This window comes from Acanthopagrus latus, chromosome 23 (assembly GCF_904848185.1).
Source record: "Acanthopagrus latus isolate v.2019 chromosome 23, fAcaLat1.1, whole genome shotgun sequence".
NCBI classification, from domain to species: domain Eukaryota; kingdom Metazoa; phylum Chordata; class Actinopteri; order Spariformes; family Sparidae; genus Acanthopagrus; species Acanthopagrus latus.
The window spans coordinates 7,475,232-7,536,179 of record NC_051061.1 but is presented as its reverse complement, the minus strand read 5'-3'; the positions used below and the strand labels follow the sequence as shown (position 1 = coordinate 7,536,179).

General features: G+C 43.4%; 5 protein-coding genes and 1 long non-coding RNA gene across 13 annotated transcripts; 1 reads left to right on the top strand and 5 right to left on the bottom strand.

Annotated features, from left to right (window-relative positions):
- Positions 1–4,942: 4,942 nt before the first annotated feature.
- LOC119013421 (GTPase IMAP family member 7-like) lies at positions 4,943–9,327 on the bottom strand. 2 transcript variants are annotated; one of them, XM_037087938.1, is made up of 2 exons: positions 8,894–9,327; positions 4,943–6,832 (listed from the first exon to the last, which is right to left on the bottom strand). In XM_037087938.1, exons 1-2 carry the CDS (start codon positions 8,979–8,981, stop codon positions 5,859–5,861), a joined length of 1,062 nt encoding a protein of 353 aa, XP_036943833.1. In that variant the 5' UTR covers positions 8,982–9,327; the 3' UTR covers positions 4,943–5,858. The 2 variants fall into 2 exon arrangements, with proteins under 2 accessions (XP_036943833.1, XP_036943834.1); XM_037087939.1 differs by having other exon boundaries at positions 8,906–9,224.
- An 872-nt stretch (positions 9,328–10,199) lies between these two features.
- On the bottom strand, positions 10,200–18,784 carry LOC119013417 (nuclear body protein SP140-like protein). 7 transcript variants are annotated; one of them, XM_037087927.1, is made up of 17 exons: positions 18,132–18,784; positions 17,850–18,059; positions 16,955–17,129; positions 16,053–16,277; positions 15,781–15,900; positions 15,482–15,606; positions 14,528–14,569; positions 14,384–14,423; positions 14,185–14,286; positions 13,975–14,103; positions 13,756–13,895; positions 12,933–13,001; positions 12,575–12,735; positions 12,281–12,398; positions 11,877–12,113; positions 11,627–11,770; positions 10,200–11,508 (listed from the first exon to the last, which is right to left on the bottom strand). In XM_037087927.1, exons 2-17 carry the CDS (start codon positions 17,991–17,993, stop codon positions 11,404–11,406), a joined length of 2,076 nt encoding a protein of 691 aa, XP_036943822.1. In that variant the 5' UTR covers positions 17,994–18,059; positions 18,132–18,784; the 3' UTR covers positions 10,200–11,403. The 7 variants fall into 7 exon arrangements, with proteins under 7 accessions (XP_036943822.1, XP_036943828.1, XP_036943827.1 ...); XM_037087933.1 differs by having other exon boundaries at positions 11,877–11,951; positions 17,850–18,784; XM_037087932.1 differs by lacking the exon at positions 12,281–12,398 and having other exon boundaries at positions 11,877–11,951; positions 12,038–12,155; positions 17,850–18,784.
- Positions 18,785–18,940: 156 nt separating this feature from the next.
- LOC119013420 lies at positions 18,941–24,288 on the bottom strand. Its single transcript, XM_037087937.1, has 4 exons — positions 22,510–24,288; positions 22,310–22,378; positions 20,652–20,944; positions 18,941–20,086 (listed from the first exon to the last, which is right to left on the bottom strand). Exons 1-4 carry the CDS (start codon positions 22,736–22,738, stop codon positions 19,205–19,207), a joined length of 1,473 nt encoding a protein of 490 aa, XP_036943832.1. The 5' UTR covers positions 22,739–24,288; the 3' UTR covers positions 18,941–19,204.
- sp100.1 (SP110 nuclear antigen, tandem duplicate 1) lies at positions 23,326–31,724 on the bottom strand. Its single transcript, XM_037087935.1, has 16 exons — positions 31,358–31,724; positions 30,631–30,805; positions 29,838–30,050; positions 29,279–29,398; positions 28,934–29,067; positions 28,790–28,822; positions 28,661–28,700; positions 28,227–28,322; positions 28,031–28,147; positions 27,808–27,947; positions 25,432–25,500; positions 25,150–25,289; positions 24,917–25,034; positions 24,754–24,828; positions 24,518–24,661; positions 23,326–24,403 (listed from the first exon to the last, which is right to left on the bottom strand). Exons 1-16 carry the CDS (start codon positions 31,499–31,501, stop codon positions 24,317–24,319), a joined length of 1,845 nt encoding a protein of 614 aa, XP_036943830.1. The 5' UTR covers positions 31,502–31,724; the 3' UTR covers positions 23,326–24,316.
- Positions 31,725–31,760: 36 nt separating this feature from the next.
- Positions 31,761–33,222, top strand: LOC119013423. Its single transcript, XR_005072743.1, has 2 exons — positions 31,761–31,896; positions 32,097–33,222. It is a non-coding gene; the product is annotated as an uncharacterized LOC119013423 (long non-coding RNA).
- LOC119013419 (extracellular serine/threonine protein kinase FAM20C-like) lies at positions 32,018–49,322 on the bottom strand. Its single transcript, XM_037087936.1, has 12 exons — positions 49,301–49,322; positions 47,304–47,861; positions 45,868–46,046; positions 37,905–37,983; positions 37,673–37,765; positions 37,405–37,520; positions 37,103–37,283; positions 35,143–35,252; positions 34,819–34,900; positions 34,617–34,676; positions 34,232–34,510; positions 32,018–32,142 (listed from the first exon to the last, which is right to left on the bottom strand). The coding sequence occupies exons 2-11, from the start codon at positions 47,858–47,860 to the stop codon at positions 34,252–34,254; spliced, it is 1,716 nt and encodes a 571-aa protein (XP_036943831.1). The 5' UTR covers position 47,861; positions 49,301–49,322; the 3' UTR covers positions 32,018–32,142; positions 34,232–34,251.
- Positions 49,323–60,948: the final 11,626 nt, after the last annotated feature.

Genomic DNA, 60,948 nt, shown 5'->3' with positions numbered 1-60,948 from the left:
GTATGGGGGTGGAAACATCATGCTTTAGGACTGTTTTTCTGCAAAGGGACCAGGACGACTGATCCGTGTAAGGGAAAGAATGAATGGAGCCATGTACTGTAAGATTTTGAGTGAAAACCTCCTTCCATCAGCAAGGGCATTGAAGATGAAACATGGCTGGGTCTTTCAGCATGACAATGATCCCAAACACACCGCCCAGGCAACAAAGGAGTGGCTGCGTAAGAAGCATTTCAGGGTCCTGGAGTGGCCTAGCCAGTCTCCAGATCTCAACCCCATAGAAAATCTTTGGAGGGCCCCAAAACATCACTGCTCTAGAGGAGCTCTGCATGGCGGAATGGGCCAAAATACCAGCAACAGTGTGTGAAAATGTTGTGAAGACTTACAGAAAATGTTTGACCTCTGTCATTGCCAACAAAGGGTATATAATGAACTACTGAGATGAACTTTTGTTATTGACCAAATACTTATTTTCCACCATAATTTGCAAATAAATTCTTTAAAAATCAGATGTGATTTACTGGATTTTTTTTTTTCTCATTTTGTCTCTCAAAGTTGAAGTGTACCTATGATGAAAATTACAGGCCTCTCTCATCTTTTTAAGTGGGAGAACTTGCACAATTGGTGGCTGACTAAATACTTTTTTGCCTCACTATGTTATGACGGCCTGACAGTTGCTTAACAATTGAAAATGTCAAGAGTTTAGAGAAGGTTTCTCTCAGAGGAAATGGTTGTTGTGATAAAAGAACAACAGATAATAACAGAGAGACAATTTCACTTTAATGTCATGGCACCACTTTGAACTGTTCCCTGGGTATGGATACCAATTAGTAGGTGAAAGGCACCATCTGGTGGGCTGGCGGGGGCACAGCTATTGGGAGGTTCACTGTGTGTTCAGCAGTTGGGATTGCAGCTTTTGCCTTAAAGGATTCATATTCCTTCAAGACTATCATACTGTAGAATAATATTCACATGCCTGTACATACACTGGTTTTGGGAATTGTTTCCCTGATCCCTGCTAACGATTCCATTCTAATGTAAGTCAAGGGGCGCAAAATCCACAGTCCTTGTTTTGTGAAAAAGATGCACTAGAGTTCAGCATCAGTTGAAATTTATTTTCAAGTTTATTTTCAATTTGTATTGTTTTTTTTGTGGGAACCGGAGCACCCGGGGAAAACCCACGACCCTGATCAAAGGGGTCACTCTGGCGTTTTTGGGAGAGTCTCCTCAGGGACTTGATCTTCCTCTGGGGAGTTCAGGGGCCGGTGCGTTATCAGTGGACTTCAGGGAGCAATTTTGCTGCTCCACTGACTCATCCTCGCACTCCATTGGCTCTTCCTCACACTTCTCCTCACGCCTGGCTCTCGCATCACCTGTGATCTCTTGCGGCTGGACACTGATCTCCTTTGCCATGTTTTGACAAAGAGTGTCCAGCACAGCCCTCAAGTTGTTGATCACATGCGAGGCCACCAACACTGTGTCTGCGTGAGCCTTAACTTCCTTTTCAAGCTCACGCTGAAGAGTGTCAGCCTGCTGTCTGACAGCGATGACATCAGTTTGGTATCTTTGGCTTATCTCAAACTGCGAAACGCTGATTTCCTCCAGTTGGAGCTGAGCGTTGTAAGCCTGCTGTCCATAAGTGATGATGTCGTTTTCATACCTTTGGCTGATCTCATGGTATGACAAACATGTCTTTTGTAGTTCTTCTTGGAGTAGACGATTCTTTTCTCTCTCTGCATGGAGCGCAGCTGGGAAATTGTCCTTGTGGCTGAGCAGCTCCTCGTAATCCGTTTGAAGGCGTTTGTACTGCTGGACTCCATATTCAAGCTCACGCAGAAGGCTGTCAACCTGGTGTCTGGCATTGATGACTTCGGTTTCATACCTTAGGGTGATTTCGTTGTGTGAAGCTTTCATCTGCTCCAGTTCATCTTGGAGGAGCTTGGTCCTGTCCTTGTCCACCTGGAGCTCTGCTCCGGACTTGTCTGTGTTGATTATTTGGGAAACTTCGACTTCCATATAATCTTCTTGAAGGTCTGTCTTCTTCTTCTTTCTCTTTGCGTTGTTTCTCACCTGGTTGGCATCACCTGTTGGATCACTGTACTTTGTACTTTGTATATTGTACTTTTGAGGCTTGTGAATGTCCATTTCATCCAGCCTATTGTCTTTTTCCAACTGGGCTCTTGCCTGAGCCAACTCTTGGCGAAGCTGTACTGTTAATTTCTTCTCGTTGATGTATTTGGTTTTCTCTTCAACCAACTTGTTCTTCAGGTCCGCATTTTCTTTAGAAAGTGCTCGGCACCTGTTGGACAGCCTCTCGCGAGAACCGTTTCTGAGTCGCTGCTTTGAGGTCCTCTGGATACCTTTTGAGTTCCTCACAGACAGCATGTTTTTCGCTGGCATTTTCTCAGAATAATGCACAGTATTCCTCTGATAGATAAATGCCTTCTGATAGATGTCTTCTGATGGACAGATATCACCTAATGAACAGATGTCGTCTGTATCAGTGATCTGCCTGTTGATCGTTCAGTTTGCTTTCCCTCTCTGTCAGCAGTGTGACCTGTTGAGACGACTGAAAGTATAAAACGATGTGACAGTCTGAAGAGCTGCTGTGCCTTTTATAGCCCTGCTGACCTGCATCATGGAATCTTCGCTTTGATGATTGAAGGTTCCATTTTGCTTTGATTTTTTTGCTTTTTCACCCGGACAGTTCCATTTCTTCTGCCTTTGTTCTAAATGTTTACATTCAAAATCACATTCTGTGATTCACATCTAAACAACATGGCTGCCCACTAATTAGTGTGAACTAAAAGCCAACATTCAGCAATGTTCAGCTTTTTAAGCTCATTAAGCCGATTACTTTTCAGCTTTTGAAAACCGCAACATTTTCTGCAAAATCTTGACCATTCATTCCTGTAGTTTTATGCATTTCAGGCAAGAATTACTCAGTATATTCAGCACTTTTTTCAAAATCACTTCAGCCATCAGCATTCACATTGACTTTGGCAACTTACATGAGGAAAAACATGTCTGTCCCCCGTCTAACTCCCCGACTCTTCGTCACATGTCTGCCTGAAAACCAGTTTCTGTGCCTGGCAAAAAACTTTAATTCACAAAGTGTTTTGTCTCTATCCACTTGTTATAATTACTGTCTAGTTACTCCTGATTTCCCCCATAAAACAGCATTCCCCCCCCCCCCCTCTGTGAGTGAGAGTCAGACAGTGTCCAGTTTACTGATGGCAGTTATGTAATTATGAAATTTAGAGAGAAAAAGGATGCGTGGTGGGTCAAGAGCTCAACCACAACACATTATGACAGCGTCCATATGATTATAACAGTCAGTGGGTACCTGTTTAGATTAACAGGACACCAGTGGAAACACGCTGAAATATACACACAGATGCCATCATCATGATGTGTACCATCACGCCTGTATTGGATCTGTGGTGCTGGCTTGTGAATTACACACTGGAGCTGCTTGAGCGCAAAGGCAGAGAATTGGCGATATTCAGCTGCAGATATGTCAAATGTTGCATCTCTGTGTGAAAAGGGCTGCTGTGGTGTGTAGATATCGTTACTTGAGATGTTACAATTGGTATCAAGAGCAAAAAAGTTAGATCCTATTTAGAGTTTAAGGTTTATGTAATGCACAGGGTTTCCGCTGGGTCTTAAAAAGTCTTAAATATATAATCAATGGGACTTACATCCCTGTCATCAAGTCCAAGCAGTGATGATCCTGCATCAACACAAAAGAGTTAATTGAAAGACTTCAGGTTCTGTCAAGTTGATAAAGAGTTATGTTATCAACATTTTAAGGACATATGATGTTTGAGACAACAAATAAGGTGTAAGATGACACTGTGTGGGTTTTCACCGTGTAACAACATTTCACTAGTGACTGTAAAAGTTTGAAATATCCGTATAAAACTGGAGTTTTGTTTCTGTGATTGTTCAACAGTTTTGACAGTTTGGCAGAAATATTTGTTGTTATGGAGGCAGCGGCTCGAACTCCTACTCAGACTACCTCTGCAGAGGAACGAAGAGCTGATAGTAATGACTCAACAACAGCAGGATATGAAGGACAGTTGCAGTGAAATGTTTTTATTTGCTGCTTTTCCCACTTTCTTCTGTTCATGACAAGGTCACTTACTGTAATACACAGCTTTCATGTGAAGCCTCAGTGCATGTGTGCACAGAAGACTGACTGTGAAAGAAAGATCTGAGAGTAAACGGTGTAAACGCTCTCAGAGGTGCTGCCTCTCGGTACGACTGTGTATTCTCAGACCCATGAGATTCTGACCTGATTGTGATTAAGACCTATATAGCTGCTAAAAACATCTTTACAAAGGTTACAAACAAACTATTGTGTTGAAACTTTATTTTACCAAAATGAGCGCAGCAGCAACTGGGCCGTCAGGATACAAACATTCCTTTAAAAAAGGGGGGACCTGAAAGGTTGCTTGCAATATTTTCTCCTGCAGGTGTCTCTCACTCACACAGTTGTAATTACTGGTAGCAGACTTGGCAGCTCTCAGAGTTGGAGTGAATTTGTAGCCACTGTTTCCACAGCGGCTTTTGCAGGATGAAATAGAATAGAGGCTGCCATTGTCCGCACTCTTTTCATTTTCTCTGACAATTTTTTTAATCATTCTGAGGGTTTTCTCTGAGGAGACATTTGGGGGATGCAGAGAAGTGCTTTCATGAGGACTGCCAGTTGGCCCAACCACTCGTCTTTCTCTCACATGGCCCAGAATTGGTCCACTCTCTCCTCCTCTGGTATCTCCTGCCTGTCAGCGATCTGGTAGCTGCTTCTCTCAGCCTGTCTGCATCAAGGAAACATCTTAGACTGCTTTCTTTATAAGCACATTTTTACATATTTCAAACCATTACAGTGAAGGTAGAGGACTGCGAGACAACAGCATAATATAGTCAAAAAATGTAAACAGAATAGAATAGACAGGCTTTATTGTCATTGAACAGAATTGTGGAAATTAGGAGCACAGCTCAGGAGAATTAGACAGCTGCTCATACCGGACTTCCCATAAAGCTGGTACATTTCCCTTTGCAGTTATTTAAATCACCTGTCAACCGTCGAAAAGGAACAATATGAACATAAACTGCAAGTGTTGGGCACTCGCGATCTATATACAGCACCCTCTGTGATATTTCAGCCGTTAAAAAGCGGCAGGTCTCTGCCAGAGCTCAACCTCAGTGACAATTTCATGTACCTTGTGGAGAATCCCTCACCTTATACTGCTGCAAGAGTGAAAGATTTTAATAGTAAGGAGTTATATGTTTTTTGTCATCTAGATTGGTAAATAATGCCACTGTTTGGGAGGCGAAGAACAAGAAGTTCTTCATGGTAAAAGCAAAGGAAGGTACTGATTGAGTAACACTAGATACTGATTCATCACTTGTTTCCTAAGCTGACATGTGGCAGGGAACGATCTGTTGCCCTCCAGGGGGGTTTTCCCCTGTGAGCGTGATGTCACGGGAAAACTATGAATTGTCTTTCTTTCTTTCCGTCTTTCATTCTGTTTCATGCATTTGATTTACAGTGACTGTAAAGTCTACATTATTATACAGAATATTTGCTTAAGTAAACCATTCATTTTTTTTTTTATTTTCTGGATTTATTTATGATTAAACATCATTAAATACCATTTAAAACACAGTATACCTTTTAAGCATGTTTAACAGTTACATTAGAGTGGATTAAGTCTGAGAAAGCACCGTTCCCCAAATATGGATCGATTCATCTCAAAAACATCTTTTCTAAACCCATTTCATTAACTGACCATCCAATGAAGACTTGAGTAATAGATGACTAATTACTAAGGATGCTTCAGTATCTCAAAACACACCTATTCATTTTTCTTATTTTTCGAGTGTATTTTTTCTGAAATAAGTGTTAACTCCTCAACGAAAATCCAAAGCAAAGAAAAGACGATCACCACTGTAGACCACCAACTTTGAAGCACTACTGCCAGACCTATTCCCACAAACAGCAGGATGAATCCCAAACATTTCCAAATCATGGATTTCCTCTTGGTCTCCTTCACTGCAGCCAGTCTTGCTTCAGTCTCTACCTTTCTCACCAGAGCTTTCTTCCTCTTCTCCAGCTCTTCTTCCTTGTAATGATCCTCCAGCACTTTCTCCTTGCGGCGGAGCTCATCAGCTCTCTCTGCCAGGATGCTGATCTGTCTCTTTCTAATCTTCTGCTCCTCTTTGGGATACAGATCTGTGCCGTAACTTCTCCCTCCGTTCAGGGCGATCATGGTCTGGATTTTTTCTATGAAGCTGGTCACCTGGTCCTGGTCTTGCGAGTTCTTGTTGTTGAAGACGTGGAAGCCGCCGCCACACTTGCGTATGAAGTTGCGCAGGTTGTCATCACTCTCGGTGATGACGTCATTGATTGTATTTTCATTCAGAAGATCCCCGTGGGTGAACAGCACGAGGGTGTAGTCCCACACTCTTGGTCCAAACATCGTTTCAATCAGTGCGTTGGTATCTTGATCTTCCTGAGTCATCCGTGCTATCGGAACCACGAGCACAAAGGCGTGAGGTCCGTCTTCCTGGGGTGTACCTCTGTGAACCTCTTGCACATTGAAGTTGTTGTTGCGGTCTTTTTCAAAAAAGCCGGGTGTGTCGATCACGGCGACGGGCACGTCCTTCAATTTCTTCCTCACATCCCTAACTGTCCCGACCTCCTTTTCACAGAACGGAGTGACTGGCCCCAGCCTCATGTCTGATTTGAACACATATCGCCCGAGGATGGTGTTCCCGCTCGAGCTCTTGCCTGCTCCGCACTTCCCAAGAAGCATGATCCTCAAGGGCTCTGTGAACGTGACAAGGAGGAAACATTTTACTACACAGCAGTTTTGTCCCTTAAATGCTGAACCCTGACCACAATCATTCTCGTTACTCATATTTGGTTAGAAGTTCTACATTTGATGGTTACTTCATAGCCCAATTGTTAATGTAGTGTTGAGACTGATATATTTTAAAGTTCAATTATGACCAAGATACTGCACTGAACATTTTACTGTGTGAACTTGTCAGAACTCTCTGTGGACAAACTGTGTACTTGCGGCACCATTTCTAATCCCATGTTTGGCATTTCTGTTTGTCAATTTCTAACTTAACTCTCTAAGTATACCCCGACAGGCTGATATTAGCTTTATATGTCATCCAAAGTTGTGGCCATAATTTAGTTATCATGAGGGCTATAAAGTCAATAGCTTAGTCAAAGGGTTAGGAGCTAAGTGGACTAGGTTATCTCTCTTTGTTATGACGTATAGGACCCCCACCATTATGTTTTCAGAAGGAACAGATCCACAGAGGATGCCATATCTACTGCCCTTCAGTCAGTGTTCACGCACATGGATTGCAAAACTAAGACTCCGCAATTCATCATCAACACATCATTTTTATAAATAAAATTGATTGTTTTGTTTTGTTTTGTGAACGTAGCACAAAGAACTACAAACATGGTTTCATTTTTAAAGCCCATGTGTTTTGAAGAATCATAAAAAGCAGCTGAATGTTGGCGGAAAAAAACACAACTTAAGAGTTCTGCGGAATGCGCCCAACATATTGTCCTGCCCTAGCCAGCTGACATTAGCAACATTAATGTAAGCTAGTTTCAGCAACCATAAACTAGCTAGCATTATCAGTGTTTACGTTAGCTAGTTGTAGCAATGCTGATTGCAATGTTTCTGTTGAGAATGGAATGCCACACTTACGGGCTGAATCAATAACACCTTTCTAACGTAACTTTCTAGCATATATTCTACAGTTTGCACTTTTGAAGACTATTTACATCATTTTAGCCTACTTTATAACTATCTGACATCTAATTATTAGATAGCATAGTTGTGTTGACATAATTGAATTGCTTAGCCTCTTAGCTTAGCAGCTAAGTATCACCATTTACGGAGATAGACTCTTCCTGTAACAATTGCTCGTTGAGTAATTTCATGATTCGTGCACCTTTAATAAGTTATTATTATGAATTGATGGCAAACTGTTAATTTTACAGACCTGTGTTTGTGTATTTGTGCATGTTGATGTGCCGTTCAGTTCTGTTGATATGGCTTACACAGCTGAAAAGGTCTGATGTGGATAATAGATGGGGCTATTGGACTATTAATACATTATCACAGCTCATTAAGGAGCAAGATATATCACACATTAGAAACCAACTGGAAGGCCGGCCTTTACTATCAACCCAAGTCATCCACATGTGCCATATACTAGTACTATTACCGTGGTTGTCTTCTGTTGTCACTCTTTTTTCTTTTAAATGTGTGTTGTTGCTTTTTTTCATCAGCTGTGCGAATTACATTTCCAGTCTATGTGTGGGATTCAAACGGGCCTACTGGGACAACACTGACCCACTAACAGAGGGTGTAACAATGACCTACATGTATATCTGAGGGCCCGACATGCAATAAACACACACACGCACACTGTAACTGTTGAAATATAGTTCAATATATATACACAATATTTACTTATCTGTTTCTATATGCTAAGAAGCGAGGAAGAGTAATGTCAGCGAAGAGCAAATAAAGTGCCGCTGCAGTATGACTGAAACAAAAATAGGAAGTGACAGCAGCCGGTGAGCCGGGAAGTGTAGGCCTCATGCCTTTCATTAGTTTGCCATCAGAGTTGTCTTATACGCAGCCAAACACTCAGCTACGCCACAACTCAGTTTCCTGTGCCTGAAGCTGCTCAACATGTGCTTACAAAGTGAGGCATGTGACTTAGTAACACAGTTATGAGTGGTCACGTAAAACTCAAGTACAGTCCTTTAAAATACTGTTCAGTTGATTTGAAATCTTTTAGCATTTGTCTCTCCTCATCGCAGCCGAAGCATTAAGCATTAAGAGGTCACCTTCGTACTCACTTTCCTCTGGATTCTCTTCCTCTGCCCCAGCCGCGCCGCCATGCGCTTTGTTGTCACACTCGCTGTCAAATGCCATGTGTTTCTAAAAATGTTGAAAGAGTTTGAAGTTTCTGAGAAACAGGTCAAGTCTGACTGCTCTTCTAAACGTGTGTGCGCTGTTCAGCCCTGCCCGGTCCTGCTGGAGTGTGAAAGTGAAAGCGTGCAAGAGTTGCTGTGTGGGCAGGACTTTGCAGTTCAGTGTACAGGCTTCTTGTCTTCCTGGTTAATGATTGTTAACACTAAAGCACAGTGTAATTTAACTGGTTGTTCAAAGGTGGAAACCAAATCAAGTCAAGTCACATACTGTGTGCTGTGTCTCACTGCAATGAATTAATTCAAACCTGACAACCCTCTGAACCCTAAGCAGTTTCTGGCCGTGTTTTTGCTTCTGTCACATTTTTACTCACTGTGGTCTCATTTTTCAGTGCAAAGTGAAGTGTTGCACCTCTATAGATTCAGGACAACCATGACTATAGGCTGATGTAACCCAATTATGTCTTCATGCAGTGTACCAAAATTTAAAAGTTTTAAATCGTTAGAAAAAAACAAAGTGGACGTACATTCAAAGAATCTACAAATTCTGCAGTCTTATTTGATGTTTGGATTCCCAGGCCATTTTTGCTTCTGTCACATTTTTACTCACTGTGGTCTCTTCAGTGAAAAATTAAGTCCTGCACCTCTATGGGTTCAGGACAACTATGGCTAAAGTCAGATGTAAGTCATCAATGTCTCCTGAGCAGTATAACATCATCAGAATGCAATAAATCATTCAATAAGGAAAAACGAACATTGAAAATGTCTAAATTACTTGTTTTTTGTTGTTTGTTGTTTTTTGTTTGTGTTTTTACAGAGTTTAGATAGAGTAAACGGTTTATTTTTTCTTAAAATTTTCAAAGAAGACATGGCAATCAAAGCGAGGTTGATGAAATGTCATGAAATTCCCCCGTCTTCTCCGGTTTAGACATGTTGCGCTTGTCGCTTGTGATACATTCAGGTACCCTCGGAAACTTGAGAATCTGACGATTACGTCAGTTTTTTCGGTTTTCGGATAGGACAGCTGGTTTGCAAATACCAGTACAGTAATTTAAAAATAAGTGGTATTTCGGGCCCGCCGGCGAGATTTGGGATTCTGAGGGTTAAACCACTGGTGAATTCTAAGGGTCCCACAGCTGGTGCAAACGACAGGGACACTATGGGATTGTACAACTTTTTACAACTTTAGAGGCATACAAACTTCTACTGATGGAGACTGCCATCTGGTGGCCAAAACATTTTATTGATTATATAAAGATGTTCTGACAGGGGACATAAGAAAAGACAGGACCACAGTTTTTGCCTTTAGCCATCCACAAACAACAGATCAGAAAGAACCAGACAGGAAGAGAGAGCAAAAGTAAACAACTTCAAATACCACGTAGTGACGTGGAAATACTGATGCATGACACTTTATACAAATACATTTTGGATGTTCATCAGAAAAACACATGACAATAAAACATGTTGGGAGGAAATGACTTTTTACATGACATGTAAACATTTGTTTGCTTCCAGTGTAAAACATTGTATAAGAGACAATTTTATAATGTACTTTTGATGAGTAGACAATAATAATTACCCACTTTTTGAATACATGGTGGTAGAATTTTAATATAGTGGAATGTATTGTCATGTGGTGAATAAGGGCCAGAGCAACACATTTAAACACTGCAACTTGTCCCAGCAACAGTTTGGTACTTTATGTGAGGTGTACAATACTAGTAGAGGGTCATGTAGCCTCGAGCTGCAAGCCTCAAGCAGAGATGATGAGCGGTCTAAAGAGGTTTGGTAGGCTAACTTCAAGTCTGCACCATTTTAAAGCTTCTAATTTTCAGACATGCGTGACATCACTTGAGACAACTGACGAGATGTTGCGCACAAAAAGGCTTCATACAACTGTTTTCACTGACATAACACCTGGAATTCCCTAAACGTTGTAAAAATTTCTAACTTCTGTAAAGTGTGACCTCTATGATAACACTTTCATTTTCATATAAAATGTTAGTCCTTGAGCCATTGAGATATTTTAAAGGTGCACTATGTAGTTTTAGGGAAGACATTTTAATCAAAAGAGAAACCGATTTTTTTATGCCTAATTTATACAAAACAAACAGTTTCAAGTGTGGAAAAAAACCCTGAATAAATAAACTGACATTAGAGGGCATCATTGTTTCATACTGTCTTATTTTGTTAATATGTGGCGGACCCTGCCACGTCTTTAGCTTGAAAAACAGTGTTCTGGGGACCTTATTTTCCTCTGAGAACAGTTTGTTTATCATATGTTTCTGAGTTTGTATTATTTCCTCGTTAATATTGCAAATATTAAAATTCTGAGATTGAATTTTATCTCTAAAAGTACAGTGTCCCACACAAAAAGGATGTGTAAAAAAACACACAAAAAACAAACCAATAAAAAAAAAAATTTAGCACAAGACTGTAATTCTTTGATTGATGTTGAACACATTCTTAAATTCTTCGTCAAATAACTCCTTGAGTCTGTTGCCCGTGGCGAGGATTTCAGCGTTCTCCTGCAACACAACATCACAGTCAGTGTCACTTTACTAAATAAATAAAGATTTGTTTGATATTGAACTGACAATGAAAACCTCTGGAGTGTGTGGAGGTTTTATTGACACGGTTTCTTACTTGGTTGTATGAGGCGCAGTTGGTAAAAATGAGCTGGACATCGGACACAAACTCTCCAACAGTCTGGTAGAGCTGCTTCTGCAGTTTGTCCGCAATGCTACCCAGCCACATCGGAGTCTCGATCACAGCGGAGTAGTCCGAAAACTGTGGGAGCGAAAACAGGACTGACTGAATGAATCGATGCTCAAAGTCAGGCAAAGATAATTCGGAGCACTTCATCTGTATGCTAATAGCAAAGACAAAGACTCACATAGAGGGTTGGGTCTTTCGCAAATGTTTGTTCTTTATCAGCGCTGCACAGATGCAGGAGGAGATACTGACACTCCTGTTGAGGTGGGAAGAGAAGAAGAGTGACGGCAGTGTGAGACAGGCATTGTGACGCAAAGACAAAAAGAGTCACAGTGTGCTCACCAGCATGTGTTGTGAGATTTGCCGAGACATAGCTGCCTCTCCTGTCAGCTCGTCCTGGTAATAGCACCCTTGATTGCTTCCAAATACACAGAATGTGCACATCCAAAGATTACTGTCCCTGTTCACACACACACACACACACACACACACACACACACACACACACACACACACACACACACACACACACACACACACACACACACACACGTAAAGACAGAAAGAGTCACACGGCGTGCTCACCAGCATGTGATGTGATATCTGGCTGGACATGACTGCTTCCTGTGTCATCTCATCCTGATAATAGCACTCTGGACCGCTTCTGTATTCACAGAGCGTACACACCCACGGACTACTGTCCCTGTTCACACCCAGACAAAATAAAGCCAATTAGGCGACATGCATTACGATGTTCGCTGTTAAAGACGGATGCTGCATGCTCGCACAATTTTAAAATACAAAACCTCTTTCCTTTTTCATTGAAACGTGTAAAGCCAGAAACGCTAAAAAACGTCTAAATTAACTCATTAAGCTCACCCTAAAACAGCCTCCTCCACGTGAGGCAGGTGACATTTCTGGTGGAAGGAGCGAGGACAGCGATCGCACATCACCAACTCCTCTTCTTCTTCTTCTTCTTCTTCTTCTTCTTCTCTCTCACTTTTACAGATGCAACACACATCGTCGTTTTTCTGATTCTCCTGCCGAGACAGACAGGACACCAACTCTGTTACACTTACATGTTGGATCTGAGAGGAGAAGGTCCCTTGTTTTCAGAGACATAAATTCACAGTTGCACTGTAGCTGTCTGGGAGACAGACACAAAGTGTGCGCAGCACTCTTAAGGCATAAGATTAATGCAGAATGAGGAATGGCTGCTTGTCTGAATGAAACTCACCAGGTCTTTACTATCTGGGCTACAACAAGTGCAGGGACACCGCAGAGAGTGGATCTCCAAGATTTTAGCCTGAAATAGACATGTTTTTCAAGTTTAGATTAGGGGTGCCCTCTCTACAATTGTCCTGAGACCAGAATTCTTGACAGCAGACACTGTAGGGGCCTGACTTCCAAATAAAAAAGTTACACTGATTGAGGCCTAATTAGTCTAAGATTGTTTAAAGGTGCAATACCTATAAATTGGCCACCATAAAGCCATACGACCAACTAATATATCAGCAGCTTATCACCAAAATAACACCTAACTGCTGCTAATTGTATTGTTTTTATACAGCCATGACTGTAGCTACTGTTAGCTTGTTAGCTCAGTTAGCCGTGCAACTAGCAGGACATTTGGGTTAGTGTTGGTGTTTACACTGATAGCTTGGGAGCTCTGAACCGCTAGGAGGGAGAGATTTAGCCGGTTAGCATGCTAACTTCTTCCACTCCATGTATAGACATCTCTGATGTGATGTCAGCGCTGTTATTTTCAGTAGGTGTGAACTGAGTCCAAAAACGCACAGGAGATCAAACGCTACCTAAGAAGTCTGTAGCATCTCAGAGAGCAGGGTCAGCTCCAGGTGGCCCCCCCTGTCAAAGGTCAATTTATAGCCCCACAATACCTGAGCCTGTGACATCATCAGGGAGTTAAAACAACAGGCTGACCCCAAGCCCCCAGAAGAAGCCAAGCCTTAAAGCCTATAAAGCCGACATAGTGGTGTGATTACGTGATGCACACTGGCCCTAAAGTTCACAATTCAAGATCACCACTCGCTCACGGTTACCTCTGTTAGGACACCGAGCGGTTTCCCCTCCCACTGTATATTTTTCCTCCAGCGGGAGTCTGTCTGACCTGACCCCAACTTGGCAAACTCCACCGGAGTCATCCAGCTCGTCTCAGTCCGGATACTCTTCCCACGATACCCTGGTGGTGACGGGAAATTTAGATACAATTTGTAAACATATTTAGCTTTTTTTGCGTGTAGCGAGAGATATAAAGCTACCTGTTGCAAATCTATGTTTATGTAAGGTCCCGGTTAAAGCTCCACACGTCACGTTGAACACCTTCCTGCTGCTGTCATGGCTGGCCTCTGACTGCTGCTCGGCCTGTTCCTCCGTCTCTTCCTCTTCATCTGTGATGGACACGTCACAAAGTCGTACATAACATTGTTGGCATGAGTGTAATTCAATCCTGGACATCAGTTTGTAGAGACCTGCACCTGTGACGTCTGGGGAAGTTTCTCTGCTGCTTGATGAAACCTCATTGTCTTGGTCACTGTCCTCATTTTCATCTTCATCTTCTTCGCTCTCTGACACTGTAAAAGTTACCATTGCTTGACTTAATTAGTAATGCATTTCATAGACGACTATTTAGTTTTGTCGGATCAGTGTTTTTCTACCATATCAACTGACCTGTGTCGAAACCATCCGATGGGAACAGTGTTTTCTTGGCCTGACAGGAACAGAATCAGATCAGATTAACCAAGAAACAAGAAGATACACTACAGCGCAAGAACAGATTTTTTTCAATGTATTTTCACCAGTTCTCGGTCTTACCGTTTTACACCCTCTGTACCTCACTGACTTCAGGTGACCTTCCTGCAGTAAAAAGTGCAAAAGAAAAGAAAATTACTTTAAAAAACAACATTTTCTTTAGTCCTATCATCAGTAATGAGCCGGTGCAAGTCACACTGTCAACGTTACACACTACAATACTTTAATACTGCTCCCGCTTGCCCCCTAAATGGTGACAAAAACAGTAACCTGCAATTTTCAGATGCTTTTTCATGCTTTTAACCTCACAATCTGCAGCAGACTCCATTATCCCTCCACACCAGCTAGAACCTGAGCATCGGCCGTTTGATTGACAGCTCACTGGACCAGACAGAAGCTTCTGTGCCTACCCTTGTGCGTACAACCGGCAATGAGCGACAGTGTAGACAAGTGTCTTCCTCCTCTCTCCTGAGCCACTCACAGCCTCCAGACGGTTGGTGCACCATGTAGCCAGTGAGATTCTAAATCCAGTAATATATTGTTTATGTTGTTTTTTTCAAAGCCCTACAGCTGAAAATTATGCAAGTGTATCTACTTCATTATCTATGTTATGATCTTTGGAAAAAGCTGTTTTTCCACCTAAGAACTCTTTGACTATTTCATATGCATAAAGTTACTGTGACTGTTTTCACGACATTGTGATTAAATTTGAACTTGGACCTTTTAAGATGATAGGATGTGGTTTTCTGTAGGCTAGTGTTTGATTTAAAAAAGGCGAGAAAAATAAATAGATAATTCAGTGTGTTCAAACTCCTACAGATCAATGACAGCTCTGACAGCTCATAACCTTTCAAAAGAGCCACAAACGATGTTTGTTCTCCAAATGGTTCAACGACAGCTTCCAAAGCCTTCAAGAGTTTCAGTGGCCTAAGAGCTGTTCTCAACACGGCCTTTATAGTCAAACGTCACGTGTCACACAGTCTTACTCCAAAGAATAAAAATCCCTTTTCCACGCACCTGTATGAGTTTGCCCAGGGGGGTGCCCTTACATCGGATGCTCTTCCTCCAGCTCCTCTTCCCCGCAAGCCCCTCAAATTCAGCGGGAGTGAACCACTGTTTATTGACCATAATGCACTTCTCCCCTGAAACAGCCAGAGAAATGGAAATGTATATTTACATAGCCGTAACAAAGATCCTTTCGGGGCCAATATATCTTTTTGTTTTCCAAGTTTCTACTTGATTTTATATCAAAAATGTATACGAGAGACATCATAAAATGGAAAGATATTTATCCTTTATAATTAGATACTTGTTACCTTTAGCCATTTTGCCTCTGTCCAGTGTCCCCTGCTGGTGTCCACAGGTCACAGGCAGCTGGGACTTAAAGAAGCGCCAGGTCCAAATGTCGCTCTTCTCTCCCTTCTTCAGGGGAGAAGCTGTAAAATCAAAGAAGACACTTGACTGAGAAACTGTTTCTCTTTCCAAGTCCACACCAGTAGATGTATTGTATAAAAAATTACCCTGATATGTCGACTGGATAACAAAATAAATGGAGTGCACAGTGAAGCATCAGTGAGAGGTGACTTACAGAAGCAGATTTTCTTGGATTTTTTCTTCACAGGAGACGATGGAGCGGCCTGCTCCTCCTCTTCATCAGACACAATCCTCCTTTTCTGTTTTCCCTTCCTCTTTCCAGAGTTAGCTTTCTCCACCTCTTCACCCTCCTCGTCCTCTGAAGACTCCTTCCTTTTCCTTTTGTCAGTGTCTTCCTTTCCCACCTTCTCAGGCAGTTGTATTTCAGATTCAAAAGACCCTGCAATGAGATTAATGGCCATGGATTCATCGACAAATATCAAGGACCCAGTGAAGGAATAAGAGAACATGTCTTATGGACTTATCCTGACCCTCTTCCACAAGGCTATGGGTGTATTGCTGAAGCTATTGGTATGCTACAAGGCACAAGAATGGTAGAGAAATGGTAGCCACAATGTTCCAATAGCAGACTAGCTTGACAGCGCTAAGCACTGACAATATTCGTTGTTACTGTTCATTATGACAATCTAATGTGTTTTCTAACATGAGTGAGACTTGAGGTAGATGGATATGATGACAACTATGTGCTGAAATTACAGTACATAGCCATTAAGCCTGCTCAATAGCAGCTTACTAATTCAGTAGTGCCAAGCACACAGCCCCCGAGCCCGATAAAAGAGCTGCTGTGGCAGAAAACCGATGTAGCAGCTAATGTTAGCATAAAGCATACACTGGGTGTAACTGGTGCGTCGGGCAATGTTAGCCTTTTGAGGCTGAGGTTCACTACTAATGTGATTTTGCTTCTGTTTAGATGATTGTAGCATTTAACAGATTTGTTAATTCATGATTGTATTAGTCTTTTTGCCGTAGCCTTCTTTAGATGCTTTCAACAGTCTCACCAACCCCAGCTTTAAGCACCAACACCCTGATGACCATTAAAAAAAGGGAGCGTCTGACCGTCCATGAGGCTGTAGCGCAGCAGTTGCAGGGCAGGGTACTGCTTCATGATGGTGTCCTTGAAGACGGACCTCCAGAACACTCGGATGTGCTGCGATCGCTCTCTCTCCATCCAGTCCAGAGCTTCATAGAAAGCTTTCTTCAACTTCTCTTTACTCTTCATGCGTTTCATCTTCTGCACACACACGAAAGTATGGGGCAAATTAGAGTTGACTTAAAATTCATATCACGATTTATTGTCATGATTAGTTTAGTAATGATATATAGTGATGTGTCTTTTGATACATCAGTACATACTTGATTTCGTGTGGTGGCTCACTTCTGATTTCATTTGCTTTTAAACCAATGCTGTACACTTGAGACACTTATACATACTGTACTTTGGGCCACTTGATTGGTCCAGAGTCTGGCAGCATAACAAATTAAACGCAGAACATACATAAAAGGTAAAAACAGTTTCTTTCTGCTGCCCCCCTGGTGGCCAGAAAGTCAGTGATTGCTGTTTTGCAGCACCTGCATACTACCTTGATGTCCCATCTTGAGGAGGGAGGTCAAATCTGCTTCCAAGACGTGTAAGATTTTACTGCTCAGCCTACATGGAGCATGTTTTGTAGCCCAACATGTCCTGAGCAGTGGGCACCACTCCACTGGGTTAATCCGGCCCTGGCTCTCTGTTCATGAGTTTTAAAACCAAGATAACTCTGATATCTATACGTGACTAAGTCAGTTTAAATAGTCAAACAGTGGCCCAAGGCGTGCACTCGAATAGTTTTCCCATAAGCCACTGTTCTCAGTCAGCCAATCTGTGCTCGTTTCACCACAGCGGGGCCTGCAAGAGGAGGTGAGGGGGTTTATTGACATCATGCGTAACGCCGCTTCCACCTCAGCGCCTCACCTTGAACCTGTCCTCTGGGATCAGGTCGTGGTCCCTGAGCTGGCTGATGAGGGTGAGCGGGTTGTCCGTGCAGGACAGCTCCGTCTTCTTGACGTGGAGGAAGCGCAGCAGCTTCTCGGGCTCCAGGTCATGTAGCTGTTCCATCTCCGGTCAGCGCGCACGGCTCAGCGCGCCGGCTCGCTTCCGCCACGCTGCATTTTCACCGCGGCGCTGTGGGACGTGGGGAAATGTTTACTGCGCTGTGTCACAAATCAAATCGCGCACCACGAGGTATTACTTTACCGTGTCCGATCAGAGCTGCTCACTTGGCGGGGACCTGCCCACGGAGGTTCCCTCGGCTCGTCCTTCTGTGACGTTTGGAAAGTGAAACTTATTTGTTTTCCTGCTGGGAGTTGCAGTTCTGCTTCAGTGCCAGCAGAGGGCACCACCCAACACAGAGCGACTGTCTGAAGCCACCTGTCTTCAGTGGTCAGAGGTGTGAGGCAAAGGTTGATGTCAGCAGAACATGAGGTGACAAGAACAGTCCTGTTTTTATCTGCAGGCTCAGTTCCTCTCATCTTGTTTATAGATCATACTATGAGCGAACACATAATCGGCGCTACTTTTGTGATTTTTGAGGCATAAATAAAATCTCTAGAAGTGAAAAGCCAATGTTTGGCTATAAACAGAGTGCACTGCGGTTGCGTGACTTAAACATCACGACCATGAAGCGTCTTACTACATGATTACTATGCATGTTTTCTGGGCTCTAGGACCCACACCACTCTACACCCTCTGCACAAATCTCTTTCTCTGCAAACTGCTCACAGTTCTTGTCAGGACGGGTCACACACTTGACACATTTTAGGTATCTGCACACCGGAAACGGTGGCGGACATGGAGTTCTTCCATAGTTTCAGCCATTTTCACACAATTCACCATTTTATTGGACGGTTTAGTTAGGAACTTCTTACGGACTCTTGAAACATGTTATTGAATTAAAGATCATGCCGGGTTTTAAAAACCCCATCCCCTACGACTGAAGTACAACACTTCACCTGACTTTCCATCAGCATGAGGGTGAATAAAATAATGAAAAACCATAACTCATGTCGCTGTCAGGGGTTTTATTGTTGCACGTTTTATGTAGAATTCAGTTTAATGCAATCTGATGAAAGATCTCGAAGCCAGTAAGCAACCTTTCCAGTTTTGTTTTTCTTTTTTGGATGACTTTCTAAAGAAATTTCTAAAGAGATAGAGAAAACACACAGAGTCAAACTCTTCTCAGGCAGGAGCGTTGTTTTTTTTTTTGTTTGATAATGAACTTGATCTCAGGATGGGAAAAATATTTCAGAGCGCCTTGTTTTCAGCCTCCCTCACTTCCGATCAGCCAGTCTCTGCAGGAGGGCGATGACCGTGTCCTGTTTGGAGGACAGCAGCTCCAGGGCGGTGGCTATCCTGCCGAGGGACTCCGCCATCCGCACCTCCCTCCTCTCTCGCCTCTTCTCTCGGGCCTCCACCCGGCGGCGGGCCACCCGATCCAAGCAGGACTGCTCCTCCTGCCGCTTCAGAATCTCCTGGAACGAAGGGGTGCTGGTTTTTTCCTCGCTTCCCTTCTGGCTCTGCCCCTCGGCTCCTGACGTGGTTGTTGTCGCAGATAATGAGGTGGAACTGGGAGAGGTGAGGCAGGAGGATGTCGGGGGGAAAGAGGAGGAGAGGCCAAGGAGGTTCTGGTTGTTGCCGAGCGGCGCGCTGCTAAGGCGGAAGGGGATGATGGCGGATGAGAATGACGGAGCTTTGCGGCCGACGTAGCGTGATGTGAGGTCTGTGCCGCTAGTCGAGCCAAGGGAAGGGATAGAAGAGGCTGTCTCTGTGAAACAAGGCGAGGAGATGAAAGACTGTGATGGCACGATGGTGGCTGCGTGAATGCTGGTCGTAACAATGTCACTGTTGAGGACGATCAGGGGCTTGAGCTCCGGAGCGTTCGATGGGCTGACGGTCGCTGAGGTCACTGAGGTAATGGCAGCAGCGCTACTGATGATTGGACTGCCGGTGGCTCCCTGAACCGCTGACTCCACAGCACCAGTCGAAGAGAAGTCCCCATTAGGGCGGATGATGTTGGGGGGCTGAGGAACCTGTGGCTTCACAGCGAGCTTTGCCAAAGGCCCGGGCAGCATAGAGACCGTGTTTCCCGCTTTGTGTCTCTTGTTGGTGATGATCTGAGTGCCAACAGTGTCACAGAGCGTGGCGTCCATCAGCTGGAGGGACAGACAGCAGACACAAGGACCGACAAGTTATTGGTGGCACCTGAAATCAGCTGATCATCAGTTGATCTGTCAAAAAAATGTTTTTTTCTTGTGTAGCATAAAGAGACTACACCTTGCATGTCCTTATACAACCCTGTGTTGTAGACTGACACTTCAATGAACCTTGAACGTGATCTTTCAGTGTGCATATTTATTTATGAATATTAGTTTCTATTATTCAAAGGAACTGGAGACCTGACAGGGGAGAAGACAGAAGCACAGAGTAATGGTCCGCCCCTGGGAGGTTTATTCTGACTGATTCTAACTTTCCTTATAAAAACTTGTGAAAAAAGTTAATCACAGTAAAACACAGTAATCAGCAGTATGGGTAAACATGGTTCTATGTAGCTGCCCTGTCTCTGGGTCAGAACACCCGACTTGATTCAGTTCCCTTTCCCCGGCCAGTTCCAAGTCCAAACTGGCTCCAAAATGATGTTCAAACTACAACCAATGTGTGTCTGATGTTTTTAAACATCTTAGAAAGGAAGAAAACACATATTCCTACTATCAGACTTACGTCAAAGAACTCCCAGGATGTTTTGGCGTGTCCCGTCTCCCGGCTGCGATCTTTAACCCTCTTGTACGTGACAATGAGGTTGTTCCACTTGCGGCGGATCTTCTCCACAGGAAGCACGTGGCCCTTGGAGGCCATCTCCTCCTGGACGCTCTGGAAGAGCTGCGAGCGTTCCCGGGTCTCGTACAGGCCCCAGCGGCGTCCAACGGCCTCGATCAGACACAGAACAGCCTTGGAGGAGAAATCGGAGACGGACGGAAGCGTCTTCTCCGAGGGAGCAGGTGGCATCGCTGAAGCTGGGAGAGAACACAGGTGAGTTTGGTTTCGGTATGTTAAATCTGTTACTTCATGGAGGAAATCTCTACGAGTGATTTGTTGACTTTAAGAGCCTGAAACCTACATAAACACACTATTTTCTGCCAAAGGGAAGTTCTGTTTTTTTTCCCTCTCTGATCTTCTTGCTGTTTTTAAGTGGGCGGGCTTTGACTCCTGTGCTCCAATCAGGATTTTATACTACATCGTCATCAGGATATGAGACTATATATGGTCTCAGATTTTGGACATTGTTGTGTCATGTTATGTTATAAAATGTCATCTTTGTCTTTTTAAAGGCCACATTACAGTAAAGGGATGTCATTTTCTGAACCAACCAGACTTGTTCTAATACTTACCATTACTGACGTAGTCATTACATCGATATATTCATGATGATTACTGATCAAAAATCTCACCATGTTAATATTCTGTAAAAGCACCAATAGTCATGCCTAGAATAGTGTTGCAGTATCAAGATCGAGAACGAGGTATCTGGTCAAAAATGTCGGGATATTTGATTTTGTCATCTGATACATGTGATGTATCACGATATATAGCCTGAAGATATCGCAATGTTATTTTAAGGCCATATCGCCACCCGGCCCTATCCCAATCTGTGGGATGTTTGGTTGCTGTCAATCAAAGCTGATCAAACCACACCCACGTCATCATAATGATGTATAGTTTTCATCTTAAAAATATTGGCAAAAAGTAACAAAAGATGGATTTTAACCTGACATTGCTAACTTTATAATAAATATTTAATGTTATAGAGAAAAGTATTTCAACGCATTATAAAGGTATATTATGTAAGATCTGGCCACCCGTTAAAACCATACCTCTAACAAATAAGGGCAGCATATCAGCCACCTGCTGTTAACTGTGTTCTGTTTGTACATCCGTAACTTTAGCTATCATTAGCATTATAGCTCAGTTAGCCGTGCAGCCGGCTGGAGTGCTGGGGGACTGTTTGTGTGGACACTGCTAGCACTTTTTCACAGCACGCTTTGTATATAGATAGCTCATCACTTGCTATTGTATACAGTGTTTTTTTTAAACTCTTCATTTTTTTCCATAACTGAATCAATAAACTGTTAAGGTCCCCAGAACACTATTTGAAGCGTGAAAGGTGGCAGGGTCCGCCAAGTAAAACAGTATGAAACTGTGTTGTCCTTGAAGGTCAGTTTGTTTATTCAGTTTATTCAAAACTATTCTGGTTATTTAGTTTATTAAGGCATGAAAATCAGTCAATGAAAATGTCTCTTCCAAAACTACATAGTGCACCTTTAATTCTCATGACAGCAGCTAGAAGAGCTCACACACAGTCAGCCCACTGACAGACTCACCTGGGGCTATCTTCAGGTAAGTCTTTCCGTCCCCTGATGTGGTGAAGAAGCGGTCTGTGCTCACAGGATCTAACGGTGACATGGATCACACACAGTCAGCATTTAAAAACACACACACACACACACACACCTACACACACACTCCTCATGTCAGAGCCGACACCACCTGACACATGATCAAATATCAGCCCTGCACTCACACAGCAGCACGGGGGTATTTGTGGCCGCTTGCAGCTCTGTGTCAGCCAGCTCCTCTGCAGTCTGATCCCCTCCTCCTCCTCCTCCTCCTCCTCCTCTGCATGCGGTATCTCCGCAGGGCGCAGGCGGCTCCTGGCTGCCCAGAACCAGCGCAGATGTGCTCTCATCGACCTCGGTCTTCACGTGCATCGTGGCGACGTCCCGGCTGCCTCCCTGCAGATTTCCCTCCATGGCTCACGCAGGAACACACGCTCGCTCACACACACACACACACACACACACACACACACGCATGTAAGCCAGAGAGTGAGAGAGGCTGTTTTGTCTGCGCAGGCGGTGAAATGGGAGAAAGTTTGGAGATCGCGGATCTCAGTCGGTGATGCGGTGATCATCCACAACACGTGCTGCTGGAGTCATGACTCCCATGTGTCAGGGTAGTTATGCAGGATAAAAAGCCGCCCCCCCCCCTCTCTGTCTGTTTTTCATGAGGGGTAGAGAAATGGCTGCGCTGTCCACCTCAGCCGACGGATGCGCAGGGCGGCTGCGCAGCTCTCAGCACACATTCGCTGCCGCTGGCTGTGGCGGTGACGTCAGCTGACCGCACACAGCACCGCGTCTGCTGCACAGTAAAGCTCCAAAATGACGTCACCGCGAAGTGGATTTCATCATGTAGCTACAGCACACAGTGTGTCTTATGCTCAGTACATTCACATCATGATTTAAAGTGTAAGGTTGTTTCTTCTGTTGTGTAAAAGACATTTAATACAATAGAGTTAATTCTCGGATCCTTCTGAGAAAAACACACAACAATAAAAAAATACTTGGAGCAACACAGAATTTATTTATATGAATATAAAAACATGAAAAACAAAAAGGCTTTGCCTCCATTGTAAAAACTGCAATTGTATTCCTGTATCGAAGAGAAACACTCGTCTCAATCAAACTAAGGTTTGTGAAAGCTCAGTATGTTAGAGGTCAACTCATCCAACACTGTTAGACTCACGATGGACTGTTAAAATCAGTGCAGCAGAACCAGAGACGTCGTCTTCTCTATTCATTTACATTTACATTTAGGGCATTTAGCAGACGCTTTTGTCCAAAGCGACCTACAATAAGTACATTTGTCACGAGAGAAAGCACAACATATCACTGTCGATGGAGTAAAAGAAATATAGAAACGATTGTCAAGCTCTCATCTGAGGACCATAACTGCTATTTGTCAAAGATTCTTTAAGTGCAAAGGTGCTATGATAGAAGTGCTAACGATCCGAACATACAAGTGCATGCAATTTTTTTAATTTCTTTTTTTTTTAATTCCACACATTCATCTTCCTACATTACCCATAATGCAACTGGACTGCCAACAGTTTGGTCATTTACTCAGGTGTGTTGGGCTAGTAGCAGCCAGCTACTGTTGCTATGAGCTGTTAGCCTCACCAGAGATATTATATGATCAATTTATGTGTTTTTGTTAAATGTCTTTTAAAGGCAAGTTCTTCAATCTTAAACTATCTATCTGCCAGATTTTGCTACAGATTTGGCGCAGCTCCCTCTGGAGGCCTAAAACATTTTTAGGATCTGTAAACAGACTCTGATATGCAAAAGTGAAGGAGTCCTCCTTTAAGCCATAGAAAAAACATGTTTATATTGTGTCATTCATGTTAACACGAATAAAATCATTACTGGATAAATAAGTCTTTTCAGTAGAAAATATTTCTTTTGAGATGAAAATTCCTGACACTTACAAACTTTTGAAGTTTTCCCAGTAGCCACTGATTGAAACCTGAATGCTGTTTATCCGTCAACAGTCTATTCATGGATGTTGAACACGTTCTTAAATTCTTCATCGAATAACTTCTTCAGTCTGTTGCCCATGTCGAAGAATTTTGCCTTACCCTGTAAAAACAACATTATAATCCACATGACCTTCCTCAACAAATTAATTATATTTTTGGATATTTAACTGATGATGAAAGCCTCTGAGTTCTACATCTGCACACGGTTTCTTACTTGGTTGTATGAGGCGCAGTTGGTGAAAATGAGCTGGACGTCGGACACAAACTCTCCAACAGTCTGGTAGAGCTGCTTCTGCAGTTTGGCCGCTACGCTGCCCAGCCACATCGGAGTCTTGACCACAGCGGAGTAGTCCGACAGCTGTGGGAGTAAAAACAGGACCGACTGAATGAATCGATGCTCAGTCTCAGACACAGCTCATTAGGAGCACTACAGCAAAGACAAAGACTCACGTAGAGGGTTGGGTCATCAGCAAATGTTTGTTCCTCGTCAGCGCTGCACAGATGCAGGAGGAGATACTGACACTCCTGTTGAGGTGGGAAGAGAAGAAGAGTGACGGCAGTGTGAGACAGGCATTGTGACGTGAAAACAAAAAGAGTCGCACAGTGTGCTCACCAGCATGTGTTGTGAGATTTTCCGAGACATAGCTGCCTCTCTTTTCAACTCGTCACGGTAATAGCACCCTTGATTGCTTCTAAATACACAGAATGTGCACATCCAAAGATTACTGTCCCTGTTCACACACACACACACACACACAAAACAGACAAAGGCAGAGGTTAGAGTTAACAAAGATGAGTTTTTGGACTTTAACAGGGCTTTCACATCTTATTTCGATCAAAGCTCACCCCATTATGGCTGCTTCCACATGAGGCAGGTGACATTTCGGGTGGAAGGAGCGAGGACAGCCTTCACACATCACCAACACGTCTTCTTCATTTTTTTCATTTTTACAGGTGCAGCACACATCGTCGTTTTTCTGATTCCGCTGCCAAGACAGATAGGACACCAGCACTGTTTACACAGTGTACCGGCACACGTCGCCTCTTTCTGAACTTGAGTTAGACCAACAAGAGCAAAATGTTTTGCACTATTAACTCTTTATGCTGAGTAAAGATGAACAAACTCACCATGTCTTCATCATCCGGTCTGCAAAGTGGACAGTCACAGTGCAGTTGGTGGATCGTCAACATCTTCGCCTAAAAAAAAATAAAAAAAAAACTAGCTTCTTCTATTTTGTTTCATGTTTCATAGATTAGGCATGACAAATGATGGCCATACTGTCAGTTTTCAAAAGCTGACACACAGTTCCCTACATGCACAGTTCCCTTCATCATGAATGTGTGGGCTTGCTTATCGCTCCTCAGCTCAGCCTTCGGGTCGGGGATAGGTCTCTTGGAGGCCCTGGTAGGGGCACTGGAGAGTGCTCCGACCTGGAGGGGTGGGATTGGGAGGAACAGCCTCCCCGATCTGAACCCGAGTGGTGTTTTGTTACTGGACTTCTGTGCTAGTCACAGTTTGCCCATAACAAACACCATGTTCAAACATAAGGGCGTCCATATGTGCACGAGACACCAGCATGCCCTAGGACGGAGGTCAATGATTGACTTTGTTGTCGTGTCATCTGACCTCCGACCATATGTCTTGGACACTCGGGTGAAGAGAGGGACTGAGCTGTCAACTGATCACCACCTGGTGGTGAGTTGGCAGCTGGCAGACCAAATGCATTGTGAGGGCCTGCTGGGAACGTCTTTAACTCCCACCTCTGGGAGAGATTTGACCAAATCCCGAAGGAGGCCGGGGACATTAAGTCCGAATGGACCATGTTCTCCACTTCCATGTTCTCCACGGTCTCCCGTGCCTGTTGTTTAACAGAACAGAGAGGGAACAGTATCTGACAGTATTATTCCAAGCTGTCAGGATGCATTCCCCCTTTTTTAAATGGTCAAATTGAATGATATCAGCCCGAACTGTCTGCCTGACGTATCTGTTGTTGGAAAAGAAGTCAGGAGTATGAATTTGAAAGATGTGTGAGCCTCCGTTCATTTTGAAAGGAGGGGGAACAGTATCTGACAGTAGTATTCCAAGCCGTCAGGATGCGTTCCCCCATTTTAAATTGGTCAGATTGATCAAATTAAATGATAGCAGCATGAAAATCACAGAACTTATCTTTTGTGGGTAAAAAGAAGTCTGGAGTATGAATTTGAAAGATGTGTGAGCCTCCTTTCATATTGAACAGAGGGGGAACAGTATCTGACAGTAGTATTCCAAGCTGTCAGGATGTGCTTTACCTGCTATAATGGTGCTGGATTTAAGACAAATACAATAAAATAGTGATTTATATTTAGCCTATAAATGACTGAGCACACAGTCTCAAGTCTCTCTTAAACATATTTTTCATTGATAGATATAACAGTAGTTGGTTGTGTTAATAAAGACACAAAACAAAAACATATGCGCTGCTGTCTCATATAACTAGACAGTCATGAAATTTGGATTTCACTTCTACAACATCTTCAGATAAAACTTGCTAAAAAAAAAAGGCAGTTTTGAACCTTAGCTCTCTCCACAGTCCCTCTGTGGCACCAGGGGAAACACATCTCGACGAGGAAACAGAGTTCGATACAACACCAGCATTAGACCTGCTGCTGGGTCCCCTGTCTTCACTGGCCTGGCTGACTGTTGCCGTGCTGACCTCCACCACTAAAAGCTCTGTTCATTTGGCTGCATCCTGTATTAACTGTTTTTTTTTTCTTTTTTGCCCTTAATTTTTCTGCTCCATCCATCTTCTTCCTTTTTAGCATGTTTGTTAATTTGAATTTATCCCGCTCCACTTTGTTTTTTTAAAACAGGAACATAACAGTGTAATGACTGACTGAGCGGCTGAGCCAATCACATTTCAATAGAAACAAGGATCAGTTCAAGTTGGGAGGAGCCGCTCGTATCCCCCCTAAATATGCAAAATGTTAGACTGACCCACTCTGAAGTTCCACTCTGTGCCACCTGCGGCCGTAAAAAAAAAAACCCTCCGACCACCGGCCGGTCGGGAATACTCCTGAACCTCCCTATGGCCAGCCCGCCCCTGCTTCTCTCTGTACATTAAACTCGTGGGGAGGGAGGCTTTTTCCTGGGGGAAAATTCCCTGAAGTCTCGGTCAGGAGGGCTGACCATCACAGTGACTTTTTTTCAATACAAGTAACAGAGACACTTACTACAGCAACGCACTTCATGAAATCAGAATCTGGCTGGAAGTTTCGCTGACTGACTGACTGACTGAACACTGCAGATTTTTACTGGCAGCACCATCAAGAGAGACTGGAGCTGTTTTTCTGTTGTATCTCTGACAGAGTAACTACTCAACTAATGTCTGCTGTGGTAATAAACTGCACTCATTGTCACCACAGAAAGTTGAGTGTTGCCAAATAAGCCAAAAGAACCCAGAAATCTCTCAGACCGCATCATACAAAATCACAAACAAGCACAGTAACTCCAGATGCTTTCACTACCTCTGTCAGAACACCGAGCGGTTGCCCTTCCAACTCGATTTCTTTCCTCCAGGGGCGATCTGTCTGACCTAGGGCCAGATTCATGAACTCCACCGGGGTCATCCAGCTCGTCTCGGTGCGGATACTCTTCCCACAAGTCCCTGGTGGAAATAATAGAAGAGTTTGCTATATTGCAGATTAAACACATTTAGCTTCTCGTGTGTATGGAGAGATATAAATCTACCTGATGCAAATCGATGTTTATGTAAGGTCCCAGTTAAAGCTCCACACGTCACTCTGAACACCTTCCTGCCGCTGTCATGACGGGCCTCTGACTGCCACTCGGTCTGTTCCTCTTCATCTGTGGGCATGTTGAGAGTATAATTAACACGGTGACAGGATAACCATCTAAAGTCATTTATTTCATAATGTGCCAGCACCTGTGACATCTGAGGAACTCCCTCTGCTGTCTGATGAAGTCCGGTCTTCGTTGTCCTCATTTTCATCTTCACCATCGTCCTCCTCTGTGTCAGACACTGTAAAGGAGGAGGTGAGCGGCCACTTTACAGCTGCTTGGATTTATTTAATCATTTCTCCTGCATTAGCAATTAAGAGGCTGCCTGTTTTTCTCAAATATACACATTTCAAATTCAAATTTCATAGACAGATAGAGCATCTGCTATGGTGCCTGTTGGGCTCTGGCGATAACATTAGATTTGAGCGTTTTAAAATTTCATGTGAGGCACCAGATGCTCTTGTAATGCAGTGTTCCCTCAAAAATACCCTTGTAGTTAGCAGCAGCAGTTAGTTACTCGGGTGATATGCAGCCCCCTTTATTAGATATTTCACCTTTAAATAATATAACACCACGTACCTGTGATAGAATGAGCAGATGGGAGCAGCGTTTTCTTTGCCTAGCGTGGAGAAAAATAAGGACAGTGTTCAGGTCAGAATCACAGAAACAAGATACACATGCGTTTATTTCTGTTGTTTTTGTTCGTACCTTTTTATACCTCACTGATGTCAGGTGACCTTCCTGCAGAGGAGTTGGAAAAAAACAGAAAATAAAATGACTGTCTGGATGGATTAGTGTCACACAGTCACGTTCCAGGTACGTTCCGAGATAAAAACTCTCTTTCTTACAAACCTGTATCAGTTTTCCCAGGGTCGTGCCTTCACATCGGATGCTGACCTTCCAGTTCTTAAAGCTCTCCCTCCCTGCCAACCTCTCGAATTCATTGGGAGTGAACCACTGTTTATCAACCACAATGCATTTCTCTCCTGAAACATTAAGAGCTTTGTTAATATGTTAATATCAAACATAAATCTACCACTACGTCAACATCAGAGTTTTCATTTTGAGCGTGCCTTTGCATAAAATCCAATTGAAGATTCACTGATTCAGTTTCCCGTGTGAGTATGAATGAGACAGTGATGCTCGTGTTGCTTTTTCAGAATCAGATACTTCAGACATTCAGATTTCCTGCCTGACCTTCAGCCAGTCTGCGTCTGTTCAGGAACCCTTTCTGGTGTCCACAGGTCACAGGCAGCTGAGACTTGTAGATGGCCCAGGTCCAAATGTCGCCCCTCTCTCCCTTCTTCAGAGGGGAAGCTGGAAAACACAAGCAAACAAACAAAAAAACAGCTATTTGACATTTCAAATGAAAAACTCTCTTTTTACTGATTAAAGTAAAGAATGAGAGGTTTCAGTAGTATGATTATGAGATAACTTAGCTTGCATGCTAACCAGACAGCCTTGACCCATCCCACTTCAAAGTTCCTGTCCCAGCTGTGTCAAGACAAACACTGCACTGGTGCTCTGAGCCCCCAGTCTGGACCACTACATGCACAGCTAACTGAGCTAACTAGCTAATAGCAGCCACAGTTAGCAGCACTTAGCTCACACTCGCTAAAATGCTGATCGCATTTATTTTAACTTCACAACAGTTAACCCACTCTTACAAATAGCATATCACACATCAGTGAATGTGTAAACTCTGCCTTGATGTTAAGCCCTGATAACAGACTACAGGGGGACACTAGCGACTTACAGAAGTTTATATTCCTCACTGGAGATGATGGACAGGCCTGCTCCTCCTCTTCTTCACGCACGCGCTTCCTTCTCGGTTTTCTCTTCTTTTTCACTGAGTTGGTTTTCTTCTCTTCCTCTTCCTCTTCCTCGTCCTCTGAGAGCTCCTTCCTTTTGCCTCTGCCAGTGTCTTCCTTGTCCACCCTCTCTGGCAATTGTGTGAAGTGGAAGGACCCTGCAATCAGATTAATGTCCACAGATATGTTACACATGACATAACAAACAACATAACAAATGACAGTGACAGAATGATGAGAAGTATATATGTCTTGTCTATATGATGTATGTCTAATGCTGGGTTTTTTAGTCAAATCGGCCTGCTCATTTTAATAAAAAATAACGTTATTTGCCACCGACTTATTGACAACTTATCCCAGAAGGAAGTTATATGATACAATGCCGTATCAATAATAAGTTGCGACCTTAATGTCCACTGTGAAACCAGTCGATGTCCTCACTGTTTGAGTGGCCAGGACGGTGGTAAAGCGGGAGGTTAAGAGGTGCCGGTGAAATTAGCCATTAAAACAGACTATGTTAACTATGTTCCCATTTTCAGGGATCATAGATGTTGTATGACTTGGCCAGCTCTGGTTGCAGTGAACCCACGTTTATTTATAACTAACGAACGCTTCAGAGAACATGTGCGAAGACCACGCCATGCAGGCACACAGCAGAGAAAATAAAGGCCGCACATGTTTCAGAGACAACGGACAGGAAAACCTGATCGCGAGCAAAACAAGATTCGTGAGTCTGACCGTCCATGAGGCTGTTCCGCAGCATCCTCAGGACGGGGTAGTGGTTCATGATGGTCTCCCTGAACACAGAGCTCCAGAACAGTTTGATGTGCTGCGACCGCTCCCTCTCCAGCCAGTCCAGAACGTCGTAGAGAGCTTTCCTCAGTCGGTCTTTGCTCTTCATGCGACTCATGTCCTGCACAGACACACAGACAAGTACAGAGAAGATCAGAGTTCAACATTACCGCATGCATGAGCACGACCGTCGTGATTAGTTTAATAACGATTAATGTGATGGTATTTCTGTTCTTTTCTCACTTTTGGTGTGATTGCCTTGATAAGTATCATCATAGAGTATCTGCTATTCTAGGCTTAATGAAGCAACTGCTTATTATCTTGATTTCCTATCTCAAAAAGTCAAAACTTACAGTCAAGAAACATGTTTTGGTGGTGCATTTGAGGGTGCCCGGGGCCCCGGGGCACTAGTCCGGCCCTGGCTTTTAATTAGTTTCACTGTTATTACTGTTACTATTATATCCATAAGTTGTTTATTGAGAAAAATAATTTAACAGTAGCAAGTATAAACTTTAATAGCTGCTTTCATGAACGACTCCTGATATCTAACAAGCAGACAGACAGACAGACAGACAGACAGGCCCATCTGCTCCAGCGCGCAGCTCATTCAAACTGCGGAAGGGGCGGGAGGATTAGTAACGTGCCTAACGCCGCTTCCACCTCAGCGCCTCACCTTGTACCTGTCCTCTGGGATCAGGTCGTGGTCCCTGAGCTGGGTGATGAAGGTGTGCGGGTTCTCCAGGCAGGACAGCTCCGTCTTCTGGACGTGGAGAAAGTGCAGCAGCTTCTCGGGCTCTAAGAAATCCAGCGGGTCCATCTCCGGTCAGCGCGCTGCTCTGCAACAGGCACCACGGCAGGGCGATCCACACGTCCTCCAGGTGTTCCACTCAAGCTAAGGCTCTGAATGAACACATGTGGCGCTAAAAACAAACTGCGTCATGAATCAAAACATTAGAAGGAGCAGATTGAAACATGGGCGGAAGTATCTATATCGCCGATCACAATTTGTAAAAGGGATCTGCCCACAAATGTTTCTCAGTTCCTCCTTGTGTGACGTTTGGAAAATGAAACTAATTATAGTTCTTGCGTCAAGTCGCAGTTCTGCTCTTGTGCCAGCAGAGGTCGCCATCCACCACAGAGAGACTGAATCCTTTGTAGCTCCTGACCTGGGCTTGTAGTTTTTCACCTGGGATTTGTAGTTCTTATCTTGAGGTTTGTAGTTCTTTTCCCGGGGGTTGTAGTTCTCGTCCTGGGGTTTGTAGTTCTTGGATGTTTTAGCAAGGCTTGGGTGACATGACTTAAGGTTAAAGCTTGTGCAAATGTCAAAATGTAGTAGTAAACTCATCAGTTCCTCAGTATGTTTCGATCATACAGGGATCAACAGAATCATCCTGTCTTAACTGTCTGTGCAGGATCCAGCAGAGGCTTTCAGGGCACATGCAGAGGGCCTTCCTGTCACTACCGGGCAGAGGAGAGAAGAACAGCCAAAGGGAGTGCTAGAACCAACAAAAAAAGTCCCTCATAGTCGCTTTAAACAACACCAACACTCCCCCAGGGAAATCCCAGTCCAGGGAGAAACAGCCAATAAAGCTGCCCAGTTAACTTATTAGCTTATTAGCCAAAACAGCTACAATTAGCAGCAGTTAGGAGTTGCTCAGTTACGCTGCCCCCTGTTTTCTTTAGAGCATGAGTGTGGTCAGTTCTTACGTACTGCACCTTTAACATATATTTTCAAATACAAAAATATGCTCTTAACATGATGACTTGTTTCACTATGAGAATGTGATCCATTTATGCATACTTCATTTGGAAAATCTAGAAGAACTGTATGATTAAATCATTATGTTTTTACTTGTTTTTTATTCCTCAACTTAATGGCGCTTTAGAGACTAATTTGAATTTTTTACTCCACTACATGTAATGGATAACTTTGTTTTTAGTTACTTTTAACAGTTTCAGATTAATAACTTAAATTGATCACATACCATTTGGTAAATCACTGGTGTCAGATCAGCACTCATAATCGGGCGACATACATATGTCAGTTAGTGTTGAAAGGTAAAAATGGTGCTGGAGCATCTTAAATAAAATACATTCTGAAGTCAGTCACAGAAGCAAATTAGGAAAAACTGTGAAGAACTTTGGGAAAATCAAGAGAAAACAGCAGATCCGTACCACCTGTATCTGAACAGGCCGACTGAGGAGGCTGACGGGTCTGCAGGGATAAAAATCATCCACCGTCAGTGGAGTCCCAGGCAGCCTCTCCCTCTAGGGTTTGAAGTTATACTGTAGATACCACAAGATAAAGATCGACGGAGCAAAAAAACCTCTATTCCCATATCTATTCTCCTGGCAGTGACTCAAGACATGGAGATATATGTAGGAGTCTGGGAAAAACATGGTCCAGGGGCTTAGAAATACTTGTGGGTGTACACTACAGAGCATCAACTGATTATTTTTATGACATTTGTCGACATGCACATTAAATGTTTGTCTGCACTGTCGTGACACTGATATTGACTGCTACAGACGACATAAGACTGCTGTTGTCTTTGTTTATCTGTTGTTTTTAATGTGTCTTTATGTTCTGTGTTGTACCACAAACGCCTCTCAGAGGACATTAAGGTCATAAATTATATGAGTGAGACGTCATCGATGCCCAGGGGGGTATCGACATATTGACCTCGCAGCATGTGGGGTAATAGCTAACATTTGGTATATGTTATACATAAAGTAATTAAAATTAGCACATATTTAACAGCTCTTGATTTTGTTTTTTTGTGCTGAAGTAAAATTTAAAATCCATGACCTTCACTTGAGACATAGTGTTTCTGCACAATGGTATTTTAAAGACTCCAAACCACTGAAAATCGCGGCCCCTAAATGATTAAAGAGACGAGAAAATAAATTAGGTTCACCTTTTCAGACTTTTCTCAAATTGCTCTGCTTTTTCTTATAAAATACTGCATGCCATACCTCTGCAAATATCCTTAAAATTTAACAAAATCCATATTCATCAATCACACAGACTGACTCTCAGGGTTAAGGCATATTACTTTCAGCTGCTTTCAGCTCATACTTTTTCAGCATAAAAGCCGGCGGTTGAGACGTGAAGTCAGCACACTGAGCTGAACCATTTTATTCAGGTTAATTCATTAGAAAACCTAAAGGTGCATTATGTAAGAATCGGCTACCTGTCAAATTCATACTCAAACAAATAATTTGGGTTAGCATATCACCAGAGTAACCGCTAACTGCTGCTAGCTGTAGCTGACGTTAGCTCAGTGAGCTGTACAGCTAGCGGTTTGGACTAGGAGTGCGGGCACCAGAGGAGTGAAGGTGCCTGCACTGCTAGCACAGGGGGCTTGGACTGTGATGCCAGGTGGCTAGCCTGTTAGCATGCGTACTTCAGTACACAGACATCATCTATGACGTCAAAACCGCTTTTTGATCACATTCTGTTGATCATTTTAGTTACTTTTGAACAACTAAAATTCTTACATACTGCACCTTCAATAATGGAAAACAAAAACATTTCCACACCGACATGATTTAGAGCTCTTTTCCTCAGTCGGGCTGTTGATTGAAGTCTTCATCATCTCCTTCCAAGTCGTTGTAAATTACTTCTCTGTGCTGACGCTGACAGGTCTGCACCACCTGCAGGATGGCTGCCAGGCGCCGGTCCAGAGCAGAGAGGTGCGGCTCAGAGAGGAGGGGGGCAGTGGCAGCCAGAGGGTCCTGAACCAGCGACTCCCGCATGACATCACTCAGACGGACGGCGGGGAGGGACAACAGGCGCAAGCGGAGGAGGGTGGACCGACGGATCCTACGTGAAAAAAGGACAAAAAGGACATTTACACAAGTTTCCACAGCACTACTTACTCACTTGAATATTTGCAGTTTATTTCATCCACCCTCTCATATTGCTTCACCTGCAACACTGCTTCAGAGGAGTCAGAATAGTTGGCTCATCCCGAGAGTGACGCCCAAACCTGTAAAACACGGGACAGTCGTGAGAAACAAAGGCCCATAAATAAGATATTCCCACCGTGGCTGACGCTGTTAGAAACAGACAATTAGAGCTGTTGCAGCTGGCTGAGCTGAGACGAGTCAGCAGATGTTCGTGGTACTCACGCCCGGCCGTTATCAAGGTGCAGCAGAAAAGTCTCATTGCCAAATTTCTCAAACGTCTCATAGTGATGTCTGTCCATGTTGCCTTTGAATGAAAAACACTCATGTTTATTTTAGGCCATGTGAGAGACATTTTGTAGAAGTGAAAAGAAGACATGAGAAGTTAAGAAAGACATTTGCTGCATTAACATGGGAGATAATACTCTGATTTCATCGTCTACATATTTTGAGTTTCCCTTTCCCTCTTTACACGTCACTGACCGCCAGATTACACTGCCTATAATCCCCATCATGATTGCCAGCTGAGTCTGAAAAACAGAGGCTCACTCATGAGGAAGTCCAGTATGGCCATATCTATGAGATCCACCAGTCTGGTGCCGTGATTGTAAGGAGGCGTCTGTTTCACTTTGTCACAGTAGGCCGGGTCCTTCTCCCACCTGGGAACAACAATGCAATTACGCAGAGGCAAACACACACAACAAGGGCCAAAACATGCTGTTTGGCTCAGCTTATCTGGTAATGTGAGGGGTTTACACATCTTTTCTTAGGCCTCCTGAACTGCCAACAGACTCACCGGGATACTATCTAACATGGTTGATATTTTAAAATCTGAATGATTACACCTGTATTTCCCGAGCCGTACCATAACAACCAATGAGAGAGGCATCCTGGAGCAGCTGACGGTGCACATTCTAGCCCTCGAGGCTAATGTTAGCTAGTATACTACTGTTGACAGTAATTGTTGCACCATGCTTCAGTTCATTTTCCCCGTGAGATCACGTGAGTGGGATTACATGTGAGCCCAGCTTCAGTCCACAGAGCCATTGAGCTAGAGTGCTGAACCGCTGTATTATAATATCGAACATGGTGCAAGCACCAAATGTGGCACTGCACTTCATTTGGTCCTTAGCAACAAGCCTGCCAAGTGTGAAGTAGATCTAATTAATGGTTCTCAAGGTATGTGTATAAACAGACAGGCAACATCAGGCTCTTTTCTTTTCTTACTGCTGAGGGATTCTTTTGCAAACACTTTAATGAGTTTTGGTGATAAGTTTGAGTTTTATCAGTGATTGGTTTGTCATTGTCTGGAGGCCATCACAAGTTGAAGACACACTGAAGGTGCAATATGTAGGAATTTTAGTTGAAAATATTCAAAAATGTTGACCACAATCATCAACAGAATGTGAAGAAATAATCGTTTTGACATCATGATGTCCATGTTTTGTGCTGTAGAGATATCTACTAGTGTCTGCATTTTAACCAGTTAGCTACAGCCCGTTCCAGTCACAGTCAGTCGGTCCCTGTGCTAGTGGTGTAAAAACTAGTGCCGGTTGACCACTAAACGCATAGTTATTTGGGCTAACAGCAACAATAGTTACCAGCAGTTAGTGGTTCCTCTGTTGATATGCTGCCGCCTGTTTGTTCTGAACACAAATTCGACAGGTGGACAGTTTTTACATATTGCACCTTTAATGTGAGCTCCTGCACACACACACCTGCCTAAAAATAAAACCTGCAAGAGAAATATTTAAAAATGTGCAAAACGTTCTCCAACAGTCTATAACAGCCTCATTCACACAGTTACACTCACAATGAGTTCCATGTATTGACATCAATAGTGTTGACTGACTTTGACTTGACTGTCTTTGTGTAAACCACAAATTTAATGTTGTGTTGCAGTTTTTGATTCACTCCACTGGGGGGCAGCTAAGACTCATGATTCTACATCCACTGAGAACCCCACAGACGACAAGGTAGAAACATTTCAATATGAACCCCATCAGCTACAAGTTAGTGCAGGGACAGTGCACCTCAAAATAAAAACAACAAAACAGTGTTTTCCTCTTTCCTGTACTGCTATCTGTCCATCATGATTGTTAAGTTATGAGCCGCTGAGCTTTGGAGATATCTGCTGTAGATATGTCTGCCCTCTCTTGAGTATAACAGAATTAGATGGTGTTTGCAAAATTTGTTAGCTTAGTTAGCTCAGTCAGCTGACATCTCGTCCATGCACACTTCCTCCTGCACGGTCGGTCGATATCTCCAAAACACTGCAGCTCAAACCAAAACACCATACATGGACTAAAAGCAGTATATGCATGTTGGATTTTCGGGCGAACTATTCCTTTAAAGCAGACACTCAAATGGAGGCGGACAGAATAAGATGACTGTCTGTTTGAATTGTTATTATTAGCACATATGCTATTAACAACAGTGATGACATGACCGCTGACACCTTTAATACCTTTAACCAAAGCTACCGATAAGACTCAGACGGTACACCCACTGTGCTAGCTTGGTGCGGCTGTAGGAGCGTCTCCATGGCGACCTCCAGGACCTGCGGGGAGCGAGGGTGAGGTCAGGTAGCATGGCGGCCAGGGAAACCTCCAGTGCATGTGGCCGCCCGCACACTGGGTGCTCTAATGAACAGTAGTACTCGCACTGGCCGTAGAAGCACACATTTCCCACTAGAAGGAGTCAGACAGGACGACAGCTTGAGTTTAGCGGTCGGGAAGATTGAACGCGCTAGTGTTTCGGTTTTGCTTTGTGGACGAGCAGCTGGGTGCAGGCGTGGAAATAAACACATACCAGGGGAAGTGAAGAAGGTCCTGGACAGCTTGTGGTCGGTGGTGATCTCTCTGACCTCTGAGGTGACGTTGATGAGGCGGCCGACCACCGGAGGCACCCTGTTGAAGCCCAGCAATCTGAGAAAGGACGAGGTAGAGAGACCGGATCATGGGCAAGAGCTTTGTGAATGAATCATTCCAGTGTTGGACCGGTGACCCGGTGGCGACTGAATGAACTGTCCGCCCTGCGGGACACCTGCTGCCTGCTGACACAGCACAGACTCCGTTACCTGTCGAGGTGGAAGGCAGCGATCTCTGCGTTGTGTCTTTCAAAGTCGGAGAAGTAGAAGAGGTTCCCATCCGTCTCTGCATCTCTGGACTGTCTGTGCAACAAGAACACGTACAAGCACGAATGCACAAGGCTCAGTGTTGAAGTGCTTGCAAAATCTGTGACCTCTACACTGTAGAACCAGAGCAACGCAAACACAGTCATTTCTGTTTTCAGCAGCAGTGGTGTCTTACTTCATGGGTTTCAGCAGAGCTTGTCCGTAGTTTGGGAACGACATGAGCAGTTTGAGCTGGGTGCCGCCCGTCTTCTGAACTGAAAGATACAAATAAAGTGAGGAGCGTGTGATAATAGTCAGCCCAGTCGCCAGTATCAAATGTTGCCATCAGAATCACAAACAGAATTTCCTTTATTTGTCCCGCAAACGGGGGCATTTCTTCATCACAGCAGCCAGAGGACAACGGTGTTGTGATAAACAATAATAACAGTAAAAGAATAAACAATACAATAAAAAAAAGTCAGAAATAGGAAGAGTGTAACAGACTGCCACTCGCGCAGCACCATCTTGTTCGATTCGTCATTGTATGTTCCTGCAAACCACGCATAGGAAAACTTTGTACGCAACTTGTCAGCATTTCTACAATACCCCAGTGTCAAGTGTAATTATTTTGCTGCATGTTCTTACTCAGTATTAGTCCTTGTAATGTCTACAATAAATACAGTCGATGCAGTAATTAAACAAAGCGAACTAACACGTGTCACACATGTCTGATTACATGTTACAAGAAATAATGCAAATAACGAAGATTCTCAGCAGCCATGGTGTGACAGCATGTCACTAGTTTGAGGACTTCTGTTTAGATGAATCTTGCAGTGACCTCAAGTTAACACCTTTAAGGTGTCTAAAAGTAATTTCACAACATGTGTCTGATCTTTTGAGATTAGATTCCTTGGTACAGAGCCGAATGCATCGAAGTTTCCTGTGATGACGAGATAAAGAAGTCGCGTTCCTGCAATCACTAATGACAAGCTGCTGCTGAGGGTTGATATAGAGATAACCAGGTGAGAGGTGTCAGTGTTTGCTCGTCCACAGAGCAGAATGGCTGCAGTCGCAGAGCTCTCCTTCCTGCTGTTTGCTCTCATCAGCAACATTCATGCAGGGGAACGTATCGTTATCAAAAAGGAATCGGACTTTTACATCTTCAGGCCCCCCAAGGAGGCCGACTCCTGCCTGATCTCCAGATTTGTTGGCGAGGAGAAGCTCGTCCTGTGGAATACGTCTGCCCTCTTGTCCCAGAACCCCACAGTGCCTGAAGACTTGAAACGACGACTGTCAGTTGTCCACAGAGACACTATTTCTTCTTACATGATCCGGAACCTGATCCATTCAGACTCCGGCAAGTACCAAGAGAAGTGTTGGGGCAACGTGACATATGAGGACAACATCACTATTATTGTTTGTAGCGCGAGAAATGAATACAAACAAATTCAAGTCAGAGTTGGAGAAACAGTGGACCTGCCGTGTGAGGGAGCGGCTGACAATCTGGACATCCAGTGGCTCAAGAGTGATTCTGAAAATGAGAAGGACATTTGGACAAGAGTTTTTGGGGACAGTTTAACAACGGTGATGGACGACGTTGTTGAAGGAAGATCCCAAGTGGTGAAAACCTCATCAGGACTCCGTATTTACAACATCACGTTAACATGGTTAAAAGTTTACACGTGTCTGGTGATGAACCAACAGCAGTGCGTCAGCAGTGACATTGTGGAGTTAAAACCACCACGGGAGTGGATCCTCCACTCAGTGGGAGAGACAGCGGTGTTACAGTGCCCTGCTGCTGAGTTCACTGACAACCAGCCTCCACTTTGGACAAAGTATAATGAGAACTGCTCTAACTCTTACTCAGAGGTGGGAAAAAACTACTCACTGGTGCTTTCATCACTTCAGTTACATCACTCAGGTTTATACTATTGCACAATCTGCAACCATGTTCAGCAGTATAACCTGGTGGTGTGCCCCAGATCTGGCCCACCTGCTGTCCAGCTCTTCTCAGAAGGAGACGATGTCACTGTCAGATGCAGAGGTTGGGAAGAGGGTAGCTGGCACTATTGGTTCATCAAGTCAAACCAAACAGATGGCAGACTCTTGAGTGATAGTGATTTAGAATCTGATTCTGATCTGAAGAGCAGACTGAACATATTTTACAGTGATGGCTTGTTGATTCTCTCTATTGCCTCACTGGAAGACTCAGGAGAGTACTGGTGTGTCGTGATTGACCCAGACGAGCGCTGTTTGTCATCATCCAAAACTCTTCTGAAGTCCAGAGAGCCCCCTGGGACGGACCTCACCCTCTACACGGTGAGATCTTCACTGCTCCCTGGTCTGCTGGTGATCCTCTGTGTCGCTGTGGTGGCTGTGAACCAGAAGACCAGGAGAGGAGAGCAGCGTCCAGCTCAGACAGACAGTTCATAAACAAACTGTATGTTCAGTCTTACTCATCATTATGGTTTATCACCTGCTGTACATGTTAGTACTTAGTTCTCTTCACCTTAAATACCGGATGTTCTGTATTATATTATATTATATTATATTATATTATATTATATTATATTATATTATATTATATTATATATGTTGATTGTGACCAAATTCATGCAGACATATTTGAACTTGAGAGAAAGATGGAGACAGATTATTGTTGTTATTATTATTACTATTAATAGTAATACCAGTCACAGTCACAGTTGTAGTATTAATGAGCTGCACAGTATTTATTAACATTTACAAAGTATTATTAACATCAGTTACCGCGTAACAATTAACAAGTGCTCAGTAAAACTATAAACCTTAATTTTAATTAACCACACATTTACTATTTATTAATCATGTTCATTACAAAACAGTTTCCAAACGAGGTTGTCACAATAAAGAAAATGTTATTGATATTGATAGCATGGGAATAAATAGCTGACAGTTATAATATTAATAACAATAATAACAGAAATACAAATAATAATTTTAAGGATGTCCCCTCAGTTTCTGTACTGCTTTGTGTATAGTGATGTTCAATAATAATAATAATAGGCAGTAGTGTTGTTAGTGCTGTGTAACTGTTATTATACTCGGGTCTATATCTGTCATCTGTATAAATAAATAATACACATTGATTCTCAGTTTTTACTGTCTTGATTGTTACTTCTGATTGTAATTATTGTAAGTAACCAATCTCTCAGTGTGCAAAATATATCTTAAAGTCAGATCATGTTATATAAATATTATAACATGATACTGAAGTGTTTTTCTTTTTGTGGCGTGTCAGTAACACGTTTCTGTAGCTCTGAATTTTGTCTTTTGCATCTCAACTCTTTAAAAATGTTCAGAAATAGAATGGAAACATTCATCTGTAGTATCTTATGATAACCATCATTAATAAATACACTTTTTCATAATTATTTCACTGTGAACAAATAATGATCTGCTTTATGAACAATTTATTGACAACTTGTTTATTGTAGAGTTGCAACTGATATAACACTTAATATTATTATTTACTATTTATTAACGCATAAATAATTCATACATACTGTGTAGTTCATCTGTAAACATGATTTAGATGATATTATAAAGTTGCCTGATGAACCTCTACAGTTGCTTGATGAATGATGCATAAAGCATCTCATCGTTTATCCGCAGTGAAATGATGATTAACTACAGTTTTATTCATTATACATTTAACATTTATTAATGATGGTTATTATAATGTGTTATGTATTGATCAAACAATCATTTATATGGAAACACTGATTAGAAATGACAAACATAATCAGGTTAAAAAGAGCTTTTATCATTTTAAATATACTTTGAACATTTTACTGTTTTTTATTTCATAAATTATATTTAAAAATAAAATTATTTTGCTGCATGTTCTTACTCAGTCCTTGTAATGTCTGCAATAAATAAAGTTGATCAGTATTGACAGCTGATCAAGCGCAATGTTTCTTTTGTTTTATTGATGCAGTAATTAAACAAAGCGAACTAACACGTGTCACACATGTCTGATTACATGTTACAAGAAATAACGCAAATAACGAAGATTCTCAGCAGCCATGGTGTGACAGCATGTCCCTAGTTTGAGGACTTCTGTTTAGATGAATCTTGCAGTGACCTCAAGTTAACACCTTTAAGGTGTCTAAAAGTCATTTCACAACATGAGATTAGATTCCCCCCTTAGGGGAAAACAGCAACATCCTGCGACCATCACGGATTAAGCGGAAATAAAATGAAACGAACGAAACGAGATTAGATTCCTTGGTACAGAGCTGAATGCATCAAAGTTTCTTGTGATGATGAGATAAAGAGGTCACATTTCCCCCAACCGCTAATGAGGGCTGATATAGAGATAACCGGGTAAGAGGTGTGAGAAATGACATAGTTTGTCCAATCAGTAATTAATGTGCATTTAAGAACAGCATCAGAATGTGAGAGGAGGAGGGGAGAATGCCTTTTGACTGAGGTGTCAGAAAGCCACATGTGGAGCAATTCTCCACATGGGAGGTTACATGAAGGTAGATAGGATGACATTTACTGTCATAACATCAACGGGTCACTCTCCTGGCAAGACTCCTGGCATGGTCAACCCAAATCTCAGGGAGGGGGGTCACTGTTTTGGGAAGAGGTGATTGATGACTGTTGTAAATGAAGGTAACTTCCTCTCTGATACATATTGAAGTCAGTAACGTTTGGAGAGGTGGAGGGAACGTTCTGACCTTCCTTCCATACGGCATGGATTAAAGAGATCTTAAGTCTAAAATTCTTTGGAGACATAGCAACTCTCAACCTCACGAGGAGATTTTTCCACTACATTTGGTGACGAGGATTTGGGATTGGATGATCTGCTGATGGACACCTGAGCCTGGACTGAAGGCTGAACTGTCGACAGGAGTCTGAAGGAGACTCAGGGAAAGTTCGGCTCTGACAAACGGAGGACTGGACCACCCCTGAAGTCAGGCACGGGTGCAGACAGTGGATGCTCCATCTAATAAGTGAAAATGGGCCAATGTGCAATAAAATATATACGAAATAAGAATAAAGAATGAACTTTGTGGGGACACTCAGTGACTGCTATACAGCCTGTATGTCACCAGACGCATCTGCACACAGGCCACGTCAACCGAACGAAATGAAGGAGGTTGCAGAGGAACCACCTGACACAAAGACTGGAGTTGGGTGGGCCACAGAGTGCTGGACAGAGATCGCAGCGGCTCTGGGTCAACATCGAACTATCAATGACCAGAAGACCGATGCTGCAGAGGGAAGGCGATGGGAACTCTGAGCTTAATCCGCAAGAAGGACGAGACCCGGAAGAATCTCATTGTTAATCCTATTATTAACACCAGCACACCCTCCATCTAGTCCACAACTGGGTACAGAACTTGGCTGCAATTTCACCCATGCGACACATAGACAAAGGAGCTCGGTGCATCACTGCCCAGTTTGCGATTTCAGCTCATTTTAAACACCACTGAGATCACGACACAGGGGCACCTCCGCCACTCTTCAAACAGCTGGGCGGCGTGAATGAGTTAAATCAAAGCTGCATGTGTTCTTTCAGGCGAACAAGGTCCCCGACATCCAGAAGAGGAGGCTTCTCTGGCTATCGCACGCCTCGCTTGTAGGAGCAGGTCCGGCTATTAATTCAGAAGATGTCAATCAAATCCTCTCATGTTTATTTATAACACCTGTTTCCAACTCTGATTAAAGGAAAACTAATCTGAGCGCAAATGTTTAAAGGTATTTACACCGCGGTGGGTGTTAAACATGAGAGAAAAAGGGATGACACAGCCACACAAAAATCAGCCTGTAGCTGAGATTAGTGCTTTAATCTGCAGCGTATAACACAAATCTCGATGTATTATTCATTCTGCGGCGCGCTGAAAACAGCGACAGGGCGTCTGAGACGAGCAAACAGAGAACGAGCGTGTGCCGACAAGAAGTGAAGCTGTGTGCCTGTGTGCGTTTAAGGATGTGTACAGCCGGTTTGTCGGTGTGGGTGAGTGTGTTTATGCGTGTGGATGCTGAGATAATAAGTTGTTGGGAGGATTATAGTCATGACCCGACAACAAAAGAATCAACAGAGCAGCAGATTTACTTTGTTAATAATTTTACGGCAGTCTCTTTTGTCTCGACCTTGGTGCTTTTGCATTTCATTTGGATTTTGGGAGTGGGCGTCGGTGTTGACTGAAGATCATGGTTCAGTCCAATACAGTCCAACACTGTAATCCACTACACCGCAGATATTCAGTTACTAATTCAACAGAGTGAGATATTAAAGCTGAGAAATGTAGATGGACCAGATGTTTTCAACAGCCTGTAACGGATTTTAAAGGGCTTTTATGTAGACAAATGATTTATAAAATAAATAATATATCTACAGAGCTTGTAGAAAGGAGCAGAAGAGAAGTATTTTCTCAAAAACACTGTTGCTGTCAATTAGTAATTTTCCAGTGTCAGTTTCTTCAATGTTTGTTGGGCCCAACATGAGTCTTTTTTAAAAATCTTTTAATTAATTGTTGACTCCAACTTCAAACAAGGTTCATCAGTCGATAATGATACCGCCGTTGGTATCGCGCAGCATCAGTGTTTTGTCAGCATCAAGAATCTTGATCAAATCTAAGTATGGAGTTCTAAAGTCTGTGAGCTGTGTATTGTACTGCCCTATTGTTAGCTAGCTAGTGTTAGCAACATTAACGCTAGCAAGCCGACATTAAAGTTTGCTTGCAAGCGCGAGCAACGTTAGCAAACATTTGCTTGCGTTTGGATGTGAATTCAGTGCAAGGGGTGAGAAGCCAACAACACCATCAGCGCCAAAAAACTCCATCTTTTCGAGCCTTTTTTAAAAGACCAAGCTTGAATCTTCAGTAGCAGTCAGATCTGGTTTATGTGAATATAATCACATCTATTAGCAAATGTGTGTGAGTCATACATAAACATATGTGCGATAAACTAAGTTTACATATTTTCTCATGTATTAGATATATGAATGCCGGGCTACTTGGATGTTGCCTCTGGGCTGGATGTGGCCCCCATCCGACACTCTGCAGCCTCACAAACCAATGTGAATCTGCAAATAGAGTTTTTAATGCAGCGTTAATTTGTCCGCCGTCCCACAAATGTCACACAGATATTCACATTGCGCACACAATCGGTACACTCCTCCTCCGTGTTAGCTTTTCTGCCTTCTGTCCTCGCACCTCGTGACTAAAAAAGATGTGTGGGGTCACTGATATGCTGAATCCTCCGGGGTTTATCCTCCCACCCTTTCATTCTGTGTTACTGTGACTTCATTGTGTTTGGATTCAGTGCCAGCCCAACTTATGTGTCTGCCTGAGGACCGACCTACGTGTGAAACTTTGTGTGAACGTGCGTTTGTGCTTCTAAAATCGTCCTCCTCACCGTTCTAAATATGAACTGTGGCGCAGCTCGCTGTGTTCTCTGAGTGAAACATTTAGCGCTGCCTCTGGCTCCTCGAAGATTAGCTCGTTGGAACAAAGGGATCCCAGTTAAAATGGAGAATGAGGGGCTGATTGATCAAATTTAAATGAGAGGCTTGTACTACTGGGATGATGCGGGGTGAGGATTAGGTCAGCTTCAGCTACTCTTCTGTTTTGAGCAGTGCGGTTGAACGGTGAAGTGAAGAGCTGGACTTCATCTTTGGGCCACCTCGAACCCAAACGCACAACAAGAAGCATAAAGAAGTGGCACTGACATTGAAAAATAGCAGTAGATAATCAAATTTAACTGTAATGCACATTCAAACCTAAACTAGACCTCCGATTAACTGGTTCCGTGGGTTGCCTTGTTTCAGCAAAAGCAAGTAAAGCTCCGATCCAGAACCTTAAATTAAGTGTTTTCATGAGTGGGTTGTGCAGATTTTGGCGGAGCGTGGATGATATTTAAAGAATGTGAATGTCGGCAGCATGTTTTCTAAATATTTCACACCAAGGTGCCAGTGACAAACAATCATATCTTAAAAAAGACTTCGACTTAGAAATAAAGACAGAATGATGATATCACTGGTGATCCTCCACCCTCCTCACTGCGTACCCCTCCTTTGCTTCTGGAGGCTCTCCCCTGACCCCGTCCCTCCTTCAGTCTGTCCTCTCACCTGTTCAACCCCCCCCCGCCCCTCATTTGCTCACCAGCACCGAGGATGCGCTGCGTTGCCAAGTAGTGAGTCAGGCCGGCCAGGTTGGGATCCTTCCTGTTGTACAGCTCCCAGCGAGAGATGCCCAGGTGGAACCGTAGCCAGGGAGGGTGGGTCTCCACGTCGCTCGTCCAGTCCACTTTGTCGTAGCCTTCCTCCTGACTGGCGCTCTGCCTTCAGGAGAGGAAGCGGAGGTGGTAAATACCTGACAGTTTAAGGGTTTGTTTCAGGTCAGCTCTGAGATATAATACAAGCTGTACTGGTGAATGTGTGATGATGAATTTGTAGTAAAATTCCACATGAAGCAACACTTTTGCAAGTAAAGCAACACATTACGGGCCATTACATTCATTTTGCAGAGCATCAGCGGTCTAAAGGCTGAGAGACATTAAAAATAAATATCCCCAAGAGTTATTATTCAGGAAATCTTTTCTCCGGGGCCACAGTCATTAACTGCACCATACAAACATCAGACTACTGCTACACACTCAACATTTCTGGCGTGTCAATGCTTTGAGCTAAATGCTAATGTCAGGGTGCTTAAACGCTCTCAGTAACAATAGCAGTGACGTTTAGCAGGTAAAAGGATGTTTAGACCTAAAATGTTCCCTGTCCGGGTTAAAGCTAGCATATTATCATGCTCTAGCACATAACACTGATTGCTATCTTAGTTTATGGCATTAGTATACAAACATTTTCTAATTCCTATGACAAAATATTTTTGAAATTCTTAGTCTTGTTTGTTATCTAGCTACTGTGATATTTTATAGGCTGATTAGCACTTAACATTTGTTAAAAAGATGGAGACATTCAGTGCAGTAGTTGTTGAGACATTTCAGTTTACAGCAAACACTGCCATCCTAAGAGCTTTATCAGCAAACAAATAGGCTTAAGATCTTATTTGTAAAGTGAACTGAAACCTTTAATATTTACATTATTATTGAAGACTGAAGAGCAGAGTACTGAGCGACTCAGCGCCTCACAGGCTCCTCAGCCTCGTCAATGACTATTCACTCAGAGACCAATGTTCAGGTAAGATACAGAGGAGGAGTCAAAAGCCAGCTGTTTTTGAAAAGCTACTCATCTCACAGGTGCCACCTGCAACTCTCGACAGAGATGATGTTATTGTATCCGCCAGCCAACAAACGTAATACAGATTTTCACATACCTCCTTTGACCTCACACCTCCTGACTAAAAGGGATTGTGGGTCGGCAGACAGTGAGCTGAATCCTACCCAGCCTTAGAACTCTTTCATTCTGTGTAAATGTCATTTCAATGTGTTTGGATTCAACGCGAGCCCAACTGATGTGTGTCTGAGGATCTGTCCACCTACACATAACATGTTCACTGTAGTTCGGTGTGTTCGCAAAGCTATGGATATGTTTTTTTTGACTTGATATGGATACATTTCCTCTGTCTGTGTCACTTACCACTGACTGTCACTATTGATTACTTCTTCCCCCTCCTCTTCTTCACTTCCTGTATCCCTCGCACGTTCATCTGTCTTCACCCTCAGCAGCCAATCGTCGTCCTGCAGCTCCGGGCGTGGCAGGTTGTACAGCGGGTGCTCGAACAACACCTCCAGCTTAGAGCGACCCTTGACCCTTGGAATCACTTTTCCAACTCCAGTCGCTTTCTTTTCCTTCACAGTTGCATCATCATTAGGCGAGTCTCTCCCCTCAGGGTGCGAGGTTTTGGCATTCGGTTTGTGATGCCCTTCCTCCTGGGGGACCGTTGGCAGTTCATGTGAGGAGGAGGAGGAGGCAGCTGAAGACGAGGAGGAGCGGGAGATAGCCTGATGGCGCTGAGTGTCTGTTCTTGGAACAGAGGAAGAGGAGGAAGAGGAGGAGGAGGAGGTGGGAAGTACACAGGCTGTCTGGAGGACGGAGAGACAAAATAATGCCAGAAGGAGGTGGAGAGCGAGGGACAGACACGCCAGACCCAAATAGATGGAGCGAGTGGATTGACGCAGGTGGAGTTTTATCATGCTGGAGGAAAAGAGAGGCAACAACAGGGAGACATTTAAAATCCAAACAGACTGTGAAGCCCTGCCAACCCTTCAAACCTGATCATGATGAAACATTTTGTGATGATTGCATTCCAGTTTGCACACACACACGCGCACATGCGCGCACACACACACACACACACACATACTGTACACACAGAGGAGTGGACAACATTTCAAAAACACCGGATGAATGAAAACTTTTAGTTTGATTTTGCTCTAAAGGAACTGAATAGCTCACAGAGGCTGGTGCATTCAGGTAAAAGCCAGTTAGCACAATACAGCAGTTTTAAAAGAGGCCATGCATACACTGGGAATTTAGGAGATTTTGAAATAAATGTGATGTAGTTATCAGTGCTGGTCACAGTATATATGAACTGATGGGGCAAATATAACAGCACAGAAAGCTGACAGCATATATGGATGAGACAAAGTGGCTGAATGACAGAAGTCAGTGGGAGATAAGCTGGTAAGAGGACTACAGGTCCATAGTCATGCTATCAGCTGTGAGGCTGAACAGCAGCACGCTCACACTGAGAATGCTAACATGTTAAGTGCGTGGAATGTTTATCATGTCAACTTTCTTGGTTAGGCTGCCAACATTGCCTGCTACTGGTGGGAATGTCACTTGACATGAGGGTTTATCCTCTGGGCACCATGAATATATCTGTAGCAATCACCCCAACACGTGTGAATCTCAGTAAGATTCATCACCTGGGAACCATGAATGTCTGAAGTGCAGACTGACCACGCTGCTAACATGCCTGAAGCGGTTTCTGTTGTATACCAGTGGACAAATGGAATGATATTGATTATCCTCCAGCAGGGAAATGGCGCACAGTGCTATGAATTGCTTATGGAATGCTAAAAAAATGTTAATTGCTGAAAGCCAAATGGTGTGTCCAACCGTCACCTGCTGTTGTCAGTGCCTGAACATGTTAGGTATGGGAGCCGCATTAGCTCCGGTTGTGTCATTTCACGTCTGCACGGTTGTGTAACAGCATTCAGAAAACCCCAGCGGAGCGGACGCCATGGTGCAAACCAATCTCCGGTGCTACATCCCACTTTCAAGGATGCAGTTAAACACCTGCTTCGGCCTCCTCGGTTTAAACACAACTGAGTCATTACGGGATGTGAAGTGTGAAGTGTAAACTAGAGGCTGTTCTCGGTCACATCGACAGGCGAGCCTCTAGAAGAACCACCACACATTTGAAGCCGTCAGACCGACAGGTGGACGGGCAGAGAGACTCATAAATACACACATCCACGCCGCGCTCATTAACCACAGAGCTGTCAGATAATCATTTACATCAAACCCTCAAAGAAAGAAAAGCTCACTAAGAAAATCAATACATTATTGAGCAGCTTGCTGCTCCCAAATTCCCTGTGTGGACCAGCAGTGCTGGAGGAATTACTCACATGTCTTTCCCATTTAAGTCCTTCTTTTCTTCTCCTGCTTTTTTATTCTGCTCCCCTTCCACTGTTAGTGAGGAAGATATTCAGAATTTGGTGGCATTTCCCCCCCCCACCTGGTAGGTTGCACGTGTATGTGTTTGTTATCTTGCAGTCACTGCAATCTAAACAGAAACAAGAGGACGGCTGTGTTGCGGTTGCGGTGACCTGTGTCTTTGTGACCCACAGCTCAGAGCAAATGGAATCAGTACATACTGCCAAATGATTTTTTAAATCCGCCTGGATCGATAGTAATAGTGTGCAAGAAGCTTACATAATGTGGTGTGGTGGGCTGGGAAAAAAAAACAACTTTACTTTTCCTCTCTCAAAAGCAAGAAAACATTTGGTGCTTTTCTCCCTTTCTTAAAGATTTCTGTCTCTGGGTCTGACATTTCAGAGGCCAATCGATGTTTTCTTCATTCATTTGGCTCTTTTTCGTGGAGCACAATGGTCGGCTTCAACACTCAGGGAGAGTATCAGAGATGTCAAGAGCTGCGAGCTCGATCTCCTGTTACAAACCGGCGCATTAAAGCGCGCGCAGGGGACCATGCAGAGTAATCAATTCGTATTCTGAGGGAGCCCAGATTAAATCAAATATTCATCTCTTTAACGGTGTCTTTGAACCTGTCCTCTGTTCTTCCCTCCGTCCCCCCACGTTTTTTGTCCTAACCATCCATTACAATCTCCCGCAGTGCCTTTAAATCCTTCTCTCTGAGTTTGAACATTTTCTGTCCTGTGAGGGTTGAAAAATCATTCTCTCGCCTTCTGCTAATTAGAAAACTATACTGTTAATTAGCCAACTTTGCTCGGAGAGAGAAAATGCATTATGCATGTTGCTGCAGGTCCCGGGGGGATAGGCTGTTTTCCGAACCTGAGGCGGCGTGTCGCGGCTTAACATGCAGCGCCTGAGTGTTTCGTTGCGTGTAAACGACTGTTAAACGTCACAAAGGAGATTACAACCTAAACACATACGCAGACAGAGAGGATAGATCGCTTGTTCAAAACATTAGATGCTGAAGTAAATTGGAACAAATGATGCAGGCGACGGCCTTTGTTCGGGCAGTTCTTGTTAGCTGTTGCTATTTCAGCCTGCAGGAGCTGGTAACACGTAAATATCAACACTCATGTTCTCCCTCTATTTTTGTTATGATAGCTGAGCTCACCAAGGAAACAGTATGATAATTACTGCACAATCAGGTCAGCGAGAAATCTTCCAGCAGACACTGACCCAGCTAATTCTCACCAGGAATGAAATCGCAGCAAAGCAAACAGAACAGCCTACTGACCTCACAGGGCGTCATGTGGAGATGGAAAACAAAGTGTCTTTGCGAGGTGGTGGGCAAAGGAGTTGTTTTTCAAAATGCACCGACTCTCTGGAATCAGTATTCAATATCAAGTCTTGCTTTACTACAAAAAAGAACCTAATGGTTAAGTAGTTAGTATTTAATGAGTCTATTGGGTAACTACTTAGTATGATGCACTTTACTTGAAGGTGCACAGAAACAGTAACTAATGATTAAGTAATAAGTAATTGATGGGTCAACACTACTTTGTGCCAATCTGAGGGTGGTTGATATTTATTCAGCTCATGAAGAAACGGCCCAGTAAGTTGATTCATCAATGTCCTATCTCCCAGTCTGTTCTCCACAAACTCATAATTATCTACTATCTAGTCCTCGAGGCACACTTATTCAGGGATAACTCATTAATGATTCATGAAACTCATGCCTTGCACGCTACTCAGTAACTACTCCCATTTTTGTTTACTTTATTTTGAAAAGAGCAACTGTCTCACTCAGGGCTCATATTGTCTGTGTAGCATGTTCACTGAGTGAGTGTATCCCTGCACAGAACTGACTCACAGCTTGCTTTATCAGAAATTCCTTTATCAGTCTCGCAAAGGGGAATCTTGTGACAAATGGAAGGAGCCTGGGTTTAACAAACCGGACGTGGACACACTGAGCATGGTTGTTTTTATCAATACAAGAGTTAGTCCCAGTCACACAGAGTATACTTTTATATGATACATTTTGAAAGGCCATCTTTAATGCATTTTGCTTCCTCCAGAGCAAAATCTAAGGTCGCTTTATGGTCGGCTGCTTAACAGCATACCGAGAGAAAAACTTGCGCTCAGTTCAAAGCTGCTCCGATCACTAAAGGCACGACCCTGCATCCAGACCATTCAATGCTCTGGATCAATTATAGCAGGAACACAACCTGCTTTGCACCGGGTTACATTACGTACCATATCTACCTTTCTGCAATTTGCCATATCACATTCACATGACTTGTATATGAGCTGATTTTCATGTCACGAGGATGTGTGCATGGCTGTGGCCTTACAGCTTCGCAAAATGACAAGTCAGTGTCTACTGTTCGGGACTACATTTGAACATAAGTTACTGTAAAACCACTCGTCACTATATGCCACTTGTCAGGATAAATATCCTTTTGAACACGTCATGTTTGTGGCAACAAAACCATTTTTTTTTAAGCCAAAAAAAAAAGGTTTTCCTAAACCCAGTCAAGTGTGTTTTCTGCCTAAACCTAACCAGACAAGAACAACATCAAACTGAAAACTAAACTTTAAGAAATGTAAAACTTTGACATAAAGAGATGTCAGTGTAGTCCCAACATGTCCATGGCTGATTAATCAACCCATTGCCAGCATTTACTTGGTTGATTTGGTTGCATAGACGTAAACCATAAACAAATCCTTGTTTCCGTGAACCTTTTGCTCCTTTAATTGTTGCCTTCACCTTCACAGCCTGGTCCTACTGCATTTTGCCCAGTTTGAAAGGCCAGCGTGCAGAGGTCAGCCTGTTACAAACAGGTTCATTAACCAGTCATATGAAACTGGCATCTCTTGACATAAACAAAGAATTTCCAGTGTGGATCCACCTGGTTTCTTACCTGGTTTGGCCCGCAGACCGTAACTTGAGTATCAGTGTCGTACAGGATGTCTGGGAATCAAACATGACTATGTATTTTAAATCTGTGTTGCTTTCAGTTTCTTTGTAGCCTTTCTCCCGTCTTTATTGCCTTTCTCCCACTCACACACACACACACACATAAAACACGCTCAAACACTCACATTCAAACAGCGAAAACATCCTTCAAAGCTTTGAAGCCCCGTTTCCCCTCGCAGCAGTGGCAGCTTAATGTAGGTTGCTTGGAAACAACCCAGAATTTGGCACCTAATTGGAGCGTGCGTGCGCTTTATACAGCAGGGCGAATGGCGACTCTGTTGTGCAAACTCAGGATAGTAAGACAAAGTGAATCCAAGATCACATCTGGCGCATTAGAGGGAGGACTGGTGGCAGAGGGCCTGTCGGATCATGCGGAGGGGGACGACCGCTGAAAGCTGCGGAGCCCTAATGTGTCTGTTTTTGTGCGCCACGCACGCTTTTTAATGTTTGCTTAGAGAGAGAGTGTTACAAGCATGTATGAATTGTGTCTCCTCATGTATGCGTGTGTGTAAAAACTGCTTGAGTGGCCTTATGAGCACCCAAGGGTGCAAGAGTTTTTCCTTTTTTTAGGTGTACGCAAGCAGAATACAAAGAGCGGCGGAGTGTTTAATCATGTGTCGGCCGATGTTTGAAGTGCTGGAGGCGCTAGATCTCTCTGTGGTTTACTTTCTCTTTGTGTTTAACGTACACTTTCTGTTTGCAGGTGTGTGTGTGTGTGTGTGTGTGAAATGCAAAGCGTTTCATCATGTGTTGCCTGCTGTTTGATGTGATGGCGGGGCTCCTCGGTCTTTCACTCATCCTCCTACTCCCTCTCTTCCCTTCTCTGTCACAGCTTATCTCTCTTTTCCTTTCTCTCACCTGCTCTCTTCTGTCTTCACCTCTCCTCTCGTTTTCCGCCTACTCCCTCTCTTCCTCCCCCACCACCACCTCTCTCTCCCTCCCGCTCTCTTTCTCTCTCTCTGCAAAGCTCAGAGGCCCGAAGTCTTTGAAAGCATTGACTCCTGTGGCTGCTGCTGCTGCTGCTACACTCCCAGTATGGATGGGCATGAATATTTCATCTGGGGCGAGAGAAAGAGAGAAAGAGAGAGAGAGAGAGAGAGGGAGGAAGGGAATGGAGGCGGGCGACTGAAAGAGGAGTGGGAGAAGAATGAGAGGGTTGAGACAGGAGTGATGGAGCGAAACAGCCTAAGAGCAATAGGTACAAGCGAAGACAAAGAGGGGACAAATGCGGATGGCGAGGAGAAAGAGAGCGAGAGAAAAGCAGGAGAAGACAGAGCGAGATGGAGGGTAGGGGAGCTAAGATAGATGTTGGAGGAGAGGGGGAAACCGTAAGGACAGAGCTCGCGTGGAATACCAACTAGAGTTTCGAGCAACAATGTCTTTGATACACACAGTTTTTATTTCGAGTGACACGTTTACTTCTTACTCCACTTGCAAGTGGAAAACCCCATAATGCAACCCAGCCTCCATGTATCCCCGGCGGAGTAATTCCAATCTCTCTCTTCGTATACATTACCTCGCTCCATCCATCTTTCATAACCTTGTGTGCACTCCCCCCATCCCCCTCTTTCTCTCCCTCTCTCTCTCTCTCTCTCTTGTCGTCCATTTCAAGATGACAGATTGTGAGATAATCTAATCCCGCATACCTGCTGCTGTTGCTCGGCATGGCGATCTGTGTTGCATGTTCATATTACCATGAGAGGAGGAGCGGGGCAATTAAAGAAGAAGAAGGGAAAATGGAACAAAGGAAGACCCCGGCTTGCCTTTAGAGTAAGACGTACGGTGTAGTGAGCGCATGAATTACGTAAAGACTACTCATTCATCAATTTATCAATGACAGCGGCTGTACAGTGTGCGAGTCGACAATACAGTAGATCTTACAAGATGGTTAGCTCACATGCATTCTCTCTTGTCCTTGGTGGCTGTGCAGCTCTGCTAGTTAATTAGAGACAAGCCTGAGGTAGGTTATGAAGCTCCGCACTCCACACAAATGTATTGACTTCTGATTATTCTGTCCCTGGAATAAACATGATCATGTTTTAATGACCATTGAGTACTCATGTGTTGGCATCTGTGCTTGCCAGATCATGGGAGCAAAGGCCGAAGCTGTGAGGCTCAGTGACAGGCATAAATGTTGTAACTTGCTTAAATGCTATCACAAAGTACAAAAAGTTAGAGCTATATTTGTCTCATGGCAAACTAGCTAGCAGCTGCTACAATAACTTTGCTGTTTGCTGTTGAGCCAAATGTGTGATTGACTGACATAATGTTTCTTACCATAAAGCAAATGGCAGAACAAGGATGTCTGAGATCAGTTACATCAAGTTAAATCTATAGGTTTCAATATAAACAACTACATCCAGACTAGTTATATCAAATGGTCAGAATCAAAACAGCTGGTTGAGGTAAATTACTTTTAGGCCCTAGTAAGATATGTATCCAACCTTTCCCATAATGCAACTTGAAGACATCTCTAATCTAATCTCATGCTGTAGTCTAAAGTACTCCCCTTGATGGAGTTTTAATAACATAGTCCGTCTCCCCAAATAAAGACCTGCCAGCTGGCAGCTCAGTGAAGTATTAAATTGCTTCTGAAAACATACATTTATTGAAAGTGTTTTATTGTGTTGTGTTATTGATTCTGTTCTCATGTTATGTTGTATATGCTCTGTATTCTATATGCTCTGTATATTCCTGCTGTTGTCTCATAACATATCTGTAATTAGCCTGATATTTGACTATTTCTGCCTGTCAGTTTTATTGTTGTTGCCCAATCTTAAATTCATTCTTTGTGTTTTTTTGTTTGTTATTGTTTTGTGTTATGCTCTTATATGTCTTTATTTTTATGATGTTTTTCATGAAGCAGTTTGTCATTGATAACTATCAAATTAAGTTACTGGAGCTGCTTTTAGGGGTTCAGTTCCCCTGCCACAATGTCGGAGAGACAAAGATTTTTCTGTAATAAAAAACCAGCAGCACGAGGATAAGTAATCAAAAGCCACATTTAAATGCATCTTTGTTCCAGATCTGTGCTGTTTTATCTTTTCAGGTTCTTTTAGAGTTGTCAGTCCACTCTTGCCTCTCCGCCCACCAGCCCACATGCTAACTGCTTGACTGGAGCCTCAGCGTTAGATTAGTCCCATTACAGCTGTTCAGTGTGCGTCATCAGTTTCATTCTATTGTATAGCTGAAATGTCATTCTGTGTCGGGCTGGACTCAGAGCCGAGCACCAATCCTGGTTGCTTGTTTCTCAGTAGAGCCCTGTAGGGACAGATTAGTACTGCAGAGCTATGAGGGAGGTCAGAGGTCATCGCAGCTTACAAACAGAGCCTCAGGTGGTCTGAGATCAAGCAATACATAGACCTTTGAGGTTGGCAGCTTACAGCAGCATGACACAGTCAGTATGAGAATAGTGGCACTAGATCTGGCAGCCTCCTACGCTAGTGATGACTCTTCATCCAGCAGTCAGCTGTGATTGTTTGTGACTGTCTAACTAAACCTGCAACAACTCATTCAGTCTGCTTAGACGTTCAACAAGGACACGGAACAGCCTTATATTGAATTTCAGATATTGAATCTTTAAATGTTAAATTATAATAGATTTATGTTTGGTGCTAACCAATGCTTTGCTCTGGCTCATTGCCTTATTGTTGCAACGTCACTGCCTATATCAAGAGGTTGGTAAGTTGTAAAGCCAGCCCAGGAAAACAGCAGTCCCTGAACATGAATTCAGCCCAATATGGCCAAAGACTAAGCTGAAAGTTACTGTAACAATGACAATTTCGAGGTAGTAAGGAAAATAGTGGGCAGCACCACCTGTTGCATGCGTGACATTACTGAAATGCGGTCCTGTCATAGAACACCTGCTTGAGGATATTCAGTGCAAATCTGACCCACACTTAATCACATGCTCTGCTGCAGGGGACGGCTTGGAAGTGTCCGCGCTGTCCCGGTGCAAAGTCGGTGCTGAGGCCCTGGTGCTGCCCATCAACAGCAGGGATTTTTTTTAACCTTAGCTAACAATAGCTATTTAGCATGGGTAATAGGACAGGACAGATTACCTCCTGTAAGAAACATCAGCATGAATAAAACTGTCTTATGTTTTAGTTATTCATATTTTTAGTTTAGTCATTCAGTAAAGTCAATGTTAAAATCCACAGTCACTGTGTGGCAAGTCAAAGCAGTTGGTCAGTTTGAAAGCTAGTACACCTGCTAGCTAGGAAGCTCAATACAGCCAGTTTGGTAGTTCACAATAGTGGGCAGAGAAGATTTCATCTAGCAGGGCTAATGATGTAATTTTGTTATTGAAATTTATAATGTGAACCACTCATCTTGGAGATCAGAATACAAAGTATGAAACTGGTAAGATCTTTGTTTAAGGTGACATGATATTAAATATTCTATTTCACAAATTAGCTTTCTTTTCTCTGACAATGGGACATTTTCCTTCTGTTAAAGTGAAACTCTCACCAAAAAGCAACCTAGGCTTTATTTGTGAATGTCCATGAGTCAAACCTTTGTGTAAAAGCATAATTACGATGGAATTGGCACTTCTAAGATTTACCGTAGTTTTGTTTTCAGGCAAGCTAATTTTCAATGGCGTGCACGTTAGCAGCTATATCTTCGGCGTGCTGCCGTCATAGCTGAAAAAAAGTTCCCTGAGTGCAACCTAACAGGAAGGAAAGTAATGGTGGACTGCTCCTTAAGCCTTCCTGTTAAGATACAGCTGCTAACGTGAGCTGGTGATACTATGAGCAAAGCGATTTTGATGCTAGCGTAAGAGTGCCCCACACATTCTATTTAAAATGAGCTTACCCAGAATTGAAACAACAGTAAATAATAAAAGTGACTCTTTTGTCGTAGTTGTGCATTTACATGAAGGTTTAACTCATGTCCATTGACAAATAAAGCCTAGGTTGCTTTTTGGCTAGAGTTTCACTTTAAGCTTTGTGTAGCTGCGCTGGACCACAACCATGAAATGATCAGAGAGACTGCGAAGATCAAAGAGGGAGAAGAGCGGATTCAGCACCACTTCTCAAAGGCTGCTCAGCAGTATGTGTGCAAATTGGTTGTGGTGATGATGGGCAAAATTTCGGAGCTGGATAACGTAACAGTGATCACGGATAAAGACTTAGGTGAAATGGATATCGTCTGTTAAGGCTCCTTTATTGCAGTTTTGCTTAGCCGTCACTGTTATCAGTAGAGTACTCACACTGACCCTTTTCCTTAGTTTCCTGTTGCTCCTCAACACTGGTGTCCATCTCTGTCACAGCACTGCTGCTGCTCCGGTGTCAGCCTCATCCAGACATAACAGTGCAGTCTCAGTAGAAGGGGGCAGAAATAGTCAGAGTGCAAAACCAGTGTGTCACATATAACTGCACATGACTCATGAGTGGCAACTGTGTCGTGTTGCAAATATGTGCTCATAATTCTTAATTGATGAGTGTTATTTTGAGTGATTGTGTGGCGGCTTTGGAGGATCCATTACTCATGAAGTCAGACTCAAGACGTGGGCTGTGTTTTTTGGTTTTTTTCCCACTAATTTTCAAACAGTGATGAGGCGAGAGCTGAGAGGACACATGAGGACAGGAAGAGAGGGAGAGAGAGAGTCATTTTTAATTTCCTCAAGAAGAGGCTGTCAGCATAAAGCCTAGATTGCAAATTGTGCGTGTGTGTTTGCTCTTGTTTTGCTACATATATAGGGGTCCCAAATCTGGAGGCTCCCTTGCAGGGTCCAACAGCTTTGTGGGGACCAAAATACTGGGCTCCTTAAAGTCCATCATTAAGTTTCGGGTTGCTGTTCGGTATTGTTTGGGTTAGAGAGATATTAGTTATGGTTAAAGTTAAGGCTCAAGGAAATGAAGGTGAACCTATGTAATGTCCCCCAAAGTGACAAAAACCAGGAATTTGTGTGTGTGTGTTGTGTGTGTGTGCTTGGGCATCCATACCTGTGTGTTTGTGTGTCTCTTTCTCCCAAACAGAAAATTGATTTCCAGATGGCATGAAAAGCCCTCAGAGGACGGGAGCGTGTGTGCTCGCTCGGAAAATATTTGGAGGACAAAACACGGAGATGGAATACATTTTTAAACGGCCCTTTTCAGACACACACGCACCTTGAAACGCATCAAGAAGATTGGAGGGTGACTGAGCGCACAACACATTTATATTTCAGCCGATAGACTCCGCCGCCCCTCGTTAGCTCGTAGACTGATCTGTGGCCTGTGCATATGCGAGGCAGCTCACACGGCACAGCGAACAGGTTGGCACTCGCGCTGTTTTTTTGTGCGTTAACGATGCTCAACTCTGTGTGTAATCTGTAATGGCTTACAAAGACACACTGACAAGGGACGGACTTTGTTCTCACGAAATTCAACACTTTCGACTTATTCTGCATTTCTCACCCTCCATCGTTCTCACACTCATTTGCTGAATCATCTGCTGATATTCGTTTGTCTTCACACCACACTTCTATCATCCAATTGTTTATGCAGCACACAAAAAAAGGGAATGCATGTGCCTAATTACGAATAATGAGGAAAAGAGTGTGCTTAGAAGTCAAATGCCGAGATTGACGGTTTCATACAATTCAGTGGCTCCAAAAGCTGAAATCAGTAAGATGCCGAAGTTAAAAACAAAACGCTCGCCAGCCTCTCGCCCAGAGACACAAGCCACTGCCATTTGTGTTCAAAATCACAGACAGGCAAAGCGTGAAGAATCCATTTGCTCAAGTTTAATTGATGACTTAAAAGTACAAAGCACAGAAGGAATCATTCGGGATGTGTTTTTATAAATAAATGAAGGCGCAAAGTGGATTGTTACAGACGAGGCACGACCAGGAGCCAAGCAAGCTGCGTTTGCTAACACTCGCACACACACACACACACACACACACACACACACACACACACACACACACACACACACACGCTGACGGAGCCAAAGCCCTTCCTGATTTGGATCACATGCTTCAAAAATTATCATGCATCTGCTCACCCCAGCGCACCGAAATTGGAAGAAGTGAGAGACGGAAGGTTGAGAAATAGGAGGCTACAGAGACGTAATAAGAAATAGAGAGAAGGAAACGAGAGGGGGAAGGATTAAATTAGTGTGGAAATAACTGATCAGGAAAGCCCATGTTGTCTGCTTAAATAAGAAATTAAATTCTAGCTCATGTGGACGAGTGCAGCTTTGAGCCATGCAGGGAGACACTGCAGGTGAAAACACAAGCACTAGTCAGTCTTTAGGTTTTGGGCCAGTTTGCTTCAATAACATGTTCTCTGATAGAAAAAAAAAACGTGTAACGTACACATAAACATATGTGTTTTAGTTTATGCTGCCACTATTGAAACTGGTCTTAACGCACACGTTTACACATTCGCCTTCAGCTTCGCCTGATTCTGTGTCTAGTTTGACTGTGCCTCCCTTGCAATTATTATTCCTGTTACTGCGACTGTTGTTGGTGCGTACCGCTGCCATTGTTGTTATTATTAATGCTGCTATAAATACCACAATGATAGATCATCATCACCGTTTATTCATTACTTCTGAATTATTATCATTATTACAGTATCGTCACTCTAGTCTCATTTTCCTCTCGTGTGTTTGTCTCATTTTTGTTTCACTCTTTCTTTCCCCCTCTGTTCTGTAAAGCACTCTGGATCAACTGTGATGTGTCTGAAGTGTCTTATAAACGAAGTTGAGTCGAGTACATACTGTTTAAAGAATGTATGCAAATATAGTATATATTGAGCAGAAAGATTTCTCTCCTTTGGGTACTTGGGTGATGTCATCTTTTTCTGCTCTTCATTCACCACCACCAACGGGGGGATCGAGTCCTGTCTCTTCCTCGGCTACTTTATTTCATAAAACTTCTGCATGTTAATGGAGTTTAATCGGTAAAGATCTTCTCTGTTATTATGTAAAAATGTATCTCCACTCGAGCAGGAACATTGGCGTGAATGTGAGACTCCTTCCACTGACTGCCCAGCTGAATGTGGGCGAACGCTGCATACTTGAGATTTCTTTCGTCAAAAGACAAAACAACCAAAAACAATAACCCATGGGAAAACGTGTGAAGCAACGCTGTTTGCAAAGTCGGAAATACTGACTGAGATAACACCGTTTACATAACCTCGGTCGATACTGCTGGATTATTTTTACCAAACACACTGTTTGGGGTGCACTTTTACAGCACCGAGTATGTATACATTTTGAACATAAGCAGCCCCAGAGGAAATGATCCCATTGACTTTGGCAGTATTACAACCCTGCCCGTGGAGTTATACAAGGCCACCTACCTGTATTTGAAAGAATATTGTATTAAACCTCGGAGGATACACGAGCGAGGGAGAAATTAGAGATGCAAAGTGGGTGACAAAGACGGAGGAAGAGCAAAGCGTGTTCCTGTCCAGATGGAGCCTCTGTGGGGATTTTGGACCGTACGCGTGTGCGTGTCTGTGTGCGTGTCAGTGTGTGTGGATGAAGGGTAACGATTCTGGGAAACTGCCATGTGGAGGCTGAGTAGGTGGATTACCTTCTCTGGTTCAAAAGGGAAAGCGATGAGTGGGTGGATTTAAGCATTTTGACAGAAAGCAGTTATCATGATGACCGCAAAATGTCAAAATGCACCCGTCTGGTGTGAATACT

Coding starts and splice junctions, on each gene's coding strand:
- LOC119013421 (XM_037087938.1), bottom strand. CDS start 8,981: ATGGCATTTGACAGCGAGTGTGACAACAAAGCGCATGGCGGCGCGGCT. Junction 6,833..8,893: donor AGAGGAAAGTGAGTACGAAG/GTGACCTCTTAA, acceptor TCACGTTCACAG/AGCCCTTGAGGATCATGCTT.
- LOC119013417 (XM_037087927.1), bottom strand. CDS start 17,993: ATGGAACAGCTACATGACCTGGAGCCCGAGAAGCTGCTGCGCTTCCTC. Junction 13,896..13,974: donor TAAACATAGATTTGCAACAG/GTAGCTTTATAT, acceptor CGTCACCACCAG/GGTATCGTGGGAAGAGTATC. Junction 11,509..11,626: donor ACTGCGCCTCATACAACCAA/GTAAGAAACCGT, acceptor GTTGTGTTGCAG/GAGAACGCTGAAATCCTCGC.
- LOC119013420 (XM_037087937.1), bottom strand. CDS start 22,738: ATGGAGGGAAATCTGCAGGGAGGCAGCCGGGACGTCGCCACGATGCAC. Junction 22,379..22,509: donor AAATACCCCCGTGCTGCTGT/GTGAGTGCAGGG, acceptor TGTCACCGTTAG/ATCCTGTGAGCACAGACCGC. Junction 20,945..22,309: donor TTACCTGAAGATAGCCCCAG/GTGAGTCTGTCA, acceptor GTTCTCTCCCAG/CTTCAGCGATGCCACCTGCT.
- sp100.1 (XM_037087935.1), bottom strand. CDS start 31,501: ATGGACCCGCTGGATTTCTTAGAGCCCGAGAAGCTGCTGCACTTTCTC. Junction 28,701..28,789: donor CATCAGTGAGGTATAAAAAG/GTACGAACAAAA, acceptor TCTCCACGCTAG/GCAAAGAAAACGCTGCTCCC. Junction 25,501..27,807: donor CGCTCGGTGTTCTGACAGAG/GTAGTGAAAGCA, acceptor ATTTTTTTTTAG/GCGAAGATGTTGACGATCCA.
- LOC119013419 (XM_037087936.1), bottom strand. CDS start 47,860: ATGATAAAACTCCACCTGCGTCAATCCACTCGCTCCATCTATTTGGGT. Junction 34,901..35,142: donor CATACTGGACTTCCTCATGA/GTGAGCCTCTGT, acceptor TTTCATTCAAAG/GCAACATGGACAGACATCAC. Junction 34,677..34,818: donor CACCTTGATAACGGCCGGGC/GTGAGTACCACG, acceptor CGTGTTTTACAG/GTTTGGGCGTCACTCTCGGG.